Below are 60948 nucleotides of genomic sequence, written 5' to 3' on the forward strand. Positions count from 1 at the left end.
TTTGTTTTTTTCAGAAAGCTATGTAAAGTTTCAAAGTCTGAAATCACTCGTGTGACGTGTGTGCAAACGATAAAAAAAAGATAAACTGAGGAAGGTGAGTTTTATTATTTCTGCCCAGTAAAATCAGCGCAGCACCACCGAGTGCACAGACTGCATCCTCTTCACCTGAACCCCACCAATCCCGTGCTTCCATGTGGTGTCGAGCCTTGCAGGTACTTCTGGTTTCATTTAAAGCACTTTTGGAGATTTCCACCTCTGAACTTTGCCGAACTTTTACCAAAACTCTGCATAAAACAGCATAAAGGATGTGATTATTTCCACTTGTTTCACTTTCATTTGCAGCGTAAACTTTATAAAAAGCATTCGTAACCTCTCCGTACGGAAGCTAGCGTAGCACTGTTAGCTAACAGAACGTATGTAAGCTCTGCCTATTAATATCCTTTTTTTCTTTGCTGTATCTTATGACTATTGCAGCTGAAATGACCCATTTTTCCTCACAGCGATCATTAAAATTCATTAAACTTTCATCTGATCTGCCTCTAATTTAAGACATATGACAAATCACCTACCAGTCTTGCCATATAGGCGTCACTACATCCTCTTGAGACGTATGAAAATCAGCTTTTTGAAAGCCTCCTCGCTGCTGCTGCATAGCAACCGGGCAGCCCGGCAGAGCCAATCGCATTCCGGCAACCGTCTTTTGGCCCCTGTGGGTGGCATTTTAAAGAGCCTGTCGTCACAGTGGAAGGAGAGGGATAATGGTGAGAGAGCACTCCGCCGTGGCCCGTGGCAAATGGAGCGGTGATGTACAGACGCTCCCTGGTTACCTTGGGATGTCCTTGAAAAGACCGTTGATGTCATTTTCCGCCCTCACAAACAGTCAGTTACCTTTTGCCTTCCTTGCCTTTTTTCCTCCTGCGAAAACAGCAGCAGCAGTCGCACGCGCACACCAGACCCACACACTGAGAGAAAAGTGTAAAAATACACGCTGTCGTCAAGCTTTCATCCGCTTCACCTTCTCAAACCAACAGATAAACAGAATGAATTAAATGAATGAACAATAGGGGGTTTGGTTATGCTGTCAGTCGTGTCTGCCTGTTAGTCTTTTCAGTGAAGTTTGGTGAATGTTGGGCTCTGAAGGCCACAGAACAACTGATTAGTCTTTAATGCAGATGGACAACATTTTAAATCTTTAATAAAGCTGATATATATTTTAATATTGTCCAGCAACTGGTTGCAAAATCCTTGCAGGTGAAGCTTATTCAGTATAAACAAGTGAGAACAAGCAATTAAATGCAAATATTTCTATAATCAAAATAAAAAACTGAAATATTTTGCAGCTTTGGCAGAAGTATGAGCTCTCAGTGCTTTCTGGATGGAAGATAAAGATTTATTCATCACATGCATAATTGTACAGAGTACAGCGTCTCTGCAGACTCTGTGTAGGCCAAGTGTCATAAAATAAGAAGCAGAAATCCATGAACCTTAAAGAAATTTCAGGCGGAAAAGAAAAGAAAGAGCAACAAGCGCGAACAATGCAGCAGGTCAACGTGCGGAAGAGGAGAGCATGAAAACAGAGAGTTAATTGGACTTTGGAAAGGTTAAAACAGAAGAAAGATGAACGCAGTGTCGGGTGGAGTAGCTCTGAGAATGAGCTCCGATGCACGTTCAGGTGTTCATTGCAGAAATGTCTGAACACATGAGACGTGCAGCGCTCGCGGCGCTGACGCAGCGTCGCCGTCATCCTCAGTCACAGTCACAGTTTAAGCAACGTGGTGGACAAATGCTAAAAGGTCTGACAGCCAAAGTTTGGGCTGTTTTCACTGCTGAATTTTCCCGTAACGAATTATTCTTAGGATGGCGTTATTCCCAAACTAAAACCTTCTGATGGCCTGAAGATATTTCCTGCTGATGTTAATTTAATTTGAAAGAAGCAGCCGAAAGTGCTAAAATATTCAATCATAAACGTAAAACAGCCTCTTCAGTCTGCTTTTATCTTATTAACATTATTTGTTTTGTTTTTTGTCCTTTCAGTCTAACTTTTATCAAACTCTATTATTATTATTATAGTTTTAAATCCTATTTCAGTGTATTTTGTTGTCATTTTTATCTGTTTTGTCTTTTTAAATCTATTTTTTCTGACTTTCATTCCACTCGTTCTGTCTTATTATCAGCTCATCATCTGTGAAGCACTCTGCGCTGCACTGAAAGCTGCCGCACACGTGAAGTTTGATTGATGAACTGATTGACGGCTCCATTCGCCGATCAGACAGCGGATCACTCACTGGATCACTTGGATGTTTATTGACTCATTTCCACAAAAAACGAGACTTTTGTTTCCCATCGTGCCGTCACAGCTTCGCCCGTTTTTTCCAGTCTGGCATGCGTCCATATAATTAATTACTTTACATCCGCTGAGAGTTGAGCTGCCCCCCCCCCCCCCCCCCCCCTCCCTGGCAGCAGTTACCTCGACACTCCTGAGCAGTTATAGCAGAAGTCGACTTCAGTCCTTGTTCTCCTCCTCTTGCTCCCTCTCGCTCTGACAGCTCGCCTGATGAAGTTAACCTGAGAATCTGGGTAATAAATCACGACACCTTGGTTGTCCACTTGATAACAGCTCATACTCAGCAATTATCTGCTGAATCAGATTGGTCACCGCAAGTCCAGGGAGCCATAAATCTGCAGCACCTCCTGATCCCCGAGATATATCCGAGGGAAATGAGCACGGCGAGGAAGCTGCTGAGCTGTCACTGTTTTTGTTTTCTTCGTCACCCCTTCAGGAGAGAGCAAGGAGACGTCAGAGAGAGCAGGAAATGCATGAAAATCACGCGAAAGCTTAGATCTTCCGACGCTCGGTGGCCACCTGAGGCTGCCGATTATGTTCTAAAATGGACAGATTACAAAAGAAGCTCATTTTATATCATCAGCCACGGAGGGGATTACGTTTCCATACCCATGACCTCCAGGAAATGCCTTTTAACACCTTCAGCAGCCTTAATTGAAACCAATTCCACTGTGAGGCTGCTCGCTGCGGCAATTTGCTCCCACTTAGGAGCGCTGACGATAGCACCAAGGCGTCAACCGCGATAAATATGATTATTTTCCTCGACTTGACAAGTTAAAGTAAAATAATGGACCAAAACTGGAAGCGTCACTGTTTGATCGATCAGCTAACACCAACTTCTCAGCCACCCACCCCCTCACCCCCACACCTGACTCCGAACCTTCATTTGAATTGCAGCTCGCGCTGCGATTCATAGCCCGGCGCCTTTGAGTATCAGTCCGGCGCGGGTAGACTGGAGTTGTTTTTGTGCTCGGTGACAAAGCACTCCCGGGCCCACCTCCTCTATTTCACCGCTGCGTGCTTCAGTGGTGCAGTTAGAGGTGATAAATGATTTATTTTCCTCAGCGTTCACCGCAGTTGCTCAACTTTGCCCGAGCTGTTTCCACTCATAACACCGTGTGATTTATGTGGGAGCATTCAATTCTCTAACTTTGGGCTTTCTTTAATGCTCTGCCACGCGGACCGCAGTGGATGAGACAATATAAATCCACGACTTCGGCTGCACAAAGCCAGGCGACGGCGAACGCCTCGTTCCTCGTGAATAATGCAGCGCTCCTCTGGGCCGGTCTGACGAGTGCTGCGCCTTGATTTCACTGCGCCGCATCCCTCAGGACAATCAGCGTGATCATTAAGGTGTCAGGTTGCCATGGAGAGATGCATCATTTCACGACATTTCGGCGAAACTGGATGAGCAGAGTGGGCTACGTCGTTATGACAAATCAACAAATGAACAAGCGGAGAACGAGGTGCATCACCGGGGATGATTAGAGTAATTTGGAAAATAGCAGAACGGCGTGGTGACATGATCGCCGCTAATCTACCAACAAAGGATCAGTGGCATCTGCTAGATTTCACTTCCCCTGTAGATTTTTTGTCCCCAAGCAACATCAGCTGAACCCTAAAAACAGTAAAGTGCATTTGTTTTGAGGTGTTAGCATGCTGCTAATGCCCCCCCAGCATACAGTCAGTCAGACACGATGTGCTGAAAGAGTTTACCTCAAACTTCAGGAAGAATCATTCGTGCAAACTCGATATTACTTTCGTCGACGAATCGGCCGTTTGTTTCAAACGGTTGGCAGGAGTTCTTCGATTCGGAGGATTGTGCTCATTGATCCCTCAGACATGAACGCACTGACGGTGCTGCAGACGCTTGCACACATGAAAAGTGACGGAGGTCGTTGCGTGAGAGTGAAAACAGACGTCAGCCAGTGCAGCTCGTTGTTTTAAGTCTGCAGTCAGACGCGTTTTAGTGCCGATTTGTGGGCAGAATTTTCATTATGACTCTCGTGACATGCAAAGTCAAGCGAAACCTCTTTTATTGACCCACTTTGTGCGAATGAGTCGATCAATCGGGCTCTTCACGCCGCAGTGAGATGCATATTTCAGACGGGTGAGCGGCTGAGATTAAACAGCAGCAACACTCTCCACCGCACATCCTGCTGTAGGCTCGTCCTCCTGCTCGAGACGCCAGTTCACACACACGGATCTGATGCAGGCTCCTCGACAGCTTCCTGTGTGTGTGTGTGTGCGTGTGTGTGTGTGTGCGTTTTGCCTGAACTGCTCAAATCTCGCTCCTGTCAGCATTGACGTTCTCCTGGGCGGGACGAGAGGCCAGTTCTTCTCCTCATTATGCATGACCTCCTCCCTGTTTGTCTGCACCCGCCCTTGCATCCTGCCCTCCGTTGTCTGTCACACAGCATAATCATATTCACACAGTGGAAATCACATTACATATTAACTGCCACTGTGGAAGGGTTCAGGGCAGCGGCTGGACAAGCCTAATGAATGCCTAACCGTCAAAATGACAGTAATAATGGCAGGATCCCCAGCTCTCCTCCACCCGTCCTCCTGCTGCTCCTCTGGGCGGCAGGTAGCTCGCTCAGCGGTCACACTGTTCCCGCCATCCAGCTCAGCGCCGTCACCGCAGGGCTGCTGCAAAGGCCTCTCCACGAGAGCTCAGTCATCCACCTCTGACACGATGCTCAGTTTGCATTATTTCTTTACTATGACAAGCCTGAACTGACTCAAATGTGACTTTTTTACAGTTTGCCATGTTTTCATTCAGTATTATTCAGCATTATCTGAAGGTGAGTTTCCATCTGTAAACACCATGCATGTGAAAAATCTTCAAATTTGCAAAAAATCATCTGAGGTGGAAAAGTTGGTGCATCAATAAAAGCGAAATGCAACAAAGCGCAAAAGAAACAGACTTAAAAATAAATAAATCATGATGTACAATGATTTTCCATCGTGTTCGACCATCATGGTCTGTGCATCATCGTTTCCCGTCAGCACAAACAGTCAGAACTGGTATCATGGTGCTGTTCTGTGCATATGGACGTGTCACATTTCACCCTGCTGCTCGGCTGTGACACAGCTCTTCATTAAACTGCAGCTGTTTTCCACTTCAAGCACAATATAAAAGCACGATATAAACATTTCAGAAATGGTTGAAAACACACTATAATGTAGCTGTGAGCAGATATGAGGACATTTTTAAGTGTTTATTAATGTTCAGTATTTGTCCTGCTCTCATTATTGTTGATAAATGCATTAACAAAAACTTCCAACTGCTGCATTATTATCTTTTATATCCTGCTTATAAATGCTAAATGCTGGGAGATAAAGTGCAGTCAACGCCCACAAACACGGAGAAATAGATTATAATACTAGAAAACATCCTGTTTCTCAGGATTGTGACCTCCTCTATCGGCCTCAGAGATGAAAATAAGTTTTATGGTCAGGGAAACTTGCCTTCCCTGAGCTTGTATGTCGGCATAAAACTGATCTCAGACCACCTCATTCAGGTAGACTAGGCTTCTTTGTCTGCACCCAGTTTTGGAAAAACATCCATTTTACCAAAAGTTTTGGTGGCTCGCTCCTGGATTTGGACTTAATGTCCCAGTTTCTCATTTGTCTGTGCCTTAAAAATAAAGCAGCCATCCCTGCGTCATGTGATCTGCCACCTTTAAGGTTTTGTAACCAGAACTGTTTGTTTAAGAAAAAGTGACCGCCATGGTTAAAAGAGACCGGTGCTGACTGGTGGTACAGGACAGGATTTGACCTTCACAAGCTTCGGTGACCCGGCCATCCACCCGAACCTCCTCCCTAGAGATGTTTCACAGTCATGTAACATCACACAACTTCTGTCCTTCGCTGCAGAGAGAGGAGGAGAGATGCCGTCATTTTTCTAGCATCAACACTGTTTCCTTCACCTCGCCACAAAACCGGTGAATCCAGCAGTTTTAAAATATCAATCACTGACACCTTCCTGCCAAAGTTACTGGATACTGGTCTTCAAACACCCATTAGATGAAACCAAAGTGTCACTACAGTGCAGATCAATTAAGTCAAAAGGTCTTCGGTGTGTGCTGAGCCGAAGAGCGGAGGGAAGGCTGAAGTCTGATGGGGTCAATGTGATAACTAAAGCAAAGCTCACATCACCCAGACGATCCAAAGCCTGGTGAATATTCATTAAATCCTCCACAATAAGAGAGAATTTAATCTGCCAATTTAATTATGAGGCCGGCGCACAGGAAGGCTTTGGTCTAGATTCTGTTTCCCCGGGAGATTCGCCCTCCATCCCCGACTCCCACAATGAGACAGAGGCGGAGAGAAAGAGCGAGCAGCCATTTGACCGGCAGACCTCGCTGCACGTACCACAGCAGGAATAATGAGTGAAGGATGAGAGGAGAAAGAAGGCAACGATACAACAGCGCGGCCATTACTTCCTCTGCACGGCCTATTATACCGAGAAAACAAGCAATATCCCCACACCACAAATTAGGACACCAGAGAAACGGGGAGGTGTTGAGGTCGGGAAATGATATTCCTGAGCGGGATGCAGTGTCAGTAATAGCTTTCAAATAGACTTTTACAACATGGTGCATCCGCTCTTCTGGGCTTCTTGCTCTGTAATGTGGAGTGAGTGATTCTGCAGTGGAGGCTGGCTCTGAAGCAGGGACCGAAGCACAGAGCTGCCTCTGATTTCAGAGTATGCTAACACAAACACATTATGCAGCAGCGCTCTGTCTCGCAAAGGCAACGAGGAAACGAACGAGGGAGCTCATCTGCTGAATTATGTGTTATAACAGTCAAACCTGTACTGGCTCTCAGTCGCGCTGCCTCCTCAGTGGTCAAACCGGTCAGGGTCATCCACAGACTGGGCTGTATTGTGATGTCGTGTTATGTAGGAGACCCTGGTTGTAACCACAGCACGAGCCAGCGCTCCCTCAGCTGAGGCTGCTCAGGCTCCAGTCTGCATCATCGCAGCTACGGGGATAACTAGCAGAGCTGGTTAACCTCTATAACTGGCTGCTGCTGAGCCTGATTCTGACAGACTGCGGCTGCGATTGTGGCTGTAGCCTCGTCTGTGCTGTGGTTCATAATGGGTGTAAAAGTAACTACACACAGGGTTGTGTGTGTGTGTGTGTGTGTGTGTGTGGTTGCTCTCCTGCAGTGTTACTGGTAACACATCTGTTAGAAGCACTGCAGGTTCAAATCCCCTGTGGCTTAATGATGCCTTCTCTGCTGATGTTATGAAGAGCAGTGGTTACAGCACAGCTACTGTAAACGTATCCATAGCATCACAGATCCAACCACAGCTGCAGCATGAACCAGATCCAGAACCAGCACAGCCAGGCGGAGCAGCTGCAGCAGAGCTCGCTCTTCGTAGTGTCGGAGCTCGGCCTTTTGTGTCGCATCATCTCTCTTTTCTGTTGCATCTGCAGAGCATTTCTTTGAACGGGCAGTTTATTGTCACTGCACCAGACCAACACGCTGACTGGAGATCAGGGAGATGATTAAAAACCAGCTCTGATTCTTCTTGGATGTTTTACTGTGGAGCTTTTTTTGGGCTTGGATGAACCCAAGATGCTCAGTGTCTCTGAGGCAACAAGGTACACATACATGCAGCGACAGAAAAGGACATTTACCGCATTAAGTCATTACATCTAGTGTCAGGAAGGTGGGGTTTCAGGGGAACAAGGGTTGAACCCAGATGCAGACACGAGGGGGCGCTGGTTCAAATTGGACATGACAACTCTAGAATTACACTTACATGGACTGTGGCGTGGCTAGTGAACATAGACAATACTAAAGACGCTGACAAACATCTGCAGGAACGCAGCAACGACAAGAACAAAGACAAACCAAGGAAACACTCCCATGAAACATGGCACGGACATGAACAAAGGTAACACAAGGACTCGCTTACATAAAACTGATGTGGCAAGCACAGATCATGACATCTAGGCCTTAAATCCTGGCTAATGCATTTAATTAATGCAAAGTAAAACCTGCTGAGCAAAAGGTTAAGGACTTTCAGGGGTTAGCTGTTGCTGAGTTCAAACCCCTTAAACATCTCTCCTTGTAGGTCAGTACAAACTCGTGCTTTGTTCAAACCTGCAGAACTTTATGCAAATATGGTGAATTTTGGAGAAACATGCATGAAATGATGCACATCTAGAGTATCTGACGTAACGGTCCCGCGTAGCTTCTTTTTTCAACACGTATCTTCACTTCAGGACCACACTTATCTTTCAGAGCCACACAGTTAACTGCGCTCGACGCTGAACGCTTTCACCGTCTTCCTCTTCTGTCTGAACTCAGCAGCAATTTATCTGGAACGTGTCTGTCATATTCAGCCTCCAGTGCACATCCAGGCTTCCCGTGCTCGGAGGCAGCTCTGTGATTACTCTGGACAGGCAATACTCTGCGAGCTGTTGATTGTGAGAGGCGAGAAGAAGAGATTTGTAGCAGAGGTGATTTACTTCGCTCGTCTGCCTCTGTGGATTTCTGTGGAAGTTGTTCTTTCACTCGCTCATCCTGATCTGCGTGCTCTGCAGGAGCCCAGCGAGTGCTGTTAATCAAGGGCCTGTACTGTAAAACACATGGCGTTATATCGTATACACACACAGTCAACTACGGTGAAGACGTGATGCTCGCTGAGCTCAGAGAAAAGCTGCATCAAGTACATGTACATGCAGCCACGCTAGCAGCTCCATGAGGCAGTGCATAGGCACGGTGGTGCTAAAGCTAAATGCTAACACCAGCATGCTAACACTCTCATAGTGACAGTCTCAACATGCTGATCTTAGCAGGTTTACCACTGCCATCGTTCTTAGTTTAGCGTCTTAGCATGCTAACATTTGCTAATTAGCACTAAACACAAAGTGCAGCAGAGACTGAGGGGAGTGTTAGTAGGTTTTGCTGATTTGGTCATAAGCCAAAGTGAAGGTTTGACCTGATGATGGCGCTAGATGAAGAGTGAAGGAATCACCAGAGTGACGACTACAAATGATCCTGACATGAACGTCAGCAATCCGTCCAACAGTGAGACGCTTCACTCAAAGCTACAAATGTTCGTCTCATGTGCCACCGCTGTCGTCATGGAGCAGTGTTAGAGGTTAGAAAATGCCAGAGTAGTGTGGACAATAAGTCCTCCTGCCCTTTCCTGCAACTCCCATCACCTGACCATCTCCACTCACTCACCTGCTCCTCATTCACCTGATTAGTCTTCAGGTATATAAACTGGTCTCACTGATTCTCAGCTGCTTATTGGATGTATTTGCTTGACGTGATGGTCTACCTGGTTTTGTACAAAGTAAAGCAAAGCTTGTCTGTCTTTTTTTCTGAGCTGTTACAGTCGGCCTGACCTGAGGCTCAGCAGATCTTGATGTTAGCATGCTTCTCAGGCTGATTGGTCACTTTCTGGTCTTGTACAGATATCCTGACGTGAATGAGTGTAGAACAACAAAACTATCACCAGTTTGTTGCTCTCTCCTCTATGAAACCGCTTGTCTGAACCAAATTTACACCAATCCATCCAACAGTAGACAGTTTGCAGAACAGACTCCGATCTTTCAGGACGGGATCTGAGCAGCGACAAGGATTCTGCAGGGAGAACTGATCCCCTTCGACATACATGAACATAAATCTTAATTCAAACAATATGAACAAATTAGCAGGTAAGTGAAGGGACGTGCAGAAGCAAATGGAGTTCACATGAGCATATGAGCAGAACTGTAGGACGAAGCATCGCCAAAGAAGTGGCTGCACAGCAGTGAATGAGCCAACGAACAGCTGATCCCAATCAATCAATAAAAAGCATGATTTCAGCGCTCTGCCTGAACTAACTTTTTGCTTCATTTCTGATTATCAATTAGAAGCAGAAATGCTTCTCTGATTCCAGCCTCTGTAATGTGGTGATTTGTTGCTTTGCTCTGTTTTATATCACAGTAAATTGAATACATTTGGGCTTTCGATCAAACAAAACAAGAAATCAACAGAAATTTGCGTTCGGCTTCTTTGGTAACTGATTGATCAATAAAAAGCATCAAGACATTAACTGATGATAAAATGATCTTCGGCGCAGCGCTGCCAGTTTGGCTGAAAGCGGTCCCAGATGTGGTTGTAATTTTGTGCCAACTTGTTGTGGCAGAAATAAATGAGGAACGACTCGTGTTCTGGAGACGGCTAAAACTCATTCGGAGGGTGAGGACGGCCGAAATTGAAACACCTCATCTGTCTTCAGATGCTCGAGCGTTACGAGATGCAGAACGAGTCTATTTCAGCTCATTTCAAGTCTTTACCGAATCTAAGCAGGGCAGCAGAGGAGCTAACGAGAAAAAAGGAGTTCAGATCCCAGGACGCTAACGCTTCAAACTCCGAGCAACTCAGCATGAAGCTGCATCACCACGTTGTGTCTCCGCTCTGCCCTCTCATCGTATTTCTGCATACTGATGGTTTTCTGTTGCGGTGGAAGATTTAGACAAACTCTAGCTCGGCCAAAGAAAAAGATCTGATCCAGGGTTTCTCGCACAAGTTGTATTAATAGAACAACGGCGAGGTGTGTTGGCCTACTGGAGGGAAATTAATGTCTCTGCTCGGACAAGCTCTGGTCCCCCAGGTCTCCCACCACAGCGGAAAAGACTGGAAATAATTCATAATAAAAGAAACTCTATCGGATGTGCAGTTGTTGGGATCTCACCCTCACAGAGATTAGAGGCAGAGGCAGGACGACCTGCTGTGTCTCCAGGGATTACACAGGTGAGTGTCTCCCTACTGTTGTTTTTACTCAATTTTAACAGCAGGAGTCGGATTTTGTTGCCAGCAGCTTCAAACAACTTACTTAAAGATGATCATGTCAGGCGGCAGAGAGATGAAAAACCGCCTCCCCGGGAGTCTCATCTCTAAAACAGTGCACAGGATCCATACTAAAGAAGAAGAAGATGATGTGCATCCAAAAAAAACCCAGTACCCTGCACACCTGCAGGCAGCGTTCCCTTTCTAAAGCTGTCCACCTGGACATGTGCTTCACATCCCTCCGTGCACGCGGCCACATTCAACCCTGAATGGTCAACGCAAAGCACCACTTTAATGTTGATGCATGTAAATGAGCGAAGAAGAATTGTGGAGGAAGAAAAGGAAGTCGTGGTGGAGGTCGGCGAGGACGTGTTGCTCTGAGGCTGCAGCAGCAGGTTAATGCCATGAGGAAGGTGGCAGGAATCTGAAGGTGGAGGCGAAATAAGAGCTGCATCGCACCATCAGAGCGTGTCTGCCGCCGCCGGCGGGGGTGAGGACACACCTGAGCTCACGCCGCTGGAAACCCAAATAGCATCAACGCTGGAGGAAGCGAGTGTGTGTGGCATCGTGTCGGAGGAGGGGGGAGACCCCGACGAGGCTGAGACCACGGACCAGCCCGCTAAAGCAGCTTTATCTTTCACGACACGGCCGTGTGTGAAGGAGCGCCGCGGGCTCACTTCTTCTTCTACAGCCTTTATTTAGGAGAATTTATTTGGTTTGAATGTTCATGATCATGTGGATCTTTAACTCATGTTTGATGTTAAATTAAATTAAGAGTGCGCGAGGCATCATTACACAATCTAGCTTCAGTTCACCGGCATCACCAAATGTTCGTACGCAGGTTTGCGTGCAGCTGCTGCAACGTTTGCATGGGAGGCGGCGAACGCTCCTTGAAGGCCCCGTTTTGTGCACCACACATGCAATTATTTCTGTCTCTCCCCCGTCCACCGTCCATCTCATCTCCCTTTGCTGTTTGTCTCTGCCGCTCGGTGAATGTGTGATTCTTCCCTTCAGGGACAAACAGGGTCTGCGATTTGATTTGGATTGTGAGGCGCGAGACGCAGAACGATCATATTCACCCTGCGGCCTGCGCAGGAAGGAAACGCAGGATTTTAATCAAATGCAACGAAGCCATTTTTATGGCCTCTGGTCAGCGAAGAACTGATATTAAGAGAACTGAAAAAAACAACCAACTTACAGGAATTTCAATACTCTGCATTCAGCAGCAAACTGCTCCTTCCAGACGGAAAGCATGAACCGCATATTTTACATTTATTTGCATGTCTCATTGTTTTGACCGCCGTGACGAAGGTGAAATACTGATATTCAGTCTCGGTAGCAGAGGATTTCTTTCTGCTGCGCACTGAATGAAGCAGATATGTAAAGATACGCCGAATATCTGGAAAACGTTCTCATGTTTCCGGTGATTTTGCTCTCAGGTGTTGTCCAGCGGGTTATTCAGGGATTCTGGTGAGTTTGAGATCCCGTCTCCTCCTGACATTAGTCTGCATGCGAATAATGAGATCTGATCCCAGGCCTGTGCATCCCGAGATGCAACCACTCCCTCCACAATTTGAAATGACTGACAGTCAACTCTGTATCAGTAAATACTGCGTGTGAAAACAACCTCGAGCCGATCAAACTGACATTTCAAAATGTCCAACTTCAAAATTCAATCAGGCTTTTATGTCGGGAAAACAAATGTTCCGCTCTCCAACCGAAAAGGAACCTTTTATTTTTATCTGCCTTTAATGGGTTTATTCCTCCGAGATGGAAGAGAGTTGATGAAAGCGGGAAACTTCCTGTTTTTGTTTTTTACTTGACTGTTTGCTCTTTGTCAGGGAGGAGAACAACCCTCACACACAGTTCAATCAGAAAATACTGATGTATGCTGAAGAGCTGAAGAACACGAGGGTTAACGGCCGAGGCCGAAGATGGACAACAACCATAATCGCAGGATATTTTCTAAAGAGAGCTCTCTTTAGCCTTGAACTGCCTATGACCTCCTGATACAGGTGTGACACCTGTGGGCTTTGCCTCATGCTGATGCACAGCTGCACTTCCTTTAAAATGTTGTATTTTACTTGATTTCATGCATCTGATGTGATCTATTTTTATGCTGTGATTTCACCCTTTATCATTATCAAGTGGGTTTTGTTCTCCATCTTATTTTACATTTCACAAAGGTGTCATACAAATAAAGTTTATTAGTATTATTAGCATTATTATTATTAAAACACTACAAAGATATAGAAAGTACGTTTATGAGTGCATACACAAGGTAAATTTATTCTGCTGAGGCTGTTCACACCAAACTTCCTTCCTTCTGTTTCTAAGCAGCTATAGATCTGAATATATCCCATCCAGTTCATTGAAACAGCCTCGACGGGCCTCAGTGTTGCTCTCTGACTTTAATCATTTTACTAACAAGCTTCTGTCTTTGAGTTTCTGGTTATTTTGCAGCAGCAGGCAAAAGACCAGGAGGGGTCAACATCTGCCTGGCACTTCACTGAGTCGGGTTGGAGGTAGAAGACCCTCCTCCACCGCCGAGTAGAAACATCTGTAGGTGATATAACATCAGCTGTGTTGTTAGCATTAGCAGGACTTCTCCTGGCAGGTAGAGAGACGCTGAACGTTTCAGCCCTGCAGACTTCCTCCTGTTCGACTGCAGTCTGCAGACACCTTCCTGTTCACCAAAGCCTTCAGCATGCACGTCTGAGACTGTCAGCCACGTTTCCCATTCAGTCATGATACCCGTCTTCCTGCACTCTTGCAGACTCAGTGCTGCTACATGATGAGCGTACATCTCATGAACAACCTGTGGCAGGGTTTTCCTTCCTTCTTCCTTCTCAGCTGCTGTCAGACCGATTTTATTTCTCTTCTTCTTCTTAGTTGTTTGTGTTTTTTTGTGCTCAGCATATTTTCCTGGAGTATCTCTGCTGGGATATATTCCAGTCTGCACTGATGTCTCTGGTTATATTGAAGCCTGAGAATAAAGTTTAATGTTGGTGGCCTTGCTCCACAGTGTCGTTCTCCAATCCAAACAGTGGGAAGTAGTTTGACACCCATCATCTCCAGTCTAAACTAAACCACCCAGGTCAAAGTCTTTCATGCAGGTGTACACGAGGAAATAAACATCTCGACTCTCTCACAGCATCACAAACAGAAGATGTGGAAAAGTTGCAAAAGATGACATAAAACAATGCGAGCAGCGACACTCCTCCTCCTCCTCCTCTTCCTCCTCCTCCTCGAGGTGATCCAGTATTTAAACTCCTGAATGTATTTTCAGGAGGAGAAAATGTTCATCATAACTTTCCAAGTTGCAGGTTAGCTGTACAAAGATCCTGAATGGCCGAACTGCTGTTTCAGCAAATATTTTTAGAATAACGTGACTGAGGTTAAACGTTCTCTGCTGTCAGAATATTTCAGCGGTTTCCATTTGTCTAAATCCTGTAAAGCTCTCAGTTGCTCGCAGCCATAATTTCTGAGCTCAACATAATCTGGCAGCTCTTGTGCTGTTACTGCTGCTGCATTTAAACAACGTCAGTGGCTCACCTGGCAGGTAACGTCCCACACAGCCCGGTCATGGCAGAACTGGAAAACACGAACCTCCAATAAGTAACAACATAAACTTTGATACTGCAGAAAAAAGTTCTTCAGTGTCGTTTTTTCAATGTCATGACCCGTGCTGTGCACGCTGGCTTTTTGTTAAGTTTCCCCTTGTGTGTTGTCTTTGTCTGGTTTTTGTCACATCCTGTTTTATTTTGAAGGTTTATGTTGTTTCTTTGTTTACTTAACTTCCTGTGTTTTCTTTGAGAATCTAAGCCATAGCCCCCATAGTGAGTGTTTGTCGTTGTGATATCTTTGTCATGTCCGTGTCGTGTTTCATGTGATTGTCTCCTTGATTTGTCTTTTGTTTGCCACAGTTCCTGTAAGTTTGTTTCTTGTCTTTGTTCATGTCCATGCCTTGTTTCATGTTAGTGATCCACCGTCTTTATTGTTGTCTGTGTTACCTTTCTCACCCTGTGAGTGTTTATCCTGGTGTTGTCTGGTCCAAGTACGTGTTCTCCAGTCTTGTCTTTGTCTCTGTCAGACCTCAGCCCATGTTAGAGTTCCCTTGTTATTAACCGAGCCACAGTTCATGTATTTCATGTCATGCCATTGTCCATGTTAGTGTGTTTGTCTTGAGTCATGCTCCAGCCCCAGTGTGTTCTAGTATCGTCTTGTCTAGCCACCTCACGTTCTTTGTCAGTGTTCGTTCTGAGTTTTGTTTATTCAAAGCTTCCCTGTGTTGTCTTCGTTCTGTGTAACCCTTTACCCTAGTGTGTGTTTTCCCTAGTATCTAGAGTTTTGGTTTTCCTTGGTTTTGTCCTTGAGTTAAATAAATTTGTTAAAATTATATCTGCGCCCTGAGTGTCTGCATCTAGGTTCACCCATTAGTTTCCCCTTAAATTCCCACCTTCCTGACATTCAATGATTTTTTTATCAGATTTATGGACATTCATTCACAATATTCATCAGAGGTAATGAGAACCTCATGTGTCACTGAATGACATCCATGTGTGCCAAACAGGAAGTGTGGGAGCTAGCATGGCTAACAACAGCATCCCACAAGCTTAAATTATACATGTGGAGACTCTTTTCTATGCATTCATCTTAAATGAATACATTTTTCTACAAAACTAATGAAACAACATCTTAATATGTTTGACTTATTAATGTTAGCGTCAGCCTGCACAAGGCAGTTACATGTTTTCTTTAGTTATACATAAATGCATTTCCATACATATGGATTTCTACAAGAGAGCACAGGGAGCAACCTTGGAGTTCATCATTTTGCTCAAGGGCACTTAAGAGATGTTGGATGCTGCAGGTGTAATAACCTGCCAGCTTCCAGCTACAAGCCCACAGCTGAAATACACCTGCCAGTCAGTGCTGGGGACCAAACCGCCCTGGAGTCTCTGCTGGGCAGATTAGAGTCAAATCAGCATATTCATAATGAAACAGCTCAGAGGCTCTCATGACAGTGCACACTGGCTGTAAAGCCGGTGCATTTGAGGGCTAAATGTTGCTGCACTCGACTCGTACATGCAGAATCCCCTCTGAATAAAACCCAGCCTGCGTCGCTCTGCAGCACTAAAAGTTTTTGTAGCATATAGTAAATTTAAACCAAGGACACAGCCAGGGATTTATGGAAAGGCTGAGATTATATCACACCACTGTACGATGATAATAAGCCTCCACCAATTCATCACCACAGCTAGAACCCTTAGCTCAGCTAAAGTCTCCATTCATTTCTCCTCAATAGAAACAGTCTCACATCCTTTTCTCTCTTTTTTTTTTGTTCATTTCTGATTCTTCCCCGTGATAAATGCAAACTTCCCCGGCTCAGAAACAGTCGGCTTCTCTGTGGATTTGTGTGTCTTTTCAGAAACGTTTGACCGGGTTCATTCATTTGTACGGTAAGCCGACGTTTCTCATTCAGCAGACACAACGAGCGAAAAATAATGTGATCTGAATGCTGTTATCAGGGATTTGTCTTCTGTTTGTATTGAGTTTGGTGTTAATAGCACACACACACACGAGGGAAAGGTGAAGGCTGAAAATAACCAACTCTCAGTTTTCCAATGACCGAGCATTTTCCTGCAGAACAATACGCGGACAGATAATGTGTTGTCACATCACAGCTCAGCAGAAGGACGAGAAGGAGACGCGACGACTGAATGTTTATTCGACAAAACAGAAGATGAGCAGACGCAGCGTGAAGCGTGAGAACGTCGATAGTTTGCGATGGATGAGCGAGGAAGAGCGAAATGAATGGAAGAGAAAGAAACACACACCAGAAGAGACAGCGGCCGCGTTTACATGCACAAAATATTCCTTTTTCTTCAGCCTCCTTCTTCTCCACACTGCTCTACTGTAACCGTTAACAACTGCAGTAAAAACCCAATGGAGACGCACGTTCTGCACGTTCTGCATGCTGCTCCTGAAGCCTGATGAACATTAGCATGTCTTAATCTAACGATGCACCGTTTGGAATAAATCCTAATTCAGAATGTCCAACCAGAATATGACCCGTATCAAACTCAGACTGTTGTCATGTTCGGATTCATGGTATAAATTAGTTTTTGGTTTTTAGATTCAGTTTAATGACACTTGCTTCACAGAGAGATGTCAGTGTGTTAACTAATTACATTAACTCGAGTACTTTACTTAAGTTAAAGAAGAGTCTTTTCTTTCTGCTTCCACCACATTTCATTATATTTTCTGCCCTTAGCTTTAGTTACTATTTAATTTACTAATGAAGATTTTTTGCACATGTAACGGGTACCGTAGCAACGGCACCGTGGTTGACAGATATTCTCCTGTAACACTGGGATGCAGGAGAGAAACAAGGAGACGGCTAGTTATGTCCAAGGATCTTGCAGCAATTTATTAAAGTTTCTTTATGATCAACATATTCAGTGTTCAATGTCCTTTAAACATTTCAATGAATTTCAGTGTCCATGTCAATATCCTTCAGTACAAATCCCATAACAAAATAAATCTCTTTATATCAAATACATGTTCACTTACTGTTCGGCTTAGTAGTGTTTTTAACTATTTATCACAAATGAAATACATAGACAATGGTAATATTAGCCAGCTTAATGTGAAAGTTACTTTTTAACTCCTTATGAAAGTATTTAACTTCGTTTTAAATCAAGACAGTACTGCATATCACCTCCAGAACTGTTAAGTGCTTAAAATAAACCAAACTTCATTCTTAAATAGTCACCTTTTTTTCTACCTGAACTCATTGAGCAATGAAACATTTTAAAACTAATGGTGGGGACCTTACAGACAGCAAAATAAACAGTACACATCAAAATTGTAAGTTTCTAAAGTAAGTGTATGTTCATTTGGGAGAAGTGTGTGTGTGTGTTAAACTGGCTGATTCCTACTGCCATGCACGACATGAGTGATCACTGCACTGTTGTTTGGCTAGGTTTTGCCTCTGTGTTTCAAACGTACATAAACACAATTATAAAACGTCTCATTCAAAGTCTACTTAACTGAAACAGTTCACTACCATCCCAAATACATTTCAGCATGGCTAGTTTTCATATTTAGAGTGCTTTTGTACATTTACCAACCTGGGATGCAAGAGAGAAACAAGGAGACGGCTAGTTATGTCCAAGGATCTTGCAGCAATGAAGCAAGACGCATACAAGACGCTAAACCCATCACCCGCACTCGCCCCCTGCTGGTATGGAGTAAACATTACAGCCTACACACAAAATAGAAAACTCAAACCAGCGCACAAGTAAATGTAAAAACTCTTGGGGTACTTTTTCAAAAATAAAATACAACAATTTGTATCCAAAATAAAAGACAATAATTTATTTTCTTATTCTTGTTTCCACAACACAAATGTGACACTTTTGTGGTCGTCACACACAAAACAAGAAAAATATATTTTGATTTGTTACAAATTAAACTACCTAACAGTTCATACAAGTGCAGCTCAAACAAGTAATTGATGAATCAATTAGTCGGCGATTAGTAAACTGAGGGAACACTAAACGGCAGCTGTTTTGATCTAGTTTAAACCTCAGAGTTGGAGTTTTTTGGGATTTGGTGGCATCTAGTGGTGAGGTTGCAGATTTCAACCAACTCATCTTACCTCCCCGACGGTGGCTGATAAAAACCTGAAATGCTCTCTGTGGAGTCGGTGTTTGGTTTGTCTGTTCTGGGCTTCTGCAAAAACATGGCGGTGCAACATGGCGCCTCCGTGGAGGAGGAGCTGCTCGCTCTGCAGATATAAACGCTCGTTCTGAGGCAACGATTCTTATTTTCAGGTCATTATAGGTCACATCAGGTCACTAATGGAAATATCCAACATTCCTTGTGTTTTTTCTTTTAGTACGAAAAGTTTACGAACAAGGCTTGATTTCCAAAGCAGGACCCCTCCCCCACCCTGGGCCCCAGACCTAGAGGGGCCCTCAGAAAGCCCAGCTTCACTGGGTGGTAATTGGTTTGTGGTAATTGTATTAACGCACCCCAGCCGTGATCATTTAATGAGAAGCTGTACAGAAATGGTTTGCTTTGATGGTCGACCACGTTTCTTCTTTTTTTGTTGTAATTAATTGTGTTGTAATGAGTTTCAGCCCTAAAGCACAATATTACCTGACGTAGTGAGAGCCTGAAGGACCTTGAGGCCACGTATAAAAATCCACTGCAGTATTTTAGCTAATATTGTGTTTCACGGTGCATATGTTGCCCTGATCTGTGCCCGGGGGCCCCCATCAGATTAATCCACAGTGGCCCTGCAGAGCTAAGATGCACATCATGTAACGGCAGCACCGCCGGCTCCACCTATGTCAAAGCCCTCTCCATCTCTACCATCCAGTGCATCTTCAACAAGCATAACGTGCACTGATTTCTCCAGAACGGTGTCTATGGAAACCTGAAGTTCATCTTCAGGCTCTCCCCTCCTGTGGGGGGAGTGTCTTTAAAAGGTTTGTGGCTGCACAGAGAAATGCAGTTGCGATCATCTTGACTTCAGTTTTCACAGAAACCTCAAACCACTTCACGCTCACAACGCTCCGGCCTTTAATTTGTGGCTAAAAGCAAAGAAGTCGTACTTTCGGTAACTTAGTGACGCAAGATTGCTGCAAAGTGAATTTAGATGTGATCACAAGTGAATCAAGTTTGAAGAAAAGATCCACTTCATGAGCTTCAAAACTCTTCAAACGTCGTCTCTGCTGTGAAACAACAACAATCATTACTACGCTCTTTGGGTTTGGCTTGTGACAGAGGCGGCATGTTAGCGCTGGTTTAAACCCCTGAAACACTGAATCCCTGTGGAAATCTCTTCTGTCTGACAACAGCACACAGTCACAGTCTTTGTTCTGGGATGGCGTCAGATCAGATTTGCAAACACACTGTACACAACTTGAGCTTCAGCAACAGCTGAAAACACATGTTGCCTTATTTTTATCATTTTCTTCCTTCTTCTTCGTCTTCTTTGAGGTTTATTGGCGATTGGCTCTACTTCTTCTACTCTGTTTATTGCAGTCGTGCGATGTGACTTGGCCTTCTGAGGCTACCTCGCCTGGTTTATTCATTTAAATGGAAATGCAGCTAATTCGCGTTTCCTTTTTTTGCAGCATTCGCTTCAAATTCGCCTGACAATAACCATTGAACCACGGTTTATCCACGACACGTCCGAAAGAGATGATTGTTGATTGAGCCAGACAGGAAGTCAGACACAGCAACGCTGTAGAGAGTCCAGCAAATTTTCAAAATAAAACTCCCCGTTCAGAGTCCTGATCATATGTCTAAACGCAGTTAAAACACAGAAAAGAAACCATTTAACTACAAAACTGACTCACTCATGATAAAATCAAGGACAAATGACCAAAACAATGAAACATGAGCAAGTCAACAACATCAGACGCCCCATTTCTGAATATAAAGGTGTGAATATTCAGGATTTTAGGTGTCTGTTCTTCAGTGTCCTATCAGAGGAAAGGTGGTGACTGATCAGGCTGAGGTCTTAATTATCTCAGGACTCCTTAAATCAACCTCTCACGCATGTCGCTGTCGGAGAAGATAAGGCAAATCCGTCTTTGTCTCCCCCCGAGGGGCCTGTGTTTATCTCCTCGCTGCATCTCCTCGCAGAAGCCGCCGCAGAGCGTGATTATCCTTTTCTTTTCTGCTCAGCGGTAAAGAAATGTTGTCGCTCCCTTTCTTCGCCTTCACAAACGAGGAGGATCCGAGCTGCTCACTTCACTGCTGATTAGCATTTGTGAGGGAAAAGAGAAATGTTCGCGGTGAGCTTATTACTGAAGGACGCCATTTCATCTCGACTCATCCAAACTGAAGATCACAGCCCTCTCGCATCAGAAAGGAGGGAACGTTCTCGTAGGCGCAACAAGGACACGGGACGATGGAGCATGGGTTCCCCTCCTCTTCACAGGTGTGAGGCAGGAAGTGAGGGAAGCCTGTTTCTGAGGCGTGAACGCAGCGGGACGGCGCGGCGGCCTGCGGGGAAATCAAGGCCGCGGAGGTGGACGACGCCGAAGGCTCGAAAACGCTGACATCCGACACGGAGAGACGTGAAGCGTTGGAAAACCTGGAGTAATTGGAGCTCCTTAACGAGGAAGAATGGTTCCATGAGCCTGATGCAACACGCTCAGACTCACTGAGTTTAATGTGGTTTAAAGAAAGATGAAACTGAACGGCTTCATGTCCAAAACAAGAAAAAAAAAATATGCTAAGTGACAAAAAATGACAAAAATAATACAAACGTATTTACCATAAATACATATACACTCCTCCAAAGACACTATTTCCTCCTGCTTGACAGAAAATAAAGCGACCAGGCCGAGTAGAGAAGTCAAAAAGCACTGAGAGACAAACTAAGACGTTGCTGGTTTTTCTCTTCTCTTGGAATTTGTTGGCTTAAAGAAAAATATGGGACAACACCTCTTCTTCTTCTTCACAAAGCTCAGGTGTAACTAACAACACCGACGGCTCTGTTCCATTTAGCTGCGCCAGGAAGCTGTCCCGGATCGCCAGCATGCACAAAAGCTGAATCTAAATGGAATGCAGCCGTGATTATAGTAAATCACACCTGTGCTGCTGTGACAGGTCCAAATGTCTGCTGAAACGAGAGGCGTCTTTTGTCCTGCAGATGTGTTTGCAGGCTGCCGGCCCCTCGGGATGGACGGACCGACGTCGTCTGTCTTCGGTGACGCCTGGATGGAGTGCAGAAGGATCGAGCGTTTTGATGTGCAGTTTGCTGTTGTTCCGCTCTTCTCTGATCGCAGTTCACAGAGACACGTCCACAATGCTCCAGCTAAACGCTACGAGCCGCTAGCCAGGCGGCTGCTGGCAGCTGCTGGCAGCTGCTGCAGCAGCGTCTCCGTCCAGGTTTGGTTTGGTTTGTTTTAGCAGAGGACGTTTGTACTCTATTACACTCATCTGTTGTTTCTATGGGCTGTGAGCTTATTCTACAGAATCTTTCCCTCCTGAAAGTTGAGTTTTGCCACCGCAGTGGTCAGCGCTAAGCCAGCGAGTGTGAAGAAGTTGTCACACATGACGCTTCGACCTTCACACGTTCGACCCTGGTCCTCTCTGTGGTTTACTGCACATTTCTTGTCCTGCTAGATTGATCTATCTCTGCCTTCTGCCTTGTGTTTGCACAGCATATTATGGTATATATGAACAACTGTATGTGTAATGTTTGGAGGTTTGGTGCAGGTGAGTGGTAGAACTGGAGGGGACAGATGACTGTAGCTTACATATAAGGATAGAAATACATTCAGCCCATAAGCAAAAGTCTTATGTCCTTGCCTGCAGACAGTATTGAGGGCTAAAACACCCACTGAAGATACTGCAGTGAGATTTGCTGCTACAGGCCACTGTAGTCCATTACTGATGTCAGACTGAAATATCTCAACTACCATTGGATGGATTGCTGTGAGATTTTGTACACACACTCATGATCCACAGACGATGGATCCGACTGACTTTGGACATGCTCTGACTTTCTATCTAGCGCCACCACCAGGTCAAAGCTTGAATTAGTTTGTTTGTTTTTTGTTTGTGGCCTGCAAAACATTCGTCAGTGTCACCAGTGCTACTGTGTTTAGTGCTAGTTAGCATGCTAGCACAAAAGTGGTGAACACCTGCTAAACATCAGCATGTTGACACTAGCATTGAGTTCAAAGCACTGCTGTGTTGCAGTGCCGTTGCCGATGCCGTCAGCGAGGCCTTTTTGCTGTGCTTTCCGCCGAGGTGCCGGGACTCTCTTTTCCATTATTCTTTTCCAGCTTATTCAAAAATGCATAATACACATACATAAATACATAATGAGTCACTACATTGTTGTCCAAATAGACATTTGGACTTGTAATGCTGTAAACAAATGTTATTGTACAGTATTGTTTGCACTTTCAGTGACAAATATAAAAAGCTACAAGTTTATTCAGTGGGATTAAAAATGATTTTTATGAGCCACTCTGGGAGCTATTATAGATTTTTATTAACACATACAGACGCAGCTGAAAAGGGTTGATGAGAGATGTGTCGAGTCACTGCGGCCTGATTTAGATTTAAATGACATTTAACAACACTTTTTATTAATTTATACATGACTGGATTTGGACTGACTGGCTTAAACGATGCTCATTATTGTACCAGCGGCTCAACAAAGACAATAAATGCATGTATTGTGTTGTGTTTCACTTGATTTAGATATGATAGTGTGACTGCAGGACGGCCAGCGGGCGATGGATGATATCAGGAACCACTAAAATAAAAGTCTGGCTCAATGAGGGATGTAAAGTATGTTGAAAACTGTGCTTCAGGAGCCAATAATGATCACTTACATCCTATTATTATATTCCCGTCCGGACAGGAGAGGCCTCTCCTCCTCCGGCTGCAGGGCCCGAGCGCTCGCTGATACTTTAACAATCGTGTTTAAGGAGTTAAAGTACGTCATCGAAACGAAAAGTTCACATGTTGTTTGTCTCCTGAAGCATAAAGCAGCAGCTCACCTTCCTCTTACCTCTGCGGAGACATCTTGTTCTTTGTCGCTTTCTCCAGCATCACACGCTGTTCTCTGACTTTTATAATTACTGAAGTTCATCAGTGTTCCCTGCAGAACAAATCTGTGTCAGTCACCAGACCTCAGACACCAACTGGCTGATTCTGGAGCAGCGGCGACGACGTTTTCCTCCGTGAACAAAGCTTGAAGTTCGACCCAAAAAAAGCTTCCTCATAATCCTCAACTTTGAGGGATATTTCAAGGAGAATTTCCCTGATCAAACTCTCACGGGAACTTTATTTGAGAAGTTAAGAATAATGCACGTCAAGCATCTTTTAGTGTTTCTCTACGGGCTCCTTAATCCTCAGTGAGTCTTTATCTGAATGTCAAAATAACAAACAAACAAGAAACAGGGAAAATCAATGTTAGTTTATCCAGCTCACCGTGTAGGAACACAGATATTCAGCGCCGCCTCCTCTCGCCTTCCTGTCTGCAGCACGCAGGTGTGATTTGTGCTGCGACCGCCTGTGAATATCAGAACAGCTGATTGTTTTCTCAGGTGAGGGAGGATCTTTACTTTATTCACATGCAGGACCAGGTGAGAGCCGGTGCTTTGTGAGCCTCCTGAGGTCTCTCTCTCTCTCAGACAGGCTGTTAATGCAGAGGCAGCCATGCTGGCGGGAGGGAGGCTAACCCGGGCAGAACCACATGGAATATTAATGCACTGTGTCTCGACGCCTCTACTGTCCTGCACAAAAGCTGCTTTACTGCGTTCAAAGAAAAAAGCCATTTTCACAGAATCTAAGAGTCATCAAAGGTCTAACTTGGATCTTTGATCTCAATTTTGTCGTCTTTTGGTGCTTTACAGCCGACGGGTGAAGGTGCCTGAGCTGCCTGGATGAAGATGCGAGGTGACGGCTGACGGACAGTGATGCAGGAATCCTGGTCAGATCGGCCCGGAGAGATCGTGCGCCCACAATTACCGACCTGTCCGTGTGACAGCGCTGCGCCAGGCCAGGACTGTGACCTCCAATCCGAGAGGCCCCGGCGCCTCCTTTTTTTCCACGCAAGTCCCCTCAGATTACCTCACACTTTGATTCCTGCCAGAGCAGAACGGGGCTGCTCTCTGAATCCGCAGCCAGGCAGAAAATGTGAAGGGAGGCGAGCAGGCTGCATAATTGACTTTGGATTGAAGCAGAGGATTCAGGTGGGAGGTGTATCTGATTGGTGGCGTCCCGCTCTGTTCGGATCTGTCTGCCTTCATTCCACACCAAATAAACAATGACAAACATGAATAACGCAGGTGCCAGTTAGCCTGATGATGTTATATTTTAATGACCTCCTCTCTCATGCACACTTCTTTCTGCTTGTCAGGAGGCGAACCCAGAGACGGCGGCGAGGTTTCTTCCTTTTTTTAATTTATTAACCTTAATTTCAAAAAGAGCCCCTCCAGGAGTTGACCCATATTCACGAAGATCTGCAACAGGAGAAACAATGCACCATTCAAAGTCATGTAAATGGTGTTTCAGGGAAAGATCATTTACATCCATCCATTTAAGAAGAGGTCCTATTTTCTCGTGCACCTCTCGTCCAGGATTTAAGATATCTGCCTCAAAGCAATACAACTGAATTTAATTTGTGAGGCGAGCAGCATCGACTGCAGCATCTCTTCCCACAAACAATCCCGCCTGTCTGCTTACTGCTGGAGAGGAGTTCAATAGGCTACGTGTACGAACTGATCTACAGTCTGCAACCCTGATTCCAACACAGCTGGAACGCTGTAAGAAATAAAACAGAATGTGATGAACTGTTAATCCTTTGTGACATAAACTCATAAACAGCACAAAGACAATGTATTTAATATGATATTTAATACTGATGCAGCGACATGTGTCAAACAAGTTGGGACAGGAGCAACAAAAGACGCTCCGAAAACACCTGTTTGGAACATTACCGCCTCAATATCACTGCAGGGAAAGTTTTCGAGCCAACGTGGGCCTCATTAGTCACCTTTAAACCCATCGCTCACTGAGCAAAACGCTGTGATGATTGAGGTCTTCATGGTTCTCAATGGATGAACAACCGTCACCAAGTTCACTACTGAGCAGTGACGCAGCTTAAAAAACAGAAGACAGGATTTAAATAAAGGTTCATTGGACTTAACTGGAAGGAAAATTAATGCAAACAGTGAAATTATGACCTAAGATGGATGGAGGACGTCACATCACAGCTTATAGATGCACTGCTTATTAAAAATCTGCTTATTTTTTACTTAATGCTGCGTTCGCAAAAACACAAACATAAGAAACCAGGATTGTCCTTTAAGTCTTAGCGTGCTTGACCCCGAACATTCAGTGTGAATTCCTCAGGTAGGTCATACAGGGAAGCCTCAGGTGGTTTTCTGAAAGGCAGCACGATAAATACATCTGAATTGTGCCCTCGGTCGTCATTTGCAGCAGTTAAGCGATGATTAGGTCTATCAGTCTGTCGTTTTGACTCTGCGGTGCTTGTGTCAAAACCTATTTCTGCCACCTCTCTGCTTATCATTCATGCCTCCTCCGGCAGAGGCAGCCTCGGCCCCTAAATGGACTCCAGGCTCGGGAGCAATGCATCTTCATCTCCCTGCTTCACACTCCAGAAAATAGGCTAATCGCCGGCCCACCGCTCAACCCACTAATCTCTAAAAAACTCACATTTACTTCAGAGGTCTGGCGCCCGTCTTATCTGAAGGCAGAGGGGATCCACTCAGCGTAGATTTAGCTCGGAGTCGACCAGAGCTCATTGTAAATTTGACCATTTTAACGTAAACAGGGAGTTAAAATGCAAGGCGAGTGCTGGAAAACAAGGCGGTGGTGAATGATTTCTCTGAGGTCTGCTTCTCCTCTATAACTGAAAGGTCAGCTGATAAAATCAAAGTTCATTCATTTCTGCAGACACTGTGCAGCATGTGGATGGTATACGTGTCTTATGTCGAATCAACAGGCTGCATTGACGAGCTGAGCCACATTAAAGATGCTTTAACAACCTCCTTACTGAGCGACTGAGCTTCAGTGTTCGCTGTCCACCTGACCCCAGCTGTAAAGGCAGAAATCCTCAGCGTGAGCGCAGGAGGTTCCTGCAGCCGACGCTCCCTCAAGTGGCAAAAGATAATAAGTCACTCTTCATGAGCATTATGACCATGCTCGCTGGTTTTCTTTTCCTCCGGGGGCCGTGCAGGGCTGGTTGATGGAAGCTGTGACGGCTCACTGAAGCCCCCACGTGGGCTGAAGAGGAAGTGTTCGGCATCAGCGGTGTCACTTTCTGTCTTTGGCCTCTGCTGCAGCTCAGAGATAAAACTTCCCATCACATTAATGAACACTTTTTTTAACAGGATCTGATCCTGGAAAAGCACAGTGAGGGTCACACTGAAAAAAACACAAATTAAAAAATGAGTGACTTGCTGTCGCAGTTATCAGGTGTAAAGATTTGGGAGCAGCTTTGCTAATTAAAAAAATGTAGAAGCATAAATGCATGAATAGGAATATAAATTGGTTTGAGGCTGATCTTTAATATATTGTCATAATCATTAATAATTTATTGGCTGTGACAGACCAGCTGCCGAGGACGCACCTGAGCCTGCGCTGACACCTGAACGCACCCTGCTGTGAGGGTGAAAACTAGCTAGCAAGTGAGCTAAAAGGTCAGAGTAGCTTTTTTTAAAGTGATGGTTTAACAGCTGCTTCTGTCATGTGATGGCAGAACTGATGCAAACCTCCTGAAACAGCCAAGCCATCTGCCCTGTGCTAACATGCTAATTGCATTAGCATTCATAACGTCATCCGTGTTAACTTGTTAGCATAGTAACACGTGTGCCTAGCACAAAGTACAACTGATGCCAATGAGAATGTTCTTGTTTTTATCCAGAATATTTTTTTTCCCCAATTATTTGTTTAGCTGTTTTAACCTGAATGACAGCAGCTAATTAGCCTGTAGCATCTGTAGCATTGCTTCTCCTGTGCTTGTCTACACTGTGTGTCATCCTGAGGAGGGCAGGTCTCATGGAAGTCCATGAAACAGTGGAGATGGTTCAGTCCGGACTAAAGTGGTGGACCAATCGACCTGCACCGCTATCCTCCGAGCTCTTAAACAGGAGAGGAACGAGCAATGAGCCGGTAAAGCCAGAAGTGCTGACGGTCTAGGAGTCCTGGTCTCACATGGAGATCCTGCAGGAGAGCTCTTGCAGCCGGTCTAGGCCTCATTAGTCTCCAATAAACCCTTCGCTAACCGAGCAAAAAGCTTTAATGTTCAGATCTCCACTGATTTCAATGGATGAACAAGTTCAGTGCTGAGCGCTGCTAAAAAAAAAGTGAAGTGTACAGACATTTGCATCCCTAGCTAGCAGCTAGCATGGCTAACAAACCGTTACGGTGTCTTCAAATGACAAGAAGCACTTTTTTTTTTTTAAATCCTCTCCAATAAAAGCAGGTGTTGACTGACTCTGATTGGACAGAACTACAGGCCGCGGCGTACGACTTTACTGCGTTTAATGAAAAACAAAGACTCGATTCATAGTGTCAGAAATATACATGCGTTTTCTTCAATCAAAGCACACAAGCCAAATAAAATTCATTTAAATAAAAGTCTCAGTGCTCATGTTTAAACCAAACTGTTCTCTCAGGCTTCAGCTGGTTTTCAGCCTCTTCGTCTCGACGCTGTGCGCCGCCGCCTCCTCCTCCTCCTCCTGCTCTCTTTTGGCAGCTCGACTCACGTCGGCCGTCTTCCTCTCGCGGTTCACCTCAGAGCTGCTTCCTCTCAGACATCTCAGCTCCCTCCTCTCTCTTCTCTCCTCCATCTCACCGATATCCTCGGCGAAAAGGGCTTTAAGTGCGGGAATGAGCCTGGGGAGGATTTTAAAGTCCCCAAAGCGAATCTGAGCGAAGAGGAAATGGAGAAAATGGTCAAAGTGACTGCACCAGGTCTGAATTATGTCTCCTGAAGGAGCAAAGCTCATAAATAATGTGGCAGAAGGCTCATCTTACATCAGACTTGTTTTCAGCCTTGCGTCAAAAGAGGAGGAATCTTTATAAATTAAGTTGAGGAAGAGGAGTTTGCAGCCTGAAGCTCCACTTCCAGGCCTCACAGTAACACAACAGCACTGTGTTCTCAGATTCAGAGTGTTTCTGCTGCCCTGCCTGCCGCTCAGTGATGATTCAGGTCCGGACCAGTTTTAAAACGAGGCTGAAAACCTTCTTCATATCCTGCACAGTCATTTTAATATTTAAAATGTTATGTTTGTTTGTGTTTGACTAACTCATTTCTAGCTCAAATACAGTTTAACAACACTCAGATTTACGTTTGTTTTCTTTTTACAGCAACTAGATAACTGGATCTAATTAAATTTCCATCAATTAAGCAAAGACAAGAGAAATTTTTGACATTAAAGAGGAAAGAGTGAAAAAGTGCAACTTATTGCTGAACTTTATTTCTGGTTCTAATTTGTATTATTCACTGTTTTGCCTTTCTTTGCCCATGTAAAGTTTGACATGTGCGATATAAAATGAAGCTGCTTCGCCTTAAGAGGCTCGAACGACGTCTCCAAAGCGAAACGTCCCTGAGAAGGATGTGAAGAGGTTAAAATAAAAAAGGTGAAATAGGAAATTAGTTAAAACCAAAACCACAGAAACGACAGTTTGGCTAGCCCACCTCAAGGCCAATTTACTATCTTTTCCTGGAGCTTTAAGAATAAATTCTGCCAGGGTGTAAACCGCATATACCTGCAACTAGAGAAACTCAAATGATGCATTCAGGTGCAATTGTACAGACCAGAAAAAGACCTCCCTGTTCAGAAGATGGATGTGTGAAACGTCACAATGCGTCCAATCAGCAGCGATTAAGAGAAAACATGAATGATCTGATCGAACGTACCCTCATGTGGTCGAACGATATCCCGACTCTGTCCGTGAAGTCCTCACTGAACAGGGGGATCTTGGCGTAGCGCTGGCTGAAGTGGTTCAGCATGATGAACTCGGCGTTCATCCTCATGCCGATGCCGATGGCCTGGGAGGTCGTGCTGTCAGAGAACAACAAGCATAAAGTCAGAGATTTACGTTCGTCCGCTCTCGGAGGGAAACTTCCAGCAGAAATGCTGTTTTCTGTGGACATAAAAGATGCTTTTATGGAGACAGACGGCACGAAAAGCTGCAAAAATCAATGTCAATATCTGTGGAGAGTCAAGAAATTTAACAGCGCACTCAAAAATAACTGCAACCCGAAGCGGCCAATCAAACGCGTTTGTTTTGCCGATTGAACTTTTAACTGCTGCACTTTTTCCTCTTTTCATCCTGTTTGTTTCTCTGCTTGAACGACACGAAAGCTCGTTTGGTTTATTTTACTCACCTGTGCCGTTTCTCCACAGCATCCTCCTCCAGCCCGTCCTCCAGCGTGGCCTCGTGGATGAGGAAAGTTGCATTCTTTCCTGGGGAAACAAAAAAAAAAGGCGAATCAGAGGCCTGAATCGCAGACGAGCACTTCCAGCCTCTTCCCGTCCCACAGGAAATCAATCAGGTAGTCAGCGTGATCAAGAATCGGCATGCCCTGTTTGTCCGCTGAGCCGAGCCATCTATAATGAACAGTCATGGGATACACTCGCTGTCTCTGGGAGGCTTTGCTTGGACAGAATCCAGTCAAGCAATTTAAGAAGAGTCAATGAAGTGGGATCCCGCAGGAACCATTAGAAGAGCCTGCCAGCTCTGAGAGTGATCGAAAGCATTAAGAAATATCGGATAAATTATTCGGCGGCCCGTGCAGTCCGGCTACGCTTAGACCGCCTCGTATGAATCTCTGTAATATTGAGAGCGCACGCTCAATTTGCTATTAGCTACAGTGTGTGTGTGTGTGTGTGGACACACTCGAGTGAGACGTGGACTTTAATCATCCTGAGTGGTACTAACCGATGTGTACGAAGGCGTCGCAGGGCATGGTGTCCCCGGAAAACGCCAGCTTCCAGCCGGAGCGGTGGGTGAAGCTGCAGGCGAAGGCGTGCTTACAGTGACGCACTGTGCACGTCTGGAACTGACACACACACACACACACACACACACACACACACACACACCCACACACACACACACACACACACACACACACACACACACACACACACACACACAGAACGATGAGTAACTTTAAGAGCTGTGACATCAAGCGGTGTTAAAACGGACACACACCTTTTCCAGGTCGTTCTTCTTCAGCAGCGCTTGGATGAACGACTTCGTCCTCTCCTTCGGCGCCTCGGCGCCGTCTTGAAGGACTCTGTTGGGGATGAAGCTGAAACACGGAACGAACGACGTCAAGCACAAACACGTGACGCTCGCTATGAGAGCGGCTCGTTAGCTCACAGCCATTAAAGGGTTTGTCTCCGCACAGTCAGTGGAAAGAAACTTGAAGTATCGCACTTTGTGCTCACTAATTTATCTGACAGCTGCAGATATAGAACACATAGATAGAAAACATTTCCTCTGAAGCAGTAAATGGAAGGATTACTTTATGACTTTACATCTTTTTTAAACTGAAAATGTTTACTTGACGTGATCCAGGATCTCCTCGCAGAAGTTGTGATACATGTTGAGCCAGGCCATGATCTGGAGCGGAGCCACCAGGTAGACGGGGCCGAACGGCTTCCCCAGCGCCGCCTGAGAGACATAAACATCAACCGATGAAGAATTACTCACTCATTCATTCACAGAGACAACGTGTGTTTAGCTTTACGTACCAGCGCTCTCTTCCTCTGATACAGGAACATGAGCAGCCCCTGCAGCAAACACACGGACGTTACAAGCCGGTTTTTCACGCGCGAAAGCACAACGCGGCGCCGCGTGGCGGCTGCTGCTTACCGTGTGGTGGTCGGCGTGCATGTGCGAGACGAAGACGGCGGAGATCTTGGACAGGGCCTCGTCCACGCCGTCCCCGTAGTGTCTGCAGAGCTGACCGAAGGTTCCCTCCCCGCAGTCCAGCAGCATCGACTGACTCGGGCTACATCAGACAGACACACAGCGAGCAAGAGGAGGAGGTCGTGACTGGACGAAGAGGAAAACAGTGTCTAATGGGACAGCCACATTCTGACAGAAAACTCTATTCATTCAAGTGTCACTGTTTCATTTAAAATATACTGAGCTGAAACTGACAGTGCAATAAATCCTGCATGAAGGGAATCATGTTCAGTTTATGCAGAGGCGATGATTCAACCTTATGATCGTTTTATAGGCTGCAGCTCGGGTGTTTCCGTTATTTCGTCCACCCCGGTCATATCATGGAGTGCAAACTAAAGAACAGAGACGCCTTCGTGTGTAATATAATACAGCTCAGTCGTCCACGTGATGGAACGGAGCAGCACAGCACAGTCAAACATGAATAAAGAGCTAAAACAGAAGTTAAAAGAGAAGGATTCGATTATTTTAAAGCTGATTTTAATCCAGATTCTGTGTGTGAATTCACACCTGATATTAACCAACGTGCCGCTGACGTTTCTGATCTTCATGGGAAGAGCTGATCCTGTTCCCAAGAAAACCACCTCTGGGTATTTGTCTCCTTGTCCTGCAGTAGAAAACACATTTATACCTCCAAGTATAAATACATCCTTAAATACCACATTAACCGGCGCTGAAGGAGCATCCTCTTTAACGTGGAAAGCTTTGTTCTGTTGCTGTTTCTGGAGGTTAGCTCACCACACGGCTCCGCGGCGTCGGCCGAGCAGATCCTCCTGCACTCGTCCACCTCTTCCAGAAAGTTTGGGACCTCAGACGCCTCCTTCACAAACTCCTCGGCGTTGAAGGAGGGGATGGCATCTCTAACGAATCAAACACAGAGTCAAGAAGACACACACCGCTGCCTGCAGAAACGCTGGCGGGGAAAACAGCTCCTTTTATCATCTGACCTTGATGCGCCTCCGCGGGACTTGACAGAAACAGCCCAGAAAAAAACACTGACACTTGTAAGACGAGGTTGAAAACGAAGAAAGAGGAAGAAAGCGGCTGAGTGCAATGGTCCATTCCAGATTGTTTTCTGTGACAAGGCGCCGCTCGGAGCTGCGGAGTAATGTCGGCTAAATTGGGGGGATTGAAGGACAAACTAACCTTTGCCACTCCATTACGGGTCTGAGCTGGAACTTGAGGAGACACTCGGCTCTGACGTTCGGGATGTGCAGGGCAGCCTGAGGCTCCTGGGAACAACACGCGGAAAAACAAAAGACTTTTTCATGTTTTCTTATAACTGCTCTTCATGCGCCGCACTTGATTTATCACTTCATGAACTCTGCTTCTGAAGCAAAGTAGAAATATAGCTGCTGCGAGCCACTGCAGTCAGCACCCCAGAAGAAACCTCCAACATGTTACCTAAGCAGAGGAAAAGTATTCTGCAGCACACAGCAAAGAAAACAGCACAAACATGAAATAAATGATCACTGAGATACAAGTTTAACATTATTACAGCTGCAACTGAGGACTATTTTCATTATCCATTAATCTGCTCAATACTGTCCAATTAATGTCCAATTAAGAAAGCCCATTAGAAGCCCCAGAGTCTGTGTTGATGCATAGAAATATCTAATTTTGTCAAATCAAAAGTCCAAAACTCAAAGATATTTAGTTTATAACAATATGAAACAGAGAAAAACAGTAAATCTGAATATTATAGAAGCTGAAACCAGTGATTAATGCAATTAAATATTATAATTGTTGTCTAATAATTTGTGTCAATCACAATCAAGTAATTGACAAAAAGCTTTAAAAATATATATTTTTTAAATCTCTAAAGCGTGCAAAGAATGAGACATAATCTAAATAAATCCTCAGATTCAGACTTTTCACCTTGTCAATAAACTGAATTTACAGAAATATGACGTGATGTGTGAGTTCGTTTGCTGATAACTGAAGTCTTCCCGTCAGTGCTCAGTGGAATCAGGCTTACCTTGGCTTTGTAGGACATGAGTTCTGGAAAGATCTCGGGGTGAATCATGTTGAGCTGGGCTTGGATCTTGTGACTTCTGATGTTGTGGACCGTGCAGACGTGCTCGTTGAGGATCAGGTGTTCTGTTGCGGACGAAAACCTGCGGAAACACGGAGGAAACTCTCAGCGCGTGACAGTGAATGTTAAAATCGGCAGGATTCTCTATGGAGTCTGGCTGCAGAGCGGCAGAATGCAAACCTCTCCATCCACTGCTTGTATTGATCCGTTTCCAGAACAGACTCTGGGGTCATGTGGACCACCAGCACAGCAGGGTCCTCTGTCCCTCCTGTTTGGTATCTAGTGGGATGACAGACTAAGTTTAAACACATTTTCTTACATACATTCAGTTTAACTGGGACAAAGAAACATCACCGATAATCGAACCTTCTCAGCTGCTGATTGGTGCAAACGGCTTCGACGAACTCCTCAGAGGGACACTGGACGACAATAAAGATCGGTCCTGGGTCAGTGGGAGTGCAAACCTGCTCGGGTCGGATCTACAACACAACAGACAGAGTGTCAGTGCTGCAGCCTCATAGCGGAGATCATATCAGTAAACAGCATGTTTGCACGGCACCTCTTTTCCTTCATACGTGATGCTTTTCCCATTCTTCAAAGCTGTTATGAGGGGGCCGATCGCTGCTGTGCCTCTGTGGAGAAAACATGTTTTAACGTGAATGAGGCCAATAATTAACAGCATCTTTAAATTTGACCTTTTCCATTACTGATAATGAACCCGTTCCCATAGAAACAGAACAACAATCACATGACTAATAAAACTAATACAGCCAACAATAATAAATCTGATGATCTTTTAATCTGATCTCATTCAAAGACCAAAAACTGCACGTTCTGTTCACACTCACACGGGCAAACCGAGCTCACGGGCCTGAGGAACTAAGAAAGATCCTTTCTTGGGGTGAAGCTGTAAAAGTGAAAGGTAGAGAAGAAGAATGTCAGACATGAAGTCCCTTCATGTGCGCGTCACACACAGGATCAACACATCCTGTCAGGTTCCTACCTTGCATATGAAGGCAACCACCAGCGACGTGTCTCTGGTTACTTTATATGTTTCACCTGCAAGATAAAAGAGACCAACGCTGTTTGTTTTGATGAAAACGCACCAAACTCTATGCATTTTTCCACTTATTTCAATTGTGCAATGCATTGTGGGACAACAGAGCCCATCAAAACCACACTAAAAAATGATGAAGTGATGTTAGATTGAATGCTGGCCTTCAGTTTCTCCCCAAACACTGATGTTGTGCTAATAACAACTGCGACTGCTGAACTCAGATGCTGAACGTGGTAAACGCCAGCATGTTAGCACGCAGCAATGTTAGCATTTAGCTTCGCCTCACAGAGCAGCTAGCATGGCTGCAAACTCTTGGTCTTGTTTTTGCGTGAATGTGCTGAAACCAGGATGAAGGATTTGATTCTTTGCAGGTCAAAGAAGCACAAATATGTCAACTTTTTCAGAGCCAGTTGGCTAAGAGACACAATCCAGCTTGAAAATCCGCAATGAAACTACCAGATGACGGATGATCCCGTATGCAACACTTTTCTGTCCCGTCCTTCACATGGCTGCAAACCCCACCAGGAGGGCTGGCTCACTTTTGGCATGAGGAAGTCGGCTTTGTAGTTGAACTATGGCTTACAGAGCAGTCTGGACTGGACTCACCTGGACCACCGGGACTGTCTCCGCAGCTGTTACTGTGGAAGCCGTCCGGAGAGGGAGAACTTCGAGAGGGGCTGCTCCTGCCGGACTTGGGGGAGAGCTTTCCGCCATCGCTCCTCATCTGGGCTGAAAGCAACGACAGAAAAGAGTCAGTGACTAAAAAAAAGCAGGAAAGACTAAAAAAACGAGTGGAAATGTTTGAACTCACCAAACATTGGCACTTGATAAACCGTCATCGTGTTGTCCGTATACGACCCGTCAGTGCACGGTCGCACCGCTGGAAGTGTACGATACAGCCAGTGTCACACAAGAGAGATACCAAAATACAACCAACAGTGCAGCCACGTTCAGCAAGTTCAACATACACAGCTTGATGTCTTCCAGTGGTCCAGAGAAGGACTTGATGGCCTTCAGGTAGTTCACCTGAAAAAGACACAGCAGATGTTATTGGTCAAGTTAAAAAGCTGCTGCAGACATGTTCCTGCCGTATGATGGAGTCTCTCACCAGCTGTGGGGGTCCAGAGAGAACACATTCTGGAACACCAGAGTCCCTCAAGGTTAATATCATCCCTGCAGAGGAAACGACACACCGCGAGTCAAACGCAACGATCAGTCAATACAAGCGTCTTCAGACCCTGATGGAAGAATAACGCAGTAAATCGCAGCATTCGATTCAAAATCTGTCAATAATTCTGTTTGTTTTTGCTCGTTAAGCTGATGCGTTTGTTTTGTTTTCCCATGAAAGAAATCTGCTCATGTTTTCTGGGATTTTTGTGGTTTAAACAGGTCAGGAAACACTTTCTGTGATCTGTTCCTGTTAAATTCAGAGTATTTATTTGTCTTTACAGAAGTGTTTTCAATTGAAGCCTGCAGTAATTGATTTGTTTGGGCCGTGTGGGAAGAGGAAGTTCCACTTTGACGTCACAGATCGGCCGACGTTACTGACCTGATAAACCTCCCACGTTCTCCCAGCTCAGCCTGGTGAGGAAGATGTTGTCCAGCTGAGCAGCTTTCAGCCTGTCAGAGGAAAACATGAGACTATACATCATGTCCGTCTTCGTCTATCAGATGTTATCAACGCGAGACGGTCAAACATCTTACTTGTGTTCCTGCATGAGTCTCTGTGTTCCTTCACCACAGTTGAACAGATACCTGCAGCAGAGAGAAGCTTTTAAAGGTTGATCTGTGTGGAGATGAACAAACAGCTGTGAGACCTCACTGACTTATAACTGCTATATTATGTCTTTATTATCATGTCTTTTTAAAATATATTACATACTACACTGTAGGTGTTTCGAGGGCTCAGAAATTCATCTACATGTTTGGAATTAAGGTTGTAAGACTCACTCATTTTTTGTTGTTGCATATTTCAGATTTCATTAGTTAGAAAATGTGAAACCTCTAAACTAAGTGCTTCATAATTTATTTTTATTACATCCAGCAAGTTGTTTGTTTTTTGTCAGCAGGATGACAGAAAAACTACCAGCCTGATTTTCATAAAACTTGACAGAAGGGTGTAACATTGACAGACGGGTCATCAGGCCTTGCAGGAATAAATGCCATACAGCTTAACATCCAGTAGATGGCAGTAAAGTTCAATAATGACAGAACATAGGAAGACTCCACATCAAAATCCACATTCTGGGATGCCAGTGATCCTCTGGACCAGCCGACACATCAGACCTCATACAGAAAGAACTCGTTATGGAACTCGTGGCTTTAATGAAAGAACAACTGGAACATCGCTTTGTCGTCAACTTAAGGAGTGGCTACAGAAATGTAGATACAAACCCAGACGAGGATTTCAGGGTTACTTTTAACAGAAAGTCTGTGTAACAAACTGAACGTGTGGATGTTTACGACTAAAACACAGGTCTGGGTTGCACCGTGTGGAGCTCAGAGGTTTTGTATCTTGGTCCAGATTAGAGCCTCGTCCAAACATCTGCTTCTGTTACCTTTCATTAAAATTTGACGTGCATTTTATTGGCACTGTAATCACGTCCACTAGTCATGTCACTGTGTACTGACTCACCTGGAGTACACCTGTACGTCACTGCAGCCAGGTGGACAAGTTAATCCACTGGAGGTCAGCACAGACTTTCATCTGCTGTTGAGCTGCTCTTTAATTAACCACATATTACCAGGTGAGACAGCCCTGCTCTACAGTCCATGACACACTGATGGATGTGTTACCTGTTGTAGTCGGAGAAGACATAGAGTGACGCAGCACTGTCTCTGCTCCCAGCACCGACCACCTGCAGGTACACCGTGGATGGTCCGTGATGGTCGTCTCGTTTATTCCGGTTCTCTTTGGTTTTCACTCGCCGCAGCGGCTCCTTCTGCTTGGCTTTCCTCCCACCCGGCGGCTGTCTCGTCTCCGGGTTGTTATTAGAAGCCATTGTTCGAAAGAACTGGAAAACGTGCGGGTGGAAACGAAAATAACAGCGTGCGACAGGAGCAGCAGAGAGAGTTCTGCCTTTCACTAACAGCAAGGACCAGAGCTTCAGATGGACCGTATTCATAATAAATACGTCACCCAATATTAAAACTAAACAGCGCCGGTTAATTACAATAAAAAAACTCAGTTAATACTTGTTCATTCATTTTCACACGCCTTTTTAAAGAATTAATTACCAAATAGTAGCTGGGTGCACATTCAGCAGGACTTTAAAGGTTGGTTAACACATGTGAACCTTCTTCCGGCATCTAATGATGACGTCGACGAATCTTATCGCTCATTGGTGCGTTGATCTACTTGCCAGTTCTGTGGGCCAATCACAGCGGCTTCTTGGGAGAGCGAGAGGCGGGGATAGAACGACTTCTTGAAGAGGATGTTAACATAAGCAAAGTAGAAAATAAGACACATAAAATAATACCGCTCATATTAAACTCTTACAGAATCTTAACCATCAAATAAGCCTAAAAAATATACTTAATATAAATCAGAAGACTGTATAAATGACGCCATAGTATGAATACAAATATACTTAAACTTAAGACATTATGTACATGACTCTATTTTTATGCAGATTAAAGTGCCAAGTGATTAGGCTTATGTGTACATAAAAACACACAGCACCTAAATGCAGGAAACTTGAAAAAAATGAATATATGCTCACTCTAAATTTACAAAAATAAAAAATATTTTTTCATGATGTCCGGTATCATCTACTGTCTATTTTCGGACAATAAATGTGTATTTTTATTTTTATTTTTAAACTTTTGGGATAAATTAAGTTTTTTGTGTCATGTGATTACTTAAAGGTGAAGCTGCCTCTTCTCTAACAGTGATAACTGCAAATTGCTGACAGATTCAGTGAAAAGCACCAGATCTTTGAATTGGCATCCATGAAAATGATGCCAAAAACGATCAATAACTGAGATGACAACATAGCTGGAGAGTCGTTAGTTGCATGTAAACGACTGATGTTTGACAAGCATGACATATGAACTTTGGTGTGATAGCAACTTTCCATAAAAACAGTATTTTTGAATTGATTGAAAAATGAACTGATATATGAATTTGGGTTTGGCTAATCAAGAAAAATTCTCCAGCAATTTCTAGGGATTAAATCCCTGCAGGCTTTGACATCTTCGGAAAACCTTCGAAAAACAGTTCATGCTTTTACATTGAGATGCTTTCACATTATCGTTTAAGAGCGTCAACATACTTTTGGCCCAGTATATCCTAATGTTCCACTAGCTGTATTATGAGCCAGCCACTCTTTTCCGTTTATCTTGGTCTTGAAGCCTCATCACACATTGTAGTAGCTTAAGTCATACATACAAAAGGTTTTCCTTTAATTGACTTGAAAACAGGTCACCTGCAGACTGTACAGGCACAGAAACTCACCTGATACACTCACATTCAACCCATTCAGAAAAGAGTCACAACGCGTTTCTTTCTCTGTCTTTATTCATATATCAGCATATAGTCCAGTGCACAGTGAGGACGGCGGCCTCTCAGCACGGACTGGACTGCAGGTCTAACATGATTCTGACCACCAACACTTTAAACTGCTTTTATACCCAGAGAAGCAAAGTTCCATTAAGATACGAAACACGATGCTTTCATTTACGTACATGGAAGAGGTGGGACAATTCACAAAGAGCATGATTCCAGTATGCTGAAGAATCTCCAAATCAAATACTCCACATGATTTTGGTTCTATAAATACAAGTTCCAGGTTATTTTCTTTTTTTTTTTTCTTAAATCACTGTACTAACCACTGAGATGTGTCCTCATCAAGATGAGTCGAGACCACGACTGACTGATTCAGCTGCTATTATACTTACATGACTGTGCGTCTGTGTGTTTGTGCACGAGAGAGAAACAGAAGTGTTTAACGTTGATATATTATACAGACATGAAATGAACACCACTTCTATTGCAAATGGTGTTTGGTTTTTTTAGGCTTTACAATTATCTTAACACTGCAATAAGGGGACCAAGCAAATTTACAAGAGGATTTGTTTTGTTAACTTTTGTTGTCTTTTTTTTAATGTGTTTATTGTTGCAGACTGGTGTATATTTCTGTATGTATTACTAGTCCTGCTATCAGTCCATATACATGGGTGAGCTGGGAGACGCTGGCATCTGATCCAGGAGCCTGCAGACGTAACCAGCTACATCGACCGAGCGCTCCTCGTACATCTGAATGAACGGATCTTTCTGGAGTGGAAAGAAAATGTATGCATCAACACAAAACTGTCACCTAATGCAAATAACACCTCTAATAACTGGACTTGAGTCAGTTTAATCCATTTTAAAGGCTTCATTTGGTGTTTTATGAGTGTATACGCAGAAGCTAGTAACCTTCAGTGTGAACTCACCAGTAGCTCTTTGTACTTTGGCCTTTTCGACTCGTCCTTTGTAAGGCTTGAAAAGGGATGAAAAATACAGTTTTAAAAAGGAGAAGGATGCAGTTCAGCCATTTGTCCACCAGGGAGACAGAAGAGCAAGCAGCAGCAGCAGCAGTTTAGCCTCTATTACAGTCGACTTCTCACAGGTTTCGTTTCCAGACGTTAGAACATGATCTAAATTAAAAACGCAGTCTTGTTCCATGCTAACATCTGCGGCATGTCGCTGCAGAATGCATTCGCAGCAGTGTTTCCTTACCACACGTTGACAAAGGAGATGAATTTGGGAGAGAAGCGCCTCTCCTCCGAGTTGCTGAGCTGCGGCGGGTCGCCCCTCACCACCTGAGTCAGCTGGTCAAACACGCTGTTCCACTTGGGGTAGGGAAACCGTCCCGTGGCCAGCTCGTACTGAAACACACGACACACACAGAACAGGATGAGGCAAAGTGATGGTCTAGAACTACAAATCAGGTGGGAAACAACATTAGAAAAGGACGTAAATAGAGGCACAAAAACGCAAATACGACAAATGTTAATACAGAACAATTAGGACTTTATTTTAGAAACTTCAATCCTGTTATTAAGTGGCAGAACTTTGAGCCAGATATCCCAAATTGTTTTATTTTGTCTTTTAAAGCATCTGCGTTAAGCGAAGACTCACCAGTGTGATTCCCAAACTCCAAACATCGGAGCGGACATCGTAGCCTTGCCTGGACGCGCTGGGGTCTATTCGCTCTGGCTGAAAATGAAGCAGAAACATTCAAATTTGGGATTAGAAACAATAGTGAACAGCTACTTTGAGTGCCTCATATGTGCTGAAAAACCACAACTGCAGGGTGGATTTAGATTAGATTAGATTAGATTTTAATTTATATCAATGTCCAATCACATTTACCTGAACTGTGACACATGTAAACCATCAATCATTAAGTTAAAACACAAAACTAATTATTTCACTGCAGCACTTCTATCACAGATTTAATAAATAAGGCTTCTTCGACCTTTATTGCACGTGTACGAGATTAAAAAGGTGTCGTCGTGTTTTGAGCTGCTGTGAGTTTTCCAGGCCACCAGATGTCACCGTGATGAATTTAAAACCCCAAAGCTCCGCCACAATTCATCTGCACATCAGAGGAAACTCAGGCCCTTAGACGGTACAACAGTTGTTATCATGAGTAAGGTTTTAACTGTTATAGGATGTAAAAGGTGTTTAATATTCAGCCCTGTGTGGGACTGAAAATGTTTTTTATGATCAGAAAGAAGCAGCTGTTCAGGCTCCAGGAACTGGCCCCGGAGAATACCAAAGCAGCTCATCACCTCCGGGCATGTTTTCACCTGCACAGCCAGATGCCATCAACTCTGCAGCAGCGTGTTTCCCTCATTCCTGCCTATCAGGACCGCAGCGTGGCTCTGCACGCCTTACAAGGCCGCTTCTGCCAGCTGTGCCATTCGCAGCCTCTCCAGCTCATCGCGAAGCACAGAAGAGACGCGGCGATGACGAGGTGTGTCCAACGCCGCAGAGAGGAGGAAGCACCTCGCTGGCCCATTTTCAGGCCTGATTTAGAAGCTGATGTCACCCAGCAGAGTGGGACAGTCTGTGCTGCAGCACTGGGGGGGGGTTTCATGGAACAGCAGCTGACTGCTGCATAGAGCTGCTCACATCTGCCAAGACTTCAAGTGTTTATTTGCTGTGACTGTGGAGACTAAACTCCTTAAAATATAAACCACATTAGAGGGGAAACCATTAGACAACTATTCTAATGATCAATCGATCAAATAAGAACGTCAAACATTTTTCAGTTCCAGCTTGTAAAACGTGAGGATTTGCATCTTTTCTGTCTCTTTTCATCATAAACTGAATCCGTCTGAACAAAATAAGCATCTAGAGGGCGAAGCTTTGGGCTCTGGAAACCTCTGATGGGCTCATTTCCTGACAGTTTTAAGACTAAATGATTCATCGTTTAATTCAATCACGAAGAGATCCGTTTAACACTGATCCTGGATCAGCTCCACGGAAGATCTGCGGCAGGTGAGGAAATGAAGCAAGGGAGGACACAAGGTGTGAAGTGGATGAGGAGACTAGACCTGCTGCATATCTACACCTGCAGCTTCCTGTGTGCAACACATGTGCAGTGAATGTGCATGTTTGTTTTGTTTTGCATTACTGGAATTACTTCAGGAGAATATTTCACTAACATACAGAGTGACGTAGCACCATTCATGCAGGAAAGGAGGTGCCGTTCCCTTTAGAGTAACATAATTTAATTAATACAGTTAAAACTCCTTCAAAGACGACACTGATGCATGATCTAAAGCTACAGCTTGTTTCTCAGCTCACTGTGTCGTATGTGTGTGAAGTGTTTTGGGCGCATTAGTGCATATGAAGTCTGAAGTTCTGAAGAAGTGAACTCAGTGGTGAGAAATGTGTGCAAGCAGCGATCGTCAAGTGCAGGAGCTTTCATCATAATCACGCCCACAAAGAGTGAACGAGAGCTACTGCTTCTGTGACACCTGAGCGCTGCCTGAGGTGCAGAGCATGTTGTCTGCAGCGTATCGCAGCCACATATCCGAACAATAAGTCAGGCTCCCCAGCTGCACTGAGGTCAGTCTTCCTACGTCACAGCGCAGCGATCAAACACCTGGAGGCCCTGCCAGCTGGAAACAAGAAACTGGAGCTGAGATTCCTGCAGTCTGAGCTCACAGCCGTGGGAAGCTCCTGGGTGAAACCCCGTCATGAATGAAGCCGCCCGACCCGGCCTCTCGGAGGCCGGGCTGTGTGCGCGGCGTGTGATAGTGCCTCTCCAAATTTAGAATGGAAACTGCTGTGGAGGGACCAGGAGGGCTGAGAGGAGGAAGGGGGAGGTGCCCCCAGCTGATGTAACCCCGCAACAGAAAATAACCTGGAGTGATGACGACGCGGTGAGATCACCTGTTTCAGCTGCCAAAGATCTGCTGCCACAAACACAGAAACATGCTCTCATTCACCGCCAGCAGAGATGATCAATCGATCGATTCATTATTCCACTGTGTACAGATGCTGATCAATCAGCTTCGACAATGTGAAGATTTGCTGCTTTTCATCGTTTCATATGGTGGCTCTGGAGGAGCCTCTAAAGTCTGGTAACCGTGACGATGTCAGAGTGATGTCATCAGAGATATGGACATTTACCAGAGGGCCTCCGTTAAGTTGCATTATGGGAAATGTAGGATGAAATGTTTTTGGAGCTTAAAGGGAGTAAAAGTCTGGATATCTGCTGCTCAATCTGTCTCTCACCAGTCCTGAAACTACACAAAGCACAGAAGATATGAAACCACTCGAGTCCTTTAAACGATGAAAATGATCGTTAGCTACTGCATTACACAGAGAAGCCACGTGTCAGTGAAGTCATCTCATTTATCAGTCAGTGTCGACACGTCAGGTCAGTTCATGAAATAAATGTGGAACAAAATCAAGTTCCTGCTCCCCAAATCACCGAAAACACACGATCAAGCATCTGCAGGTGATCGAAGGGGTCGCTGGTCAAGTCCCGAGGTTTCAAATACGGGTGCACTGGATCATAAAAGTCACAGTTTTTAAATCCGTCGCTCTTCCTTCACTCAAACGGCGTCTTTCAGAGTAAAACACAGCACACATCTGTCTCGTCTTTCCACTGCAGCTCTGCAGAGTTTTACAGAATCATTCCTTTAAAAAAAAGCAGCAGTAAAGCTGGATTTCACACGACGATGGTTAAAATTGTTATTAATCTGCGGTTCACATGCATGCTGAACTGTGAGGGGGGGTTCATATGGACCACTACGATCCATCACGCCACTCAAAACTCACTTTCTGGCTCCGACTCAAACAATGTTGGCATTTCAAGGCTTCTTTTTTTTTAAGGGTTAACTTGTCAACCTGGACCCAATTTTCCCACATTTTTGTGTCCAAGTGACTCATGGAGCCAACAATGCTCGACCAAATTCCAAAATGACAAGTCAAGAGACGCAAAAACGCAGGAAAATAGGGTCCAGGTTTAAAAATACCAAAGTTAGCCTTAAACTGTCAAGACTAAAAAAACAAAAACAAAATGCAGATGGAAAAAAAACAGCAGCTCGTATCAGTGCATCACAAGCATCTGCTGCACCTTTTAAGGTCAAACACAACTGTATGTCACTTCTGCACCAGGTCTGAGTCAAGGCCAGGTCATCCCGTGTTGTTTGTCAGCACCGTTTAAAGCCGTTACAGTGATTCATCAGGAATCAAACACACACACACGCACACGCACACACAGACACAGACACACTAATATAACTGAGTCAGACACCTGCCCTCAGTCATATCTCAATCAGGTTTTACCCAAATATGGGACACAAAAGGTGGAAGTGTTAAACTCCTTGAGGCTGTCAGGTGTAAGAGAACCTGGACCCTCAGCCGACCACACGCTGTGTTACTTACAGCCATGTACGGTCTGCAGCCTGCGTCTCTGGTTTTGGCGATGGAGTCCACCAGCTGACCGCTGATGCCGAAGTCACATAGCTTTATGTTGCCGTTCCTGTCCAGGAGGATGTTCGACGGCTTAATGTCTGAGGGGGAGTGAAGAGAAACGGGCGATGAACAGACGCCTGAAAGTGGACGATTAGATAAGAGAGCATCTTCGTTTTCTTACCTCTGTGTATTATTTTCAAGTTTTCTTTTAAGTGGTTAAGTGCCTTCACAGTCTGCAAAGCACAGAGAAGGTTTAGCAGCAGGAATCCAAAATCAGCCTCTTTATTTTTAAAAAGTGGGACACAACTGTCTCAGAAACTTACAGCTAACGTTATTTTTCCTAATATTTCTTCTGGAATCACGTCGTCTAATGAGCAATATACAAATTTGTAAAATTTGTCTAACGAGGTAGCCATAAGTTCCATACAAATCCAACAGTCACCCTGAAAGACAAGAGGTTCAGAGGTGAGACATAAGCCAGCCTGACGTAGAACATACTGCAGGAGTCGGAAGCTGAAAGGGTTAACTTCACCTCTCTGAACAGAGCGCCATAAAACTGCACGATGTAGGGACAATCACTACTTCTCATGACCACGTCTAAGTCCATCAGCAGCTGCTTCTGCTCCTTCTCATCGACTGTTGACCGAATTCTCTGCGGAGGAAAAACAACACGCGTTATAATCGAAGACATGCAGCTGACATGAAGCCTTTCATCTGCACGTCGACACATCGCGGGTAGATCACCTTCACCGCCATGATCTGGTTGCTCGGCTTGTGCACCATCTTGTTGACGGAGCCGTAAGCCCCGCGGCCGATCTCGCCCAGATCTTTGAGATCCTCGGCCGTGAAGTCCCAGTGCTGCTCGGGGGAGATCTTCAACTTTCCTGATGACTCGATGCTGTGCGTTCTCAGCCTCTCTCTGCCAGGATAAAACACAGGTGAGCGTGCTGCAGGAACCGCGGAAACGAGCTACGTATGGAAATGTAGTAGCGCTGGATTCGTTCTGCGGGGTCGCTCACATGTGCGGGTTCTGGAAGGGCGGCCCCGCCGTGTTCAGTGTGAATCTAGTCGCGGGTTTGATCGGAGGGTTGGCAAAGTTCAGCTTCAGGGCTTTGCGTTTACCTGAGCAGGAAAAGAAATGTGATCAGGTCTTCCACGAAAGCAGCGCACGTAGAGGACTGAGCAACACCAAAAGCAAACTCATCCCACGTGAAAGGTCAGAACGATGAGTGAGTGAAACAAACCATGAAACGAGATAACAGAGGGAACGAGGTGACAAGTAAATTCATCCAAATTTACTCAAATCCATGGATGTCATGCTTTCCATAGAACAAGGGGATAAGAAGTGCCAACTTCTGCATCACCATATATGGATGTTTTACTAAAGACATTCCCAAAAATATACTCACCTCTGAGCCACGGATATCTGCTAACAAATCCCATGAAAAGACCAAAAACAACTGTATGTGTTTACGTGTGTGTGTGTGTGTGTATCCCAGCCTGATAGATCTTCTTCCTCTGTGCCATACGGTTCCATTGTTGTCCATAAACTACTAAAAACACGTCAATGAGCCGCACTGTTGTTCCCACAAACGTGGATTAATCTGCGGCTGAAAACAGTCCCCAACAAACGCACTATTTCCTCCTGTTTGAGTAATGTTTCACAAACACAGTCGGCTGTTTGAGAAGATTACCGAGCCTTTTTTTTTTAAATCTAAACATATATTAAAGGAGTTTTAAGATGCATGTCTTCAGTAGGAACCAGCGTGTTACCAGAGCTGACAGTGACACATCATTCATTTTGGTCTTTTCACAGGATTTCTTAACAAACAGAAACATTTACTTTACTCTTCATGTCATGAACTAGTGCTCTTCAGCCTTCAGAAGAGTTGCAGTTGGGTAGGTCGGTATCGTCTGTTTACATTATGACTAATTACTGAACTTAAAATATAAGGATTGTCCTTGTACCTCTACAACAGCACATTCCCATATTCTTATAGTACGTTTTATACTCGCACTGCTTGAATACCTCGATTCTTCATCCTGCCCTCTGATCTGCAATAAGATGACTGTGACACTCAGAGTAGGGCTGCTCAATTATGGCAAAAATCATAATCAGAGTTATCTTCAATCAATCTTGAGATCATTATTATTAACATAATTACTTGTCTTTTCAACATTCATTGAACAGCAGCACTGTAACAGCACAAATAGACGAAAATCAAATCAAAATCCATCATAATCATATTTTATCTTGATTGTTTTCAGAATCAATGGAAGCCAAAGTCATTAATTGAAAATACAATTAGAAAAACTGATCAGCCTCATCTCAGAGTGTGTATCATCCCATCTCAAACTGGTGTCGCCTGTTCAGCAGCTGTCAGCGAGCTAACGGTCGCTTACATTTCATCTGAATCCTATATCTGATGCAGAGACAGAAACGTAGCATGCTGCTAAAATCCCAAACACCCACATTCAGAGTGCAGACACACCAAACCCACATATATAACATGAGGTAGAGGAAAAGAAAACGCTAAAACATGACATGCTTCTCAAGGCCAACTGCTTTGATTTCACCTTCAATCGCAGGAAAAGTGCTCCACGCTCAGCTCCGCCCACAACACCACAAGAATGTTTGCGCATGAATTCCAATAGGCTTGAATGGAAAACATCGCTTGAGATGACAACTTTTGAGCGTGTGTGCCTTGTCTCAACAAGCAAGTGCTATGCTGAAGTGCACCCATGCCAAAAAAAAAAAAAAATAGACAAACGGTTGGGAAAAAAAGGTAATGTGACAACACTACAGGCACTACTTTGGCTTGTTAGTCACACACTGAAAACCAGTGAGGTAGAGCTTCCATTATAGCATTTAACTGGGGGTTAATCAATAAATAACAAAAGATTAATTATATCAATAATTATGTAAGAACTAAAAACAGCATTTGTTTAGTTGTGAGAGCTCTTCTATCACACTGAGGAAGGACAGAGGGGTAAAAATCAGTTCATGTGCCATTAATTTAAATGGAAGCTCTGAATTTTAGGCTTGTGCCGATGAGAACAAATACGCCTTACCTCTACCTGTTTCTCACAAGAAGCTGCTGAACCAGAAGGACGATAACCTGCACTGTTTGGGCAGCACAGATATTCTGAAGCAGCCCGCTGGTGGTGATTTATTAAACCTCTTTGTGAATTTCTACAGCGTTATCGTACCCTGATACCTGAGCAAGTCATATCAAACAGTGAACTGTTAGCTACCGGCACAAGCCTACGTGAACCCGTCAGAAGTCTTCACTTGGATTAGTTGAGAACAGCAGGACAGACTCCCCCATACCAGACTGTCAGGCGGAAACAAAGGGATGAGAACTGTGGGTGCTGAAGCAAAAGAGATTTGGCTTACTTGGGGGAGCTCCAGACAGGTTTATCTGAAACCCTAGAGGTGAGAAGACAGCTTTTATTTTCTTCATATTCACCTTCAGTTTGCCAGCTTGTTAAGTCTTCATCAAGACACTGCTTTGTTAGTGAGACTCACTGTTACCTCCCCCCCATAAAAATTGCCCCTTCCTGTTATGAAAAGGTGTCCACCTCACCCAGCAAACCAGGACTAATCCTGCAGGGCTACGGCTGACTAATGATCACAGAAATTGGCCTTGCTTTGCTAACATGTCAAACATACTGAGGCATTCTATCACGGGTTAAATGCGTCATCTGGGGGGGGGTAATGCATTAGCATGCACACGCATTTATGAGACAACTACAAGCACTGAGTATGGTGAGGTATGTCATGTGTCAGTCAGAGTAACAAATGAAGGAGGTAAAATGAGCTGCAGGTAAAACAAAAAAGGGATCTACAGGTGAGTGTTACCATCACGACATGGTTTTGGAAGGAAACATGTCACAGTTTAATTAACGCTTTCTTGGGACAGCTCACCATCAGTCAGCATCATGTCAGGAGTTAGGAATCATTAGTTAGCAGCATTAAGGTAAAAGGTGAAATATGGTCAGGGAATGAAAGCACAGATTACACAACAGGGCTAAACGTCAGATACCTGAGAAGTTATTAAATCAGATAAAGTATTTAAAGCCTCTATTATTATTACTGTTAGGATTAAGTAAAGTAGCATCTTATTTTTTATAAAGAGGGGTAACAGGGATTTACAATTAACATGCATCTCAGTTATAAATCCAATTTTAATGATTAATTAAACCATCACATGAAAGTGAAATCAAAAAATAAATAAATCAAACTGCCAACTGCACAAACTTTACTTAACATCATCATTCAGGACTTTAAAACTAGTAGTAGTAGTGTATGGCAGAAATGAGGGAAGTCTAATGAAGCATTATATTTACTCTGTGTTATATTAACTCTGGTGATTTTGCTTCCCAGAACTTGTCATTTAATTAATTGGATTTCTAATTGACTGCTTCTCCTACTCTACTGAGTGAATGAAATGTGTAGCTACCTGTTTCACTCTGACATCTCCAGCAGGTGTTGGACTCTGAAAGGTAAAATGAGACAGTGTTTGTACAGAAGCATTAAAATGAACATTTGGTTTAGCTGTGTTGGAAATAAAGAAACTGGTTTAGATGTTTCTGGTGATGAAGCCTGAATAGGACAGAGCAGATACATCAAAGAATGGATGGAACCACATTACACTTTACCATGAATTCAATTTGATTTTTCATCTTGCCAACCACACACAGCCAATGCAACATGTCTTCACATAATTTCTTAATTGTTCAGGTATTTTGATAAATTCGGCATATTTAATTTCATTCCAAAGAAATGCAGTAAACTGTATTTGTGCGGAAGAATGAATGAAGTCTAATTTAAGAATAACGGACGTCATGAATGTCAAGCAGGCTGTAAGTCCAATACACGATGACACACTGATTGAATCTATGCGGAACTGTGTTTCTTTGCCGGTTTCAAGACTTAAAGGGAAAGATTTAGATTTGGCTTCTATCACATATGCAGCAATAGTTGCAAGCAACTTATAATTGTCCATTTGGAAGGGAGTTTGGCGAGATTTACCCCAGGCAAGAGAGAACAGAATGTAACGGGACTACAAAATGTCAAAATTGTAACAAGGACATTAAATGCGTTTTCTAATTTATAAGACAATATTTCCTTTCCAATTGATGAACTCAGGCAATCACCAATCAATACGTTCCTCTCGGGAAAGGTCCCTTCCCTTGGGAATAATTTTTCAGTCCTGGGAGTAGCCAGAGCCTCCCACGGCTAGCCCTGCTAACATTAACCTTCACTGCAGCAGAATGTGAGCTCCCAGCTACGAGCAGATATTTTTACATCAGCTACACTTACCCTGCAAGCTGCTCATTGTCGTAATGTGCTGAGACTGGGACTGGTGGTGGTGGTTAGCTGCAGATCCTGCGTTATTGCTGCTGTTGTGGCTGCTAGGTGTTGTTGAGTTGTTAGGACTGGGAGTCGCCATTGTTGTGTGTTTGAATTCCATCAGCAGCACCGGGCTGCAATGCAGATACACGGAGAGCAACTTCACCCTTCCCTCCCAGCCACAATAATTACTGCCTCACTTACGGCAACTTCAGGCCGCAAAACGAGCGGGTAGCGGCTGTTGAGTAATTTAAAATACGTTAAACTGTTGAGATTTTTTTAATGTTTCCGGCTACGTTTAAAGCTACCTGTGTAGTAACGTTGACAAAAACAAACATCCAGCTAGGCTAAGCTAACTAAGCTGGCTAACAGTACTAGCCAAGAAGCTTTACGACCCGCAATCAGCTGACCAACTGACACTGACATGTCAACACCCACAGCGTCCGGAAGCTAGCCACATTAGCCAAGACGACAGCGGATGTTATGTAGTGTTAATTTCAAAATAAAACATTAAACCGTAACTTAAAACAAATACAAATATATATGCCACCTACACTAAATTTGATACACGACTTTCATATACATCAGCAAAAACATCAAGATTTGCCTCCACTGTAGTGATACATTAGGCTGGAGTTGTACAAGCACACGTTTTAAGAAGAAATAAAAATGCATTTTTCTTTTAAATCAAATACCAATTTGGTACCATGCACCTTTAATGTAATAAACAAACAGCTCTTAAGCATCCCCACGCTGGGAATTATCATTATATTAAGTGAGTTGTACTGCTGTTCATATATTGCTGTGATGTAAATGATTTGATGGGTGGTGTCTTTATCATTTTTACTGTTGTAAGACAAAGACAAATTTCCAGGCTTTGTGGGAGAGTAAAATATGTGACTCTGATCGGTACAATTGTTAGAATTTAATCCATTCATTTACATTTTTACATTTATTCTGCATTTTCTACAACAAATTATGGACATTTTGTTCCTGATTGCATCTTTTTTTTCAGTCTTGTTATAATGTCCCTTTAAATATGTGTGTGTGTGTGTGTGTGTGTGTGTGTGTGTGTGTGTGTGTGTGTGTGTGTGTCTTCGTTCTAATGACGTTGTGTAATAATAAATTAATGAAAATTCTTACTCCAACATAAAATTGACAGACGACAATCACTTTATTGTGTAAAGACTTATCGGAAGTCATAACACTGTCTTATAGCTACCTTAACGTCACTGCGGTCGTGGAGGATGTGCGTTCGTTTTGATGTACGGAGCAGCCAGAACCTGAAACCACCGAGATTTAGTCCAGTGTAGTTATGTTACACAGGCGTGTATGGGGTTTTAGGCAGCTCTTGCAGAAGACTAATTAAAAAAAATACTATTTCACATATAGGGCTGTTTCCCTGAGTGTAGTGCTGGTAGTTGCACAAGATAAAATTACAAAAATAAGAGAACATCATCTTATAATGGTGACCTGTGAGCCTAAATCAAGTCAAAAAGGACCGTGTGCCATTAAATAATCTGTGAATTGAGATTTTTGACTAATTATATCTGTGAATTATGCAGAAGTTGTAATAAATATAAAAAGCTCACCGTTTTGTCAAACTAGACGGACGCCCGCTTTCTATCTCTGTGCGTCCCGCAGGCCCGGGCGGGGCAGGGAAAGGTTGGGAACAACGATGGGGGGAGTTCGTAAAGAGAAGAACACAAAGTCATGGCTATCTCAGATTTGGCAAGTTTGCAATGTTTTCATGTCTTTATTCTTCGCTCTTGCAACTTATGTTCAGGTGAGCGTTTGATTTGTTCCAAGTGTTTCTCTGCATCATCTTAAATCCTGATCATTAACCAAAGATCAATGTTGTGCCTTGACTTCAGATCAATGATCCAGACGCAGGGTTGTGGATGGTAAGATTACGATAACTCCGCGGATTAGTTTCTTTGCTCTCAGGGATTTGTCATTTCACCACGTTTCTGTTGCAGGTGGGTTATGGAGTTCCTGCAGTCCTGTGTGCTTTTATTGGCTTGAACCCTCATGTGACAGGTAAGTTTGGGTCCACAGTGATTGTTTTTTAGTGCCACTTTTTTCCATCTATCGCTTATCAAAAAATAAAAACCTCATTAAAATGATAATGAACGCAAACATGCTGCTTTCTGAGACTTTCCCTTCGTTTGACTGTTTGTGTGTTCCTGTTTGCCAGACTTAAGTCTGTTGAACTCCATTTTTTTAACAGTGCTGATAGCGCCATCAAGTGGTTCGATCTTGACCGTGCAGCTCAGTGAAGCTCAACCTTCAGAACAGACCAATAACCTGCAGAGCTGTTTTGTACATTTGACCTTTTTGCATGTTTCCTTCTTTGCAGAGACTTTGCCCTGGAGGCGTGTGGCTGATCTCCATGTGATGATCTCCGGCGCTGTGGTTGCCATGCTGGGATGGAGACTTAATAAAGAGCGAATCACAGAGATCTTCCACCAGGAGGAGGGCAGGTACGCTCTGTCTTACTGTTTGTCTGTTTACTTAAAGTAGGTGTGGAGGCTGCAACAGCTGTCTCGCAAGACTTGTATGTGCATTTTTAACAGGGTTAGAGTTAAAATTCTCACTCTAACACAACAGTTAAAACATGATGAATTTGGGGGTTACAAACTCAGTACAGACATTAGTAATGAATTTAATTACTGATAATATAATATAAAAATTGAATTGTACACAGAAGTGATTCAAACAAAGTTAACAATATTGTGTATTTAATATATTTTCCCCCTCTTTAGAGAATTTTCTGGTCTCATGTTGACGGTTGCTTGGCTTCTCCTGTGTCGCCACTCTGGAAGGTAAAATCAAGACGTAACCAGGAAATGTATTTCAAATATTTATTGTCTCAACCTTCATTTCTCAACATTTATGACACCAATAAAACTGGTCCAATGTACAACGCTAAAAAGCTTTATTCACTCTTCTCTGTCAGGGCTCCAGTTGGGATGCTCAGAGTCTCAACAGCTGCTGCCATCACAGTCTTCCCCTTTGTGGCCTGGCTTTACTACTATATTAATGAGGAGCTGAGATTGAACTGGCCTTCGCATTGTAAAACTGCTATTTAGACGGTGAATTCTTGCTTCTTTTTGGTTAAATAAATATTCTTTTTGTTATGTTCTTTGACTGAAAACCTTGGACCAAGATTGCTGCTTAAGTAAACCTTTTGCACTATCATTAAATATAGATTATAATAGCTAAAGTGCATTTAAATGGTGTCAATTTAATGTGTAATTTTGTGCTGAAAAGGATCAAAGACTTAACAGTATTAGTTCTTATTTAATTAAACTATTACAGCTGTGATTTCTTTGGTCTTTAAGTCCAGATCTTAATTGTCTGTCAGATTAAGTACAATGTATAAATGTGAAATCATAAAATGTAAGAAAACAAAGTGAATCATAAAAGTCTCCCGTTATTTTTGTCTGTTTGAGCATTTTTCAGTCCTCTAGAGGGCAGCAGAGAGCACAGCGACTTAAAGTATGATAGAAGAAGATGACGTAATTTCCTGTGTCCTGGTAACATATACAGGACACAGATCTGAGAGCAGTATTCTCAGTGAAGAATAATCCCTTTTAAACCTACACGAAATTTTACAACTGACTCTAGATCAGTAGTATGCATGTAGTTATTTCCACTCAATTCTCACGTTGTATAAATTTGTAACCGCTTCCTGGTTTCAGCCGCGGTTCTGTCAAGGTGCAAACATGGCTCTGAGTGCTTTATACCGCAGCCAGAGCTGTCGGTTGTTTTACAGTAACGTTAAACTCTTACAGAAATGTACCCAGACTCAAGCTTTCAGACTCGCACACACTGTTCTGCGGAGAGAAACTGGACTGAAATACACACTGTCACCGCAGAGAGTTCACTGCTGCCTGGTAGGTCATGGCTAACTATCGCTATCGTGTCTAACACCAAACTCCATTCAGAAATTTTGCAAATTAGCGTCCGCATTTCTGGCAACATGTAGCCACGCTTCTTAGCTAAAAACACGACTTTCATAATCACTTGTAAGCCCAGCATATAAAGCTAATTTCAGTTATCTTGAAATCTCTTTTTTCTTTATTGAGTCAGTTTATTTATTATGCCAGAGGACAAAAAGTGAAAAAAAAAAATCTTACAGCCAACAACGTATTGAAAAAAGCCACACTAACTGTTTGTATTCAAAAAACACTTAATAATTTAGAAAACATCTCCAGTTACGCCACCTGTCAGTCCATAATGCAACACCTTAAACTGAAAAACATTTGACTGGAGTTTGGGGTAATTCTATGTTTTTCTATGTCTTACAGCCACTAAAGTCTCTGCATTGTGCTGTAAGGTTACAACTGTAACCACTTCACTCTTTCCTGCTTTTATTCATTTACAGGTGAATGTGAGTCAGCGGCACACCTGCAGAACAACTCAGTGGCTTTGTCAACACTCCAGAGCTTTTTCCTCGATACCTCCACCGCCCAGATCAAGAGATAAGCCCAAGAAGTCTGGGGTAAGTGTCAAGTTAATGTCGAAAGCTGACACGAGTTTAGTCAAATCAATAATCAGACATTAATAAAAGATCTAGAGCTGAAGGGATCTGACTGCAACTCATTGGTCATCTTTAGTTTTGAGGCTTTGGTGTCAAATTACCACTTAAACAATTACCTGAGTGTTGTTTAAGCAGTGAAATTACATGAATACCAGGCAGAATAGACTAGAGAGAATCTCTCTATGATCAGAATGGCAATGAACACTAAATATCACACTAGCGGCCAGATATACATGTGTGTATTACCCCAAAGCATTAGCAACGCTGACTTTAATTTGCTGAACTACAGCTGGCGTAAAGACATTTAACAGCCAGCGCACTCATGGTTAAAACTATAAACCAGCATAAAAATGACGGCAACACAAACCACCATGTTCTGAACGAACACATTACAAACACTGACAGGAAGAAACATTTGCATTTTGGAACAGAAAAGTCAAACTACTCTGTCCAGCACAAGGCATGATGGGAGATGAGGGTTGTTGCTAATAGTGCAACAAAAGGTATGTACACTGTCCTGGAGGTGCTGACCGTGTGTCTGTCTCCTCATAACCCTAAAGCGCCCCACAGTGGTCAGAGGACGCCATCACACAAGGCTCCCGGCCATGCTTAAATTTTGTTCTCATTTAATGCAGTTGTCTTGTTTCATAATGGAACCTTAATTCCTGAATACTTTAATAATAAATAACAGTTCAGTATATTTATATCTGTGTATTTATTTGTGACATTTTCTTTTACAAAATGAGGAAAGCAGTGTTTAAGTCAAGCCTAATGTTGCCGAACACGTATCAGAACGATCCCAGTCTTTTCCACACAGTGAGCTTGTTAATTAAACACTGGTAATGGATCAGGACTCTCCATGAGCAGAAATCAGAACTGAAAAACAGTGGATCAGGCATCTAATTAAAACAGCTCATTATGATCTCTCCTTTAACCTCATCAGAGTTCGTTAGAGAGGAGAATCTCTTTACTCTTCATTAGCTGAACATCTGCTTCAGGCAGTCTGGGAAGAAGCTTACAGACTGATTACCAGGCTTTAGCATAAATAAACTCAACAAGCAGTCTTTGAATGTAAAGAGTCCTCTATTATTTTGTTTTCTCATGTTTCATCTAAAGCCTGTGACATGGAAATCTTTAGCAATAACGTTTGCTGTTGGAGGCTCTTTGCTTGGACTGATGAAATATTTAAAGAAAGAAAAGGAAGAACGTGAGTATTTTACCGCTCGATATACAGAAGACACAAATTAATATGTAAATGAATTTAGTAAATACTGCATTTTTAATATGAAAGACTCTAATCAATAAGTCTTTCATTGTTAACGGTTGAACTTTGCAGTGATTGAAAAAGAGCGGACCAAATCAATCGGCAGAGCAGCGCTGGGGGGTCCGTTTTCGCTCATCGATCACAACAACAAACCCTCCAAGAGCGAGGACTTCCTGGGCCAGTGGGTCCTCATCTATTTTGGGTTCACTCACTGCCCGGACATCTGCCCCGATGAGTTGGAGAAGATGATTGAAGTGGTGGATGAAATAGGTCAGAAAAACTTCACGACACATCAGAGAAATATAACCCCCCGTATCCTCGATTTCTCCAACGCCGTGCTCTTGTTTTTGTGTTTCCCACAGACGGAATAAAGTCTCTTCCAGACCTGACGCCGATCCTCATCACCATCGACCCTGAGAGGGACACAGCAGAGGCCATGGCTGCATATGTGAAAGGTACCGAAACTACATGACCTGACCGCGTCTCTGTCTGCACCTTCTGTTATGTATTGTATTGCACACTGTGGCTCTTCAACAGGATGATATTTTCTGGAAATTCCAGCCAAAATCTTTCTTTTCCTGAGAAAAATCCCAAATTATTCCAATTATTTGTCCACAAAAATGGCAGCCTAGAACCCAGATGACAAATAATCCTAAGAATTGAGTGACAACAACGTGCAAAATCTGTAAAAAAGCAGCTGGTTCAGTGAGTGAGTTATTTCAGGCCTCCATCCTCAGATCAGACCACAGAGCAGCTTTCAACAGGTGGAAACTTAAAACTAAATGCTCTCGTTCCTCAACCCACCAAACCGGCATCCTGAAATCACTGCCTCTCTGCAGGTCAACATAAAATCATGTTGAGAGATCCCAGATTTGCTAAAAAGGAGTGATACATCCTCAGGAAGTAGATGTTTAAAAGACTGAATGAATACAAAACATCAGTGTGTCAAATTATCCCCAGATGTGTCTGTTAGCTGATGAATTTCGATCATTTACCCACAGGTCAAAGCACTTTATTTATCTCTATACTGTAGTTTATCACAGTTAACTTGCTTTTCACTCCTTTAAATCCAAACACAATTTATTTTTCAGAGTTTTCACCGAAGCTGATTGGCCTGACAGGAACAACGGCTCAGATTGAGCAGGTGTCCCGATCCTACAGAGTTTATTACAGTCAGGGACCAAAGGACGAGGACAACGACTACATTGTGAGTTCTAACCAAACTACATAACAACACAAAGGGAAAAAGATAAAAGGGGGAATAAAGGGAAATGTCTCTGTCTGAGCTCTGCCTCTCGTCATCTTTAGGTCGATCACACCATCATCATGTACCTCGTGGGACCCGACGGAGAATTTTTGGAGTATTTTGGACAGAACAAAAAAAGTGCAGAGATCACCAACTCAATAGCAGCACACATGAGAAGGTACAAGGCGGCAAAGAAAGCAGATGGCAGTTAAAAGCCCTCAATGGACAGACGGATTCTGTCCTCAGGTGCGTCTGTTTGAACTTAAACCACCGCTGCCGTCTTGTTTTGGCGCCATGTATTTATTTCCAGTGTTTCTGGGTGGTGTGCAGAAGAAAATAGGCCTGATGCTGATCTCCATTATTATCCACAATGTGTTTCACGCTGCTGCTGACTGAATATAACTGGGAAAATGCTTCTTCCTGCTTGAAATAATTGTACACGTCAGCTCCAATGAGCTCCTGATCTCTGATTTCTGGTTCAAAGAATGAGGAAATACCTGAAGACCAATGTTGTAAATGAAGTGAACATTTTGTGATAAAATCCAAAGTACAACTATGTGTTGGGTATTTTTTTGTGCTGAACAGGCAATGCTGTGTAGTATGTAGCTTTAACTTCTGACTAAATCTCTTGTATTGCCACTGAAACTGCCTTCAGTGTCTCTATGTCACAGTTTATTAGTGGTTTCCTGTCAAATCTCCAAACTGTGAACTTTGGTTTTTCACATTGTGCGAGAAAAGAGGCTGCTGGGAACATTTCAGTACATGACATTGGAGTGAAGAGTGAGAGAAGTATCACATTTTATTCACGTTTTAATACATTTACGGTTTGTTTCCATTTGAATTTCTTATGTGGTCCATCCTCAACACACTGCATGGGAACATTTGGAAAGGAAGCATCTCTGATGGAACAATGACCGTGACGTAGGAACGTTCACTCTAACCTGGACTTGCCACCAGCCTGTATTGATTTATTAATATCTTCTCTGCGTGCACACCTGTCGTGTTCCTCCTTTAGAGATCGGATTAGAAAAGCAAACACAGCAGTTGTTCAGCTCTCCGCAGCCAGACAGCTCGCTCATTCCTTTCAGCTCTGACCGCCGTCACATGGAGCTCTCAAAATGGAACAGATTGATTTCTGGATTGATAAATTATTTTTTAAAAAAAAGCCTGTTCAGTGTCTCTCCTGAGCCTTTAGTCTGTTCGTTTCCTTTGTATGTCACTCGAAACAGCACAAAGACCTTTGCATTCATGGTTTCTTTTAAAGTGATGGTGATATAAACAAACGCTTCAAGACAGAGACATTAAACCAAGAGTAAGAACTTAAACTTGGCTTTCTGATAGCCGTTAGCTGTTTTCTAATTCCACACAAACTGTGATTCTGAGGAGATGACAGAAAAAATTACAGAAATAATGGAAAAACATTTGTGAATTCACTTTCTTGTAAAGAATTACATGAGAAGTTTGATACCAATTTCATATTATTGCTGTAATATGAAGCTACAGCCAGGAGCAGCTTTGTTTATCTTAACTAAAAGACTTGAAACAGCTAGCGTTAGCCTAGCCTCTCTTCCCAAAGGTAATGAACCACCCACCTCTAAAGCGCCCTAATTAACATGTTCTGTCCCGTTTGTTTAATCCTTACAAACACTAAAGTGTAAAATGATAAGAATTAAGGCTGAAAAGGCTGCTAGTTTGCTACTGCAACGTATCGGATTAACCTGAAACTAGCAAGCTAACGTAACGGTTGCTAAAAGGTAGCTATTGTGGCTACAATTATGGGATAATGGTAAATGCTAAAACACTTGATAACAATTGTGTAAGTAGAGAAGACCTGTAAATCTGAATGAGTCTGTTACACTTGCTAACCTTCGCTAACATTAGCCACCATAAGCTAGTAGACCACAGACCAGACTGTAGCAGCACAGTTTTAACTTTTCATCTGAAAGAGGAGGAATTAAGTTATTTTTCAAGTCTTCAAGTGTACTGTTAAGTTTAGCATCAGTGATGTGAGCTTCTTTTTATCACTTGCTGTTGGCAGAACATGGTGGATCGTACATTTCTCTCACAAAGTAACTGCTCAACAGCAATGGAGATAGAAAATGTGCCGCATGAACAGTGTGGGCGGGAATTTATTGTCGATAACTTATATTTTACTTCTCATATAAAACACGTTTAAGTCGCAGCTTCTTCACCGGTACATTTTTACATGAGGCATAAACTGGAAGAACTGCACTGCGTTTTGACAGCACGATTGATCTGCGAGGCCTTCAGGCTCCACCGACGCCTCCCACAATCAGCCGGCCTGTGGGCCGATCAATCATGCTGTCAGTCCAAATGTAGTTCAGCTCTACCCCTCACGGTTGTTGCCTCTGTTCTCAGTGGATTTAATCTGTCTGGGAAAGTGGCCTTTGAGTGAGAACAGTCCCATCGTGTTGTTTGACTTTGAGAAACCTGAGCTGATTTGATGTTTTCCATCTTTTTGGATGTGCTTTTTGAGACATTTATCCTGTGTGTGCTTTGCGGTAGCTTTACTCCCAGGCCGGTCCCCGTCTCTCCCGTTGACCCTCTAATCCCGTGCAGATGCACCCGTCGTCAGATCTATTTTCCCCCGGGATGAGGCATCGGCCTCTCTCCCACACAACCAGCTGATGGGGATTTTCTCTTTGCTGCTTCTCTTTCTTGTCATGACCCTTGGATTCACGTCTCGCGGCCTCCTCGCAGTGAAACCTCCACACACACTTATTCGCTGCCGTGTCGAGACGTGACAGAGGGGTCGGTGTACAGTAAGCCCCAGCGCTGGTCTGCCTGCCCGGCCTGCGCTTGTCTACCCAGAGCCAATTATAATCGCAGCTGTTGCCAGACCTTCAAGTGACATTAAGAGGCTATTAAATCAGCACCAATTAGACCGTCTGTGATGCACTGCCAGACAGAGTGCCCATATCATACAGCCTCTGGAAAACCACATCACTTCCTCTGCTCGGAGTGGTGAAATTCGTTGATTCTCTGTCCGGCAGGCTAATTTGTGTCTGTGTTTTCTTGAAAAAAGGAAGGCAAGGTAGTTTTCCTCGTGCAAAAGTAGATTAATGCTTGAACAGTGACTAGAAGTCCACATCAATAAATGTCATAGAACTGACAAAAGAAGAAGCAAAGGGCTTTAAAGCTGCAGAGACATCAGTGCTGGAGGGATGATGAAGATATGGTTTGATTGAGGCTTGACAATAAGGCATTGCGATAAGAAAGGGGAAGATGGAAGGCAATAATAGCAATCAATGTCATGTTGAGACCAAGTTTCTTCAAGGTGTCCTTCAGAATTGTACTAACATGAAGTTGGAGGACTTACAAGAGATAATTAAAAGCAGAAAAAGCCGAGATACCCTGATTTTTAGTTCCAAAGGCAGTGGATCCTGCACTTCCCATAATGCAACACAAAGGTCTTTAGGCTCGAGCAGAACTGGTTTGTATGATGTGTTTTAATAGTTGTTCTGAGCAGACGAGGCTTAACCTCTAACTCCTTTCTCACCTGTGCAGCGATCGTAGCGTGAAGTGGGAGCGAATGTGGGAACAGATACAGTTTTCCGAAGCTATTCAACCATCATGCACACAGATCTGAAGAAGAATACTGGCAGCTTGTCTTTAAAACCAACGTGTTTCCCATCCATTCGTTGCAAATACTGTGTTCCTAGTTTCCACACTCTGTTGTCCATTTGTGTAAAATATTAAATCAGTCTTGTTTTAAGTATAACCTTTGCATGGACTCCAGTTTGCGAGGATTTGGTCAGTATTTGGCACATGACTCCTCCGCTCCAGTTAAAGTAGTTTTTAACAGCAGAAACATTAAAGTGCATCTGAGATTTCAAGCTTAAATTAC

The 60948-nt window shown here is 43.7% G+C and overlaps 4 protein-coding genes across 6 annotated transcripts; 2 read left to right on the forward strand and 2 right to left on the reverse strand.

Annotated features, from left to right (window-relative positions):
• Positions 1 to 28193: 28193 nt before the first annotated feature.
• elac2 (elaC ribonuclease Z 2) lies at positions 28194 to 38022 on the reverse strand. The gene is made up of 24 exons (XM_041956786.1): positions 37540 to 38022; positions 36448 to 36498; positions 36293 to 36363; positions 35852 to 35916; positions 35712 to 35769; positions 35555 to 35623; positions 35350 to 35472; positions 34690 to 34745; positions 34535 to 34593; positions 34246 to 34318; positions 34053 to 34165; positions 33867 to 33965; positions 33630 to 33768; positions 32798 to 32883; positions 32390 to 32511; positions 32162 to 32258; positions 31559 to 31697; positions 31438 to 31476; positions 31248 to 31357; positions 30893 to 30992; positions 30617 to 30737; positions 30063 to 30141; positions 29592 to 29736; positions 28194 to 28596 (listed from the first exon to the last, which is right to left on the reverse strand). The coding sequence occupies exons 1-24, from the start codon at positions 37866 to 37868 to the stop codon at positions 28348 to 28350; spliced, it is 2592 nt and encodes an 863-aa protein (XP_041812720.1). The 5' UTR covers positions 37869 to 38022; the 3' UTR covers positions 28194 to 28347.
• Positions 38023 to 39512: 1490 nt separating this feature from the next.
• Positions 39513 to 50428, reverse strand: map2k4a (mitogen-activated protein kinase kinase 4a). 2 transcript variants are annotated; one of them, XM_041956306.1, is made up of 13 exons: positions 49995 to 50428; positions 49132 to 49167; positions 48066 to 48098; positions 45688 to 45790; positions 45413 to 45587; positions 45201 to 45320; positions 44992 to 45111; positions 44850 to 44901; positions 44639 to 44766; positions 40868 to 40945; positions 40466 to 40614; positions 40180 to 40225; positions 39513 to 40018 (listed from the first exon to the last, which is right to left on the reverse strand). In XM_041956306.1, exons 1-13 carry the CDS (start codon positions 50143 to 50145, stop codon positions 39905 to 39907), a joined length of 1305 nt encoding a protein of 434 aa, XP_041812240.1. In that variant the 5' UTR covers positions 50146 to 50428; the 3' UTR covers positions 39513 to 39904. The 2 variants fall into 2 exon arrangements, with proteins under 2 accessions (XP_041812240.1, XP_041812242.1); XM_041956308.1 differs by lacking the exon at positions 48066 to 48098.
• Positions 50429 to 51668: 1240 nt separating this feature from the next.
• tmem220 (transmembrane protein 220) lies at positions 51669 to 53473 on the forward strand. Of its 2 annotated transcripts, none has more exons than XM_041956311.1 (6): positions 51669 to 51755; positions 51899 to 51928; positions 52004 to 52064; positions 52384 to 52507; positions 52790 to 52849; positions 52984 to 53473. In XM_041956311.1, the coding sequence occupies exons 1-6, from the start codon at positions 51738 to 51740 to the stop codon at positions 53114 to 53116; spliced, it is 426 nt and encodes a 141-aa protein (XP_041812245.1). In that variant the 5' UTR covers positions 51669 to 51737; the 3' UTR covers positions 53117 to 53473. The 2 variants fall into 2 exon arrangements, with proteins under 2 accessions (XP_041812245.1, XP_041812244.1); XM_041956310.1 differs by having other exon boundaries at positions 51689 to 51810; positions 52984 to 53471.
• Positions 53474 to 53716: 243 nt separating this feature from the next.
• Positions 53717 to 58097, forward strand: LOC121620303 (protein SCO1 homolog, mitochondrial). The gene is made up of 7 exons (XM_041956309.1): positions 53717 to 53923; positions 54415 to 54531; positions 55687 to 55777; positions 55907 to 56104; positions 56197 to 56289; positions 56926 to 57041; positions 57143 to 58097. The coding sequence occupies exons 1-7, from the start codon at positions 53753 to 53755 to the stop codon at positions 57290 to 57292; spliced, it is 936 nt and encodes a 311-aa protein (XP_041812243.1). The 5' UTR covers positions 53717 to 53752; the 3' UTR covers positions 57293 to 58097.
• The last annotated feature ends 2851 nt before the right edge of the window (positions 58098 to 60948 follow it).

The sequence above is a fragment of the Chelmon rostratus genome, chromosome 17, assembly GCF_017976325.1.
Source record: "Chelmon rostratus isolate fCheRos1 chromosome 17, fCheRos1.pri, whole genome shotgun sequence".
Taxonomy (NCBI): domain Eukaryota; kingdom Metazoa; phylum Chordata; class Actinopteri; order Chaetodontiformes; family Chaetodontidae; genus Chelmon; species Chelmon rostratus.

What these genes read in the sequence shown, in the direction of transcription:
- elac2 (XM_041956786.1), bottom strand. Translation starts at nt 37,868, where the DNA reads ATGAATACGGTCCATCTGAAGCTCTGGTCCTTGCTGTTAGTGAAAGGC. An exon ending in AGAAGAACGACCTGGAAAAG is followed by an intron (nt 30,738 to 30,892) that starts GTGTGTGTCCGT and finishes TGTGTGTGTCAG; the next exon opens with TTCCAGACGTGCACAGTGCG. An exon ending in GCTGTGGAGAAACGGCACAG is followed by an intron (nt 29,737 to 30,062) that starts GTGAGTAAAATA and finishes GTTCTCTGACAG; the next exon opens with CACGACCTCCCAGGCCATCG.
- map2k4a (XM_041956306.1), bottom strand. Translation starts at nt 50,145, where the DNA reads ATGGAATTCAAACACACAACAATGGCGACTCCCAGTCCTAACAACTCA. An exon ending in CCTGTCTGGAGCTCCCCCAA is followed by an intron (nt 45,791 to 48,065) that starts GTAAGCCAAATC and finishes TTTCCTGCTCAG; the next exon opens with GTAAACGCAAAGCCCTGAAG. An exon ending in CAAAGTACAAAGAGCTACTG is followed by an intron (nt 40,019 to 40,179) that starts GTGAGTTCACAC and finishes TTTCCACTCCAG; the next exon opens with AAAGATCCGTTCATTCAGAT.
- LOC121620303 (XM_041956309.1), top strand. Translation starts at nt 53,753, where the DNA reads ATGGCTCTGAGTGCTTTATACCGCAGCCAGAGCTGTCGGTTGTTTTAC. An exon ending in AGAGAGTTCACTGCTGCCTG is followed by an intron (nt 53,924 to 54,414) that starts GTAGGTCATGGC and finishes ATTCATTTACAG; the next exon opens with GTGAATGTGAGTCAGCGGCA. An exon ending in ACGAGGACAACGACTACATT is followed by an intron (nt 57,042 to 57,142) that starts GTGAGTTCTAAC and finishes CGTCATCTTTAG; the next exon opens with GTCGATCACACCATCATCAT.
- tmem220 (XM_041956310.1), top strand. Translation starts at nt 51,703, where the DNA reads ATGGGGGGAGTTCGTAAAGAGAAGAACACAAAGTCATGGCTATCTCAG. An exon ending in CTCTTGCAACTTATGTTCAG is followed by an intron (nt 51,811 to 51,898) that starts GTGAGCGTTTGA and finishes CCTTGACTTCAG; the next exon opens with ATCAATGATCCAGACGCAGG. An exon ending in CTGTGTCGCCACTCTGGAAG is followed by an intron (nt 52,850 to 52,983) that starts GTAAAATCAAGA and finishes CTTCTCTGTCAG; the next exon opens with GGCTCCAGTTGGGATGCTCA.